Source organism: Bos javanicus, chromosome X (assembly GCF_032452875.1).
Source record: "Bos javanicus breed banteng chromosome X, ARS-OSU_banteng_1.0, whole genome shotgun sequence".
Classification (NCBI taxonomy): Eukaryota; Metazoa; Chordata; class Mammalia; order Artiodactyla; family Bovidae; genus Bos; species Bos javanicus.
The window spans coordinates 38,012,115-38,084,203 of NC_083897.1; the positions used below are offsets into that span (position 1 = coordinate 38,012,115).

The following is a 72,089-nucleotide window of genomic DNA, read 5'->3' on the forward strand; positions in this document are numbered from 1 at the left end:
TAATTTGCAAAGGGGAGCTGTTTTGATTCACAATAAAACCATTGTGTCTTTCACCTCAAACTTCCGCTTCATCACATTTCAGATTGTACACAGTTGGAATGTCTAAATAATACTCCTCCTCCTCTAGGAGGAGTTCAGCCTCCTCCTGGCCCACATCACCTGCATGTGCCCTTATCCGTTAGCAGCAATGAGTCTATTATCCAATGACTCTTTCACCTATGTTTCTCCTTAGCACACACAAATACATATTTACTTATTCTTTCTCAGCCCAGGTCATTCAATTCAGTGCTAAACCACACACAATCCACACCCGGGATCCTGCACACCTGGTTCCCAGTGGCTTGTGGTTATCTGCTACTGACCACATCACTTGTATGTGCTTAGTCACACAGTCGTGTCCTACTCTTTGCAATCCCATGGACTCAAGCCCACCAGACTCCTCTGTCCATGGGGATTCTCCAGGCAAGAATACTGGAGTCAGTTACCATGCCCTCCTCCAGGGGATCTTCCCAACCCAGGGATGGAACCCAGGTCTCCCAAATTGCACACGGATTCTTTACTGTCTGAGCCACCTGGGAATTTCTAAGTCCAAGGAATTTGAATATGATGAAACACTAAAATTGTGCTGTAAAATTATATTTGGAAGCTTGGAGTCTTCGTCAATTCCAAAGCTATGTGAGATTTCAAAAGCCATCTTTCAAGACCTTAACCTTGCACATGCCCCCTCCATGACCTTGGTATGGCAGGTTCGCTGGAGACTGCTGCCAGCATTGACCTGGCAGGGTTTCAAACATGTTCCTCAGTATCACTCTGCCACTGAGACTCAGATGCAGCTTTCACGGTCCCACCCTTGCGAGTCTGATTTGGGGATCTGGGCTGAAACACTGGCACCTGCATTTTCATATGCCACATGAAGATCTGGATGCTGGAGGTGCCGGCTGCCCTGCTTCATCTGAGATCAGCCCTGGGATCAGTGTGTAGACTCCAAGGTGCACGGAGTTCACTGAGCCTCCAACTTCCAGGGTCGCACAGCTCAGAGTCTCCAGACTAGCCTTTCTGACTGAGTGGTGACTGACAGCCCTTCCCATCATGCCCCCAAGCCTCCCAGCTCCTGGCCCCGCCCCCATACACAAAATGAGGCGAGCCCAGGCACCCCGAGACTGAGGCAAGATCGAGATGGAGTGGAAGCAGAGCAGGGCTTTCCGTAGCTCTTCTGAGAAAACCGTAAGGCTTCTTCCCACAAGAATGCTGCAAGAGCGCTCCCTCTAGGAGGTGATGTTGGGCACACGTGGAAGGACAATCACAGCAGTGAGGGAAAAGAGCGAGAGAAGCGTGCCCACCAGGATGTGGGAGAGATTGTTTCCCCATAATCTCACGTCCTAGCTCTAGCCCAAGAGCACATCTCATGATCTCCATTCTACTGATGAGGAACCAAAAAGGGAAGGGAATGGTGTTTATTGGGGCAAAACGGGTAATCACCAAAACTAGTCAACTGAGCAAGAGAACTTGTTTGAGTGAGCCCAGTTCCATATTGAGGGCAGTCACATGGAGAAGGGTGGGCAAGAGAGGGTGTCCCTTTCCCTCTGCTGAGGGCTGCATGAGACCCCGCCTGAATGTTATACACACACTGTCCTATCCAAGCCTGCCTAAACACCTATCAGGGACATATCTTTACTGTGGCCACCTCAGAGTTGCAGGAAATGGGATTCCAAAAGGTGAAGAGTATTGCTGGGGTGACAAAGCTGATAAGTGGTGGGACTGGGCTTAGAATTCAGTCACATCAAACCCTGTACACTAAAACCAATGCTGGGCTGCTGTGTTTTTAGAAGTTTCTTCCCTGTCAGAACCACTTGGAGAGTTTGTTAAAGTTCAGAGTGCTGGGCTCCATTCCAGAAGTATTGAAGAGGAAAATTTAAAACCTACACCCAGCTAGAAATAACTAAATACTCCTTCTGCTTCTGTAACTCAGCTTGCTCCTTGCAAAGTCACGTAAGTTATGACTGTTTGGGAAAATGGAAACTTACAACAATGCCAGGAGCTGCCTGCTTAACCACGTTTGTTTGTGTAAAGGTCAGGCACCCCCTCCCCCACTGTGTCCTAACAGCTCTTCCCACTTGCACGAAACCCCCGGTTTAAACTAGCTTATTATGTTGGAGAGGGTGTGGAGAAAAGGGAACCCTCTTACACTGTTGGTGGGAATGCAAACTAGTACAGCCACTATGGAGAACAGTGTGGAGATTCCTTAAAAAACTGGAAATAGAACTGCCTTATGATCCAGCAATCCCACTGCTGGGCATACACACTGAGGAAACCAGAAGGGAAAGAGACATGTGTACCCCAATGTTCATCGCAGCACTGTTTATAATAGCCAGGACATGGAAGCAACCTAGATGCCCATCAGCAGATGAATGGATAAGAAAGCTGTGGTACATATACACAATGGAGTATTACTCAGCCATTAAAAAGAATTCATTTGAATCAGTTCTAATGAGGTGGATGAAACTGGAGCCTATTATACAGAGTGAAGTAAGCCAGAAGGAAAAACACCAATACAGTATACTAATGCATATATATGGAATTTAGAAAGATGATAACAATAACCCTGTGTACAAGACAGCAAAAGAGACACTGATGTATGGAACAGTCTTATGGACTCTGTGGGAGAGGGAGAGGGTGGGAAGATTTGGGAGAATGGCATTGAAACATGTAAAATATCATGTATGAAACGAGATGCCAGTCCAGGTTCAATGCACGATACTGGATGCTTGGGGCTAGTGCAATGGGACGACCCAGAGGGATGGTATGGAGAGGGAGGAGGGAGGAGGGTTCAGGATGGGGAGCACATGTATACCTGTGATGGATTCATTTTGATATTTGGCAAAACTAATATAATTATGTAAAATTTAAAAATAATATAAAATTAAAAAATAAAATAAAATAAACTAGCTTATTAACAGTCAGCACTGCCACTACAGTCTGATGTCATGCACTGTCTATAAAACCTTTGTAATGCTTTTGTTCAGTGTTCAGAGCTGGAAGTGTTAACTCCTCTGGACCTGCTGGTGTAATAAACCTGAGTTCTCCAACTCTCCGAGTGTGGTGCTTGTTTTCTCGACCATCAGACTTCTTCAACAGTATGGGGCCTGAGGATTTGCATTTCTGAAACTTTCCAAGGATGCTGATGTTTTGGTTCCTAGACCTCTACCTCCTCTCACAGCCCACCCTCAGCACTGGAGCAGTGGTGCTCTCAATACTGGAGATCTAGTCCTGCCTCCATGCTTTCAGACACTCCCTTCACCCCATCTAGAATGTTTCCTTCCTGGGTCACCTTAGAAAAATTCTCCAGGTCCACCCATCAGTCAGTTCAGTTCAGTCGCTCAGTCGTGTCAGACTCTTTGTGACCCCATGAATCCCAGCACGCCAGGCCTCCCTAGAAGACTGCTTTCTCTGATCTGTTCCCTATCTGCAACAATCCACTCCCACGTTCTGTTGCTACTCCTTGTAACAATGACCTCGTGGTTTTGTGTGTTATACTTAAGTTTGTCTTTATCTGTCCCCCATGCTGAGTTCTTAATTTTCCAAGGGAATGGCCTTGTCCTGTTTATCTTTTCATGTCCAGCTGCAAGTAGAAGCTTACAGAAATGCTTGTTCACAAACCCATTCCTCCACACTGCTAACTTTCAGGTCCCTCCATAGCCCTGGCCTAACCACTGTTTCATTCTGATCTTTTGCCATTCCTTCGACTCCCCAGTGCTGCTCCAGATTGCTTTCCACCCAGTAACAGCATCAGATAGTACAGGGGGAATGACTGCATCCACAAATGTAAAGTATGATTAATTATAACAATGACCAGCTTCAGTGTAATTAATAAATATGTTTTCAGGACCCAAGAAGTACGAAGTAACACTGCAGTTCTCAAAGCAGAGTCCAGGGAACCCTGGGAGTCCTTGAGACCCTTTCAGCTGGAATCTACAGGATCAAATCTCTCTTCATAATGCTGCTAAGATGTTTTTCCTTTTTGCACTTTTTCCCAGGGTAAGGTGGAATTTTCCAGAGGCAACCAAAGTGTGATATTGTGACAGAGTAAAGTCAGAAACAGACATGATTTCCCAGCTCTCTCACATTAAGCCATACATCAAAGAGGGTTACAAAAATGTAAAGCAATGCCGTTCTTTCCACTAACTTTCATCTGTTTTGTATAGATTTTTTTCATAGAATATGTTATTCATGTTAACATGCAGTGGCTTTATTACTGTCATCTTTAAATGACTAAATAATATTTTAATTTCTCATTTTCAATTTTAATACAGTAAATATTGATATTTATAACCCACATAAACAAGAACTCTTTGAAGTTCTCGATAAATTTTAAGAATGCAAAGGGGTCCTGAGAACTAAAAGTTTAAAGACTGATTTAATTTCATGCTCCACAATGGAATGAAGTAAAAAATTTCTCAATGTATCTTAGGTTATTGGGGTGGCAGTCTTCACTCTTTTAACAATGATTTTATGGGTTTTTTTTTCCTCTTAATGATAGGAAAGGTACCACAGAATTCAAATTTAGGCAGGCAAGCACAGATTTTTGTAATCCATGCAAAACATCAGATGTTTGCACTAAGTTTCTATGATTTAACTTTTAAATTTTTCTTTTTTGGTTTTTATGTGGGAAAGGTATACATTAATAAATGAAATATATGTGTGTGTGTCAGTCCCTCAGACATGTCCAACTCTTTGCAACCCCATGGACTGTAGCCCACCAGGCTCCTCTGTCTATGGGATTTCCCAGGCAAGAATACTGGAGTGGGTTGTCATTGCCTTCTCCAGGGGATATTCCCCACCCAGGGGTCAAACCCAGATCTCCCATATTGGCAGGCTGGTTCTTTAGAACTGAGTCACCAGGGACAATACCAACATATGCTTTAGGGGGAACTCAATTCAACCTAGCACAATAGACAATGGCACAAGTTAGAGAAATTATACAGAAAAGAAGTATGACTTAAAATCACGGAGCTCAAATCATAGAAGCTACTTCCATATTTCAGTCTATGATAAGAAAGAGGTGAGGAGGTTATCAGACCAAAACCTTAACTTCCTTTATTGTATTGTTGCTCTTTGTCACCATGTGCTTGGAAATGTGACTTAAGAAACTGGGTCTTCTGCTCTTAAGTTTCTTGTTGGACCTCACAGAGGCCAGGAGTGCCTACTGGTCTGGGGGAGCCCATTTACATTCTTTTAAGTCAGTCAATTCTTGCTTAGATGATGCAGGTGGGAAAAATGATCTGGACCTACAAGTTTTAGAACCAATTCCAGTACTGTTGTGCCAAAACTCTTGGATAGGAGGAGGGATACAGAGGGAAAGAAAGAAGAAAAGTGGAGTCTTCTGAAATTCTAAACCCTTCTAACCTTGGGACCTCGAGGCCATTTAAAGATGCAGCTTGCAGTGATGACAAGCGTTGCTAAGAATGAAATGAGTTTGGTCAGTGAATTGAAGGAAGGAGATCTTGTAAAGAAAGACAAACGAGGGCAAAAACACTGCCAAATTGTTGTGGTGAGTTGAGCCAGGAAAACTGTTGGAAGTTGACCAAAGGGAGCCCAAAGACTGAGGATGGCTGAGCCCAGCATCCACCACTGCATGTGGCCTCACTGATAAGAAAACCACACCCATGGGCAAGAGCTGCACTGACCTAATCCAGCCTCATGTACCCTATAGGAACATAGAACTTCTACTGTGGCTCAGCTGGTAAAGAATCCGCCTACAAGGGGGGAAACCTGGGTTCGATTCCTGTGTTGGGAAGATCCCCTGGAGAAGGGAACAGCTACCCACTCTAGTATTCTGGCCTGGAGAATTCCATGGACTGTATAGTCCATGGGGTTGCAAAGAGTCAGACACAGCTGAGTGACTTTCACTTTCACCCCATTGATACACATTTAAAAGCTTAAAATAGTGCCCTTTTATTATGCACAGCGGTCCAGACCTGGCCTAGCTTCCAAGGCTGCACAGAGAGTGTCGACTAGCTGGGATCTTCCAAATTGCTTTGTTGCCAGTCTTGACGTGTAATCTCAGCAGTTCCCTTTGCAAACAGTGCAGTTAGCTGCCTCCCTCTTGATGCAGATCACCTTATGCATTTTTCATGGAATGCACCTCCATAGCAGATATCAAAAGAGCTGTCTGCCAATTAAGTAAGATTTCATTGCCAGTCCCTGTTTGCCTCTCCAGCCTCTTTTGGTGTGCCAGGAACTCCCAGTACACATGCATCATGGCCCACATGAATTTCCTCTCTGATAGACTGGCAACACTTTCTCCCCTAGTGTCCCACCCTTTAACCCTGGCTGGGCCTTGAAGACCAAGCTCAGAACACTTCTTGTCCAGAGAGTCCCCATAGATTCTCCCCAAACTGAGTCCCATGTCATCAAAGTTGATCTTCCTCGGGCCTATGCACACACCGCATGGTAAGTACCCTCAGGCCCAGGTGCTTTGTGCTGCTCGAACATAGGACTCCAATGCCTAAGAGTCCTAAGGAGGTGCCCAGCCCTAAGTGCTCAACAAGGGCAGTTGTGTCCCTGCCACCACCACCTGTATCAGGATGCCTCTCCTCCAGCACTGACCCTTTCTCTCTGTGTGCCCAGATGGTAGCACTGGTGTTGGCCCTGTCAAACAGAGCAGCTACCCCAAGCTGTGAGTAAACAGGCCAGCAACAAACAGCCCCCATCACTTAGAAGGAATGCACTGAGTATGTAGCCCCTTGCTGGTAAACAAGGAAAGAAAAGTACACCCCAGTGTGTGTGGCTCAGTTGCTTTCCCACCTGCTCCTGGGCATGCCCCTTCCAGGATCTCCCAGAATCCACTTGGGCCACTCTGCCTGTCAGCCATCAATCATCCTCTGGTCCCTCTAAATCAACAGATTGGCCTGGCATGGTTTGCAGAGAGACAACCAAGGTAGGGGGAGGGAGAGAAATGCACACCTCCCACCCCTCTCAGGGGCCCTTTCCCACATGGCCAGGCTACTTCTTCATCCATTCTCAGAGCAACTCCCTCTGGGAGGAGTCAGGACTCAACCCTGGGCCAACTCCTTGTCAATCAGACAGCAGGGATGCAGAAACACAAATGGATACACACGTGTTCCAGCTCGTGTCCACCAGGGCAGGGGTCTGGTGAGAGAATGGAGTGACTGGACAATCCTGCCCTTCCTCCAGTGCCATCTTAACCCCAGGGCAACTCTACATCTCAGAACATGCCTGCCGAATTGCCCAGAACATTTGCACAATGGTCCTCAGAGTGGGGTGGTGGAGGGCAAAAGCAGGAGGGCTGAACCAGACCAGGCAACAGGGACTTCTGGGAGTTTGCTCCAGCTGCTGTTGTCATAAGGTAACATGCAATGGTTAGGTGGGAAAGTGGTCCAAAGTGACCTCACTGTGCTCTTGTCTTTTTTAGTGGAGGGGACTGGGGGTGCTGCATGCGGCCTTTCCCCTGTGACCTCGAGTACTGGCCCTGGGTGGTGACCCCAAGCCCTGCCCAGATGTGACAACAAGATGCACACAAGGAAGGGCTCTTTGGCACATGTGTAGGGTGAGTAGGAAATGGCAACCCACTCCAGTGTTCTTGCCTGGAGAATCCCAGGGATGGGGGAGCCTGGTGGGCTGCCGTCTCTGGGGTCACACAGAGTCGGACACGACTAAAGTGATGCAGCAGCAGCAGCAGCAGGGTGAGTAGGGAGAAGTGGTGACCACCAATGCAGCTCACAACCGCTTCTGTGTACACCACTGCATGCTGACTCAGGAGCTGTGGTGGCCTCCAGCATAAAGAAATCACCTGTTTTTAAATCTCATTCCATTCATGTCACTCTTTTGAAGTGGACACCTCAGTGGCATTTAGCACATTCCCAGTGTTGTGTAGCCTCCCCTCTGTCCAGCTACAGGATATTCTCCTCCCCTCAAATAAGACCTCATCGGCATTAGGCAGTTCCCCTACAAATCCTGCCAGGCCCTGCCAACCACTACTCTTTCGTGCTCTGTAGATTTACTTGTTCTGAACATTTCACATTAATGGAATCAAACAATATACTGCATATTTCACCTGGCGTCTTTCACAATGTTTTCAAGGTTCATCCATTTTGTAGCATATATTGGTACTTTTTAAATTCTTTCTGGTTGAATAAAATTCTGTTGTGTGAATAAACTATATTTTATTTATCCTTTCATCAGTTACTGAACATTTGGATTGTTTTCAGTTTTCATCTGTTATGCATAATGTTGCTATGAACGCCTTTCTGCAAGTCTTTGTGTCAACATATTTTCATATATATGTCATATATATATATATTTCATATATATTTTGACATATATATATATGTGTGTGTCAACATATATTTTCGTAAGTACCCTTGCATAAGTACCTAGGACTGGAATTGCTGGGTCCTATTAAACTCTATGTTTAACTTTTTGAAGAACTACCAGACTGTTTTCCAAAATGGCTGACCATTTTATGCTCCTACCAGCAGCGTATGAAGGGTCCAACTTTATTGCATCCTCAACAGTACATTTATTGTTCATCTTTTTTATTCCAGACATCCTGGAGGGCTATCTCACTGTGGTTTTAATTTTTGTCTCCCTAAAAACAAAGGATGTTGAGCCACTTTAATCTTTAATCCATTCAGTCAGACAACTGAACAGCAACATTTAATGTAATTCCTGATAACACAGGATTATACCTGCCCTTCTTTTATGTCTTAGTGAAAGTTGCTTAGTCGTGACCAACTCTTTGCGACCACATGGACTATACAGTCCATGGGATTCTCCAGGCCAAAATACTGGGGTGGGTAGCCTTTCTTTTCTCCAGGGGATCTTCCCAGCCCAGGGGTTGAACCCAGGTCTCCTTCATTGCAGGCGGATTCTTTACCAGCCCAACTACAAGGGAAGCCATTCTCTTGTCTTATGTCATTTTTATTCCACTGTTCCTTCATTATGCCTTCTTTAGTGTTAAATAGATCACTTCTATTGTACTATATTACACTTTCTCATTTTTTTGTTTATTTATTTTTTTTGTAAATCTTTTGTTTATTTTAATCGGAGGCTAATTACTTTACAATATTGTAGTGGTTTTTGCAATCCATTCACATGAATCAGCCATGGGTGTACATGTGTTCCCACCCTGATCCTCCCTCCCACCTCCCTCCCCATCCCATCCCTCTGGGTCATCCCAGTGCACCAGCCCTGAGCACTCTGTCTCATGCATCAAACCTGGACTGGTGATCTATTTCACATATGGTAATATACATGTTTCAATGCTATTCTCTCAAATCATCCCACCCTCACCTTCTCCCACAGAGTCCAAAAGTCTGTTCTTTACATCTGTGTCTCTTTTGTTGTCTTGCATATAGGGTCATCATTACCATCTTTCTAAATTCCATATATATGTATTATTATACTGTATTGGTGTTTTTCTTTCTGACTTATTTCACTCTGTATAATAGGCTCCAGTTTCATCCACCTCATTGGAACTGATTCAAATGCATTCTTTTTAAAAGCTGAATAATATTCAATTGTGTATATGTACCACAGCTTTCTTATACATTTGTCTTCTGATGGACATCTAGGTTGCTTCCATGTCCTAGCTATTGTGAACATGCTATGATGAACACTGGGGTACATGTGTCTCTTTCAATTCTGGTTTCTTCGGTGTGTATGCCCAGCAGTGGGATTGCTGGGTCATAAGGCAGTTCTATTTCCAGTTTTTTAAGGAATCTCCACACTGTTCTCCATAGTGGCTGTACTAGTTTGCATTCCCACCAACAGTGTAAGAGTGTTCCCTTTTCTCCACACCCTCTCCAGTATCTACTGTTTGTAGACTTTTGGACGGTGTTATGAAGACCTACAAGACCTTTTAGAACTAACACCCAAAAAAGATGTCCTTTTCATTACAAGGGACTGGAATTCAAGAGTAGGAAGTCAAGAAACACCTGGAGTAACAGGCAAATTTGGCCTTGGAGTACTGAGTGAGCAGGGCAAAGGCTAATACAGTTTTGCTAACAGAACGCACTGGTCATCGCAAACACCCTCTTCCAACAACACAAGAGAAGACTCTACACATGGACATCACCAGATGGTCAACACCAAAATCAGATTGATTACATTCTTTGCAACCAAAGATGGAGAAGCTGTACACAGTCAGCAAAAACAAGATTGGGAGCTGACTGTGGCTCAGATCATGAACTCCTTATTGGCAAATTCAGACTTAAATTGAAGAAAGTAGGGAAAACCACTAGACCATTCAGGTATGACTAAAATCAAATCCCTTATGATTCTACAGTGGAAGTGAGAAATATATTTAAGGGACTAGATCTGATAGATAGAGTGCCTGATGAACTATGGATGGAGGATCCTGACATTGTACAGGAGACAGGGATCAAGACCATCCCCATGGAAAAGAAATGCAAAAAAGCAAAATGGCTGTCTGGGGAGGGCTTACAAATAGCTGTGAAAAGAAGAGAAGCGAAAAGCAAAGGAGAAAAAGAAAGATATACCCATTTAAATGCAGAGTTCCAAAGAATAGCAAGAAGAGACAAGAAAGCCTTCTTTAGCAATCAATGCAAAGAAATAGAGGAAAACAACAAATGGGAAAGACTAGAGATCTCTTCGAGAAAATTAGAGATACCAAGGGAACATTTCATGCAAAGATGGGCTCAATAAAGGAGAGAGATGGTATGGACCTAACAGAAGGAGAAGATATTAAGAAGAGGTGGCAAAAATACACAGAAGAACTGTACAAAAAAGATCTTCACAACCAAGATAATCACGATGGTGTGATCACTCACCTAGAGCCAGACATCCTGGAATGTGAAGTCAAGTGGGCCTTAGAAAGCATCACTACGAACAAAGCAAGTGGAGGTGATGGAATTCCAGTTGAGCTATTTCAAATCCTGAAAGATGATGCTGTGAAAGTGCTGCACTCAATATGCCAGCAAATTTCGAAAACTCAGCAGTGGCCACAGGACCGGAAAAGGTCAGTTTTCATTCCAATCCCAAAGAAAGGCAATGCCAAAGAATGCTCAAACTACTGCACAGTTGCACTCATCTCACACGCTAGTAAAGTAATGCTCAAAATTCTCCAAGCCAGGCTTCAGCAATACGTGAACTGTGAACTTCCTGATGTTCAAGCTGGTTTTAGAAAAGGCAAAGGAACCAGAGATTGCCAACATTCGCTGGATCATCGAAAAAGCAAGAGAGTTCCAGAAAAACATCTATTTCTGCTTTATTGACTATGCCAAAGTCTTTGACTGTGTGGATCACAATAAACTGTGGAAAATTCTGAAAGAGATGGGAATACCAGACCACCTGACCTGCCTCTTGAGAAACCTATATGCAGGTCAGGAAGCAACAGTTAGAACTGGACATGGAACAACAGACTGGTTCCAATAGGAAAAGGAGTACATTAAGGCTGTATATTGTCACCCTGCTTATTTAACTTATATGCAGAGTACATCATGAGAAACTCTGGGCTGGATGAAGCACAAGCTGGAATCAAGATTTCCGGGAGAAATATCAATAACCTCAGATATGCAGATGATACCACCCTTATGGCAGAAAGTGTAGAGGAACTAAAAAGCCTCTTGACGAAAGTGAAAGAAGGGTGTGAAAAAGTTGGCTTAAAGCTCAACATTCAGAAAAGGAAGATCATGGCATCTGGTCCCATCACTTCATGGCAAATAGATGGGGAAACAGTGGCTGACTTTATTTTTCTGGGCTCCAAGATCACTGCAGATGGTGATTGCAGCCATGAAATTAAAAGATGCTTACTCCTTGGAAGGAAGGTTATGACCAACCTAGATAGCATATTCAAAAGCAGAGACATTACTTTGCCAACAAAGGTCCATCTAGTCAAGGCTACTACTGTTTTTCCAGTAGTCATGTATGGATGTGAGAGTTCGACTGTGAAGAAGGCTGAGGACAGAATTGATGCTTTTGAAGTGTGGTGTTGGAGAAGACTCTTGAGAGTCCCTTGGACTGCAAGGAGATCCAACCAGTCCATTCTAAAGGAGATCAGTCCTGGGTGTTTTTTGGAAGGAATGATGCTAAAGCTGAAACTCCAGTACTTTGGCCACCTCATACAAAGAGTTGACTCATTGCAAAAGATTCTGATACTGGGAGGGATTGGGGGCAGGAGGAGAAGGGGACGACAGAGGATGAGATGGCTGAATGGCATCACCAACTCGATGGATGTGAGTTTGAGTGAACTCCAGGAGTTGAAGATGGGCAGGGAGGCCTGGCGTGCTGCAATTCGTGGGGTCACAAAGAGTCGGACATGATTGAGCGACTGAACTGAACTGAACTGAGACTTTTGGATAGCAGCCATTCTGACTGGCAGGAAATGCTCCCTCATTGTGGTTTTGATTTGCATCTCTCTGATAATGAGTGATGTTGAGCATCTTTTCATGTATTTGTTAGCCATCTGTATGTTTTCTTTGGAGAAATGTCTGTTTAGTTCTTTGGCCTATTTTTTGATTGGGTCATTTATTTTTCTGGAATTGAGCTGCAGGAGTTGTATTTTTTTGAGATTAATTCTTTGTCAGTTGCTTCGTTTGCTATTATTTTCTCCCATTCTGAAGGCTGTCTTTTCGCCTTGTTTATAGTTCCCTTTGTTGTGCAAAAGCTTTTAAGTTTAATTAGTTCCCATTTGTTTATTTTTGCTTTTATTTCCATTACTCTGGGAGGTGGGTCATAGAGGATCCTGCTGTGATTTATGTCAGAGAGTGTTTTGCTTATGTTTTCCTCTGGGAGTTTTATAGGTTCTGGTCTTACACTTAGATCTTTAATCCATTTTGAGTTTATTTTGGTGTACGGTGTTAGATAGTGTTCGAGTTTCATTCTTTTACAAGTGGTTGACCGAGTTTTCCCAACACCACTTGTTAAAGAGATTGTCTTTTCTCCATTTTATATTCGTGCCTCCTTTGTCAAAGATAAGGTGTCCATAGGTGCATGGATTTATCTCTGGGCTTTCTAATTTGTTCCATTGATCTATATTTCTGTCTTTATGCCAGTACCATATTCTTGATGACTGTAGCTTTGTAGTATAGTCTGAAGTCAGGCAGGTTGATTCCTCCAGTTCCATTCTTGTTTCTCAAGATTGCTTTGGCTATTCAAGGTTTTTTTGTGTTTCCATACAAATTGTGAAATTATTTGTTCTAGTTCTGTGAAAAATACCATTGGTATCTTGATAGGGATTGCATTGAATCTATAGATTGCTTTGGGTTGTATACTCATTTTCACTATATTGAGTTTTCTTATCCATGAACATGGTATATTTATCCATCTATTTGTCATTTTTTAATTTCTTTCATCAGTATTTTATAGTTTTCTATGTATGGGTCTCTTGTTTCTTTAGGTAGATTTATTCTTAAGTATTTTATTCTTTTCGATGCAATGGTAAATGGAATTGTTTCCTTAATTTCTCTTTCCAGAGTGGTGATTAAGACGCACTGCTCACATGGGACAGTACACTCACCAAGCACCTGGTCGCCTGAGCTTCTCATCTCTTTTACTCTATTTTTGAGTTATTTTCTTAGTGGTTCCACTGAAAAATACAGTTCAAGTCCTCTGCCTTCCTTCTGGAGTATCTCCCTTCCCTTGCCCCATCCCAGCCCCAGGTTATGAGTCATGGGTGGGAGTCACTGGGTCTGAGGCTACAGCAAAGGCAGAGAGTGTGGGTGAAGGGACAGGATTGGGTCCTGCTTGCAGAGCAAGGATCCTGGAGGAAGGTGTGAATCCCACAGGGTGGAGAGAAAGAAGTGGAGAAAGAGGAATGTAGTCTATATGGGGAAGGATGGAGGGCCCTTCCAAGGAGTGACAGGGACTGCATGGAGGATGCCCCTGGGCCTAGCTCTCTTCTTTGTGACCTTCGGGATAGACCCTGCCCTCCTGCACACCTGAGCCCTGTGCCCAGCTTAGAGATGCAGCCGTTGGAGACCTAGGAGATGGAAGAATTGTCCTAAGCCATCAGAGATGCACATGAGAAGCTTGGCTGGTGGGGGTGGGGAAGTGCCCTGGAGTCTGTGCCCAACAATGCTGAGGGCCTCTAGGGACAGAGTATGTTCTTGGCTCTGGATCAAGGAGGCACAGTTCTAGGAACATCAAGTACAGCTGAGGTGGACAGGAGCAACTTGTTTCAAACCACACGGGTGCTGCAGCTGAGGGCAGCCACCCACAGTGTGGCAGGGGCACGGGGTCTGGAAGGCATGTGTGGGCAGTGTTTAGGCCCTGTTTGCCCCGAGGCCCTGCTGTCAGTCGGAGCCTTCCCTAGGCCTCCCCCCAGGACCAGTCCTGCCCTGGGAAGGGCCTCACAGGCCCCCAGGATGTAGTGGTCAGAAGCATCCCCTCAGTCAAGCTCAGCCCAGCAGGGGGAGCTCCCACCCCCCACCCCCACCACCTTCTTGTAGAGCTTCATCTTACCCCATCCCCACTGGTCCCAGGCCCCCTCCAACTACAAGACTATGCCAGGCCCCTTCTTGGCCCCTTCCTTGGCCTCTACTGTGGAGCCTGACTCCCAAGATGGGTGGGGTGCAGGTGGGGGCCAGAGTCTTCCCTGCCTGCTGTGCAGGGCACACCTGCACCGCCTCACCCTGGGCCCCCACAGAGCCCAGGCACTGGTCACTACATCCTGTGGGCTGAGGGCAGCTGCAGCCTGACATAGCAGGCCAGGGAGGGCATGGGACCCTCAAGGTCAGGATCAGGGGTCACAGCCCATATCTACAGGCCCCCAGCTGACATGTGCTGTGTTGTCCGGAGCAGGGGCTCAGGTAGATGAACTGAATGCCTGTCTCAGCTCCACCTGAGCCCTCTGCTGCTCTTTTCCTTCCCATTTTCCATTTTCTGCAGGACCTGGCCTCCCTCACTTGTCCTCACACTTGGATGGGGCATTCTTGTGTGAAACAAGCTCTCCCTGCCTGAGAGCCATCCAGGCCGTGTGCACAGAGCACAAGGAGACAAACAACAGGGTTCTGAGGATGGGAGTGGTGAGAGCCCAGGGGATGCTGGAGAGACATGTCAACACCTGCCCCAGAAGAGGCAGCAGCAAGACTGGCTGGAGGCATGTGGCTGGCCACAACAGGGTCTTGCCTGGGAGCAGGCAGGAGCAGAAGGCCAGGGGACACCACCCTCTTATCACCACTAACAATGTGCCTCACAGCCCTCAACTGCATTTTTGGATTGTTACTTCTAGCCATGTGCCTCCAGCCAGTTCTGTGGCTGTGTTTCCAGGGCCTGGGCCATGCAATGTGTGGCCCTGGCCTGGAATCTTTGTGCCTCCCAGGAAAAGCTGGGGCACTTTGGACAAGGCTGTAAACCCTCCTGACCTCGACAGGAGCAGAAGAGTCCTAACAGTGCCCACCTTCCCCTAGGGCTCCTCTGAGGACTCAAACAGTGACTGCGGCCCCAAGGGGTCAGCCCATGTCCTGGTGCAGAGTCAGTGCTCAGAGATGCAAGCTGTTGGGGGTGGGGCTGACTCTTCTCCCAGTCTCTAAATCCTTCAGCACCTAAGTAGTGGTGCAGGGCCATTAGTACCAGGTTTCTGTTGTCCCTTATTTGACCAGATGGCATTGTGGGTCTCAGGCTGCCTTGTGGGAGTGCCAAGGAAGGCACTGTGATGAGCAGTGCACAGAAGCACAGTGTGGTGGGCATACAGAGAGGGGATCACCCTATTACAAGGCCCAGGTGGGCATGCACTAGGACACCTGGATCTGGCCTCAGGGACAGGGTCAGGGTCCAGTCCTCAGCAGCACAATGTGTCCTGGGACAGAGCCCCAGGTCACAGGGTTCTCAATGGTAATCTGGGTTGGCTGGCAGCTCTGATGGAGAGAAATTGGCCCATCATACACACTCTGGCATAGGGAAGCAATCTGCTTAGGGGCTAATCTTCCATCTTTGTGATGGTGACCAGGTGCTGGAGGATAGGAAGATATGGCTTTCTATTGTGAGAATGGGAGCCATGAGTTTGAGCCCAGGTGGGTAGCTGGGGAAGAAACAGGGCACCTGAGGTACTATGGGGCCCAGTGCTCATGGGAAGGACTCCCACCCAAGCCCAGGGACAGCAGGCTCAGAATCTGGAGACAGGCCCCGCTCCAGCTCAAGGAGGAGGAGATAGGCTCTAGAGCAGGATGGTGGCCTTGAGAAGGGATGCACCCCCAAATGGTGAAAATCTGATAGCAGAGCCAGCTCCCGGTGCAGGGCCACGTCCTGGCCAGGGAGGAATGTCAGGTGCATAACTCTTGGGGCCCCCAGCAACCAGAAGGTGTGGGTCCCTCTGCCAGGCCTGGGGAATTGTCTCCAGATTGTCTGCTTTTGAACCTTGCCTACTGGCCCTAGGCAAAGGAGCCAGTGGGTACGGGGGTTGCGGGGGAGGATGGGCCCTGGGGTAGGGAAGGGGTGGTCCTACTGAACAGGCAAAGTCAAAAGAAGAGCCAGTGGAGGGAAAGTGCAGTTCCTCTTTTCAAATTATCCCCCAACCAGGGAAAGGCTGGGAGGGAGTGGTCCCCACGGAGCTGCCAGTGATCCTAGAGCCTGGTGTCCTACCTGCTGACCCTGCCCTCCCCCCACATCTAACCCACTTATTCCTGGGGGCTCCCCAAGGTTCCTGGGGACCCAACCAGCCACAGTCTGTGCCCTCAAGTCTCTGTCGCTCAGCTCTCGTCCGTCCCCTCCTTCCCACTGGTTCCTGGGAGTGGGTTGGGGTGTCTCTGCACCACGGTGTTGGGGGGAGCTGCTCAGAGAAGAACAAACACACATCTCCAGGAGACCAAACAGAACTTGGCCTAAATCTGCAGTGAGGAAGCACGTGCTAAGCTGAGGACCCGGAACCACAGCGGGGGACTCAGACCTGCTGAGCCTATTGACCCGACGAGAACCCTAGGGGGATCATCTCCACAGCCCCATCCTCATTTCCAGGCTCCTCTGGAATGGACTTGAGCCCCTCCTTGGGGGCTGGTCTCTTCCCCTCCTCAGCCTCCTGGTCTCCTGCCTCGGGGAGACCCTCTGGCTCCCAGCCAGGACTTCCTGGGACCACCAGGGAATCCCTTCACATCCAGGCAGTGGTGGGACCCAAGGGGCTCTGTACCTCCTGCCTCACCTGTACCTCCTGCCTCACCTGCAGTCCCTTTCTCTGCAGCTTCTACTTCATGTGCACCTTCTTCCTCACCTGGGGCTCCTATCTCACCTGACTCCTCAGCCACTGCTCATCTCTGGGTCTGTGCAGGGAAATTGGGCCTATCCTGTGACCCAGCATCAGGGGCCTGGTGCAGGCAGACAACATCCCAGGCCCCCCCACCTTGCCTTCTTCCTAACCTGGGGCTCCTGTGACTTATTTCACCTTCAGCCCCCACTGCCTGTTGAGGAAGAGATCCAGCCCCTGCCCAGGTTGCCTGTGGTAATTCTGGGGTCAGGTCACCTGCCCACTTTTTCAAATTCTGGGTTCACTGCCTATGGGATGTGGAGCACACTCCAGAGGCTACCTTGGAGCCCTGGTCAGAGCCTCAGGGATGCACAGTCCAGGGATGTCCCAGGCCCTCTGTACTAAGGCCACTGTGTGCTTCCCAGTGTCCCAGGAGAGCCCAGGCAGATGAGGGACAAAGGCCTTGGGGTCTCTGTGCAGGGCCAATGGCTAGATCAGGAGAGCATTTGAGGTGTCAGTCAGTGTTGGTGCCAGGAGACCTGCTTAGCGAGGGCTTGAGGTGGCAGGGCTTGGAGCCTCCAAAAGCAACAGGTACACCCACTGGCCCTCCAGAGCAAAGTGGCCTCCATCAGTAACGGTCCCAATTGTGAGGGGTGGGGTGCTGGAAAGAGGACCCTAAACAGGCCCCACCCTACACTCATATTCTGCCCTCAAGAAGCCTGGAGTCTCTTAAGCAGACACAAGTTGGCTGTTTCCAAGCCAGGAGCCCCATTACACCTCCTTACACTTGAAAGCATGACCCAAGGCACTCACTGCATTAGAAATGTGTAGGCTTCGGGTTCAGTCAGTTCAGTTGCTCAGTCATGTCCAACTCTTTGTAACCCCATGGATTGCAGCTTTCCAGGCCTCCCTGTCCATCACCAACTCCCAAAGTTTACTCAAACTCATGTCCATTGAGTCGGTGATGCCATCCAACCATCTCATCCTCTGTCGTCCCCTACTCCTCTCGCCTTGAATCTTTCCCAGCATCAGGGTCTTTTCAAATGAGTCAGCTCTTCACATCAGGTGGCCAAAGTATTGGAGTTTCAGCTTCAACACTAGTCCTTCCAATGAACACTCAGGACTGATTTCCTTTAGGATGGACTGGTTGGATCTCCTTGCAGTCCAAGGGACTCTCAAGAGTCTTTTCCAACACCACAGTTCAAAAGCATCAATTCTTCTGTGCTCAGCTTTCTTTATAGTCCAACTCTCACATCCATACATGACTACTGGAAAAATAATAGCACTGACTAGACAGACCTTTGTAGGCAAAGTGATGTCTCTGCTTTTTAAGATGCTATCTAGGTTGGTCAAAACTTTCCTTCCAAGGAATAAGCGTCTTTTAATTTCATGGCTGCAGTCACCATCTGCAGTGACCTTGGAGCCCAGAAAAATAAAGTCAGCCACTGTTTTCACTGTTTTCCTATCCATTTGCAATGAAGTGATGGGACCAGATGTCATGATCTTAGTTTTCTGAATGTTGAGCTTTAAGCCAACTTTTTCACTCTCCTTTTTCACTTTCATCAAGAGGCTCTTTAGTTCTTTTTCACTTTCTACCATAAGGGTGGTGTCATCTGCATATCTGAGCTTATTGATATTTCTCCCGGCAATCTTGATTCCAGCCTGTGCTTCTTCCAGCCCAGCGTTTCTCATGATGTACTCTGCATATAAGTTAAATAAGCAGGGTGACAATATACAGCCTTGACGTACTCCTTTTCCTATTGGAACCAGTCTGTTGTTCCATGTCCAGTTCTAACTGTTGCTTCCTGATCTGCAAACAGGTTTCTCAAGAGGCAGATCAGGTGGTCTGGTATTCCCATCTTTTGAAGAATTTTCCACAGTTGATTGTGATCCACACAGTCAAAGGCTTTGGCATAGTTAATAAAGCAGAAATAGATGTTTTTCTGGAACTCTCTTGCTTTTTCGATGATCCAGCGGATGTTGGCAATTTGATCTCTGGTTCCTTTGCCTTTTCTAAAACCAGCTTGAACATCAGGAAGTTCACGGTTCATGTATTGCTGAAGCCTGGCTTGGAGAATTTTGAGCATTACTTTACTAGCGTGTGAGATGAGTGCAATTGTGCAGTAGTTTGAGCATTCTTTGGCATTGCCTTTCTTTGGGACTGGAATGAAAACTGACCTTTTCCGGTCCTGTGGCCACTGCTGAGTTTTCGAAATTTGCTGGCATATTGAGTGCAGCACTTTCACAGCATCATCTTTCAGGATTTGAAATAGCTCAACTGGAATTCCATCACCTCCACTTGCTTTGTTCGTAGTGATGCTTTCTAAGGCCCACTTGACTTCACATTCCAGGATGTCTGGCTCTAGGTGAGTGATCACACCATCATGATTATCTGGGTCGTGAAGATCTTTTTTGTACAGTTCTTCTGTGTATTCTTGCCACCTCTTCTTAATATCTTCTGCTTCTTTTATGTCCCTACCATCTCTCTCCTTTATTGAGCCCATCTTTGCATGAAATGTTCCCTTGGTATCTCTAATTTTCTTGAAGAGATCTCTAGTCTTTCCCATTCTGTTGTTTTCCTCTATTTCTTTGCATTGATCACCGAGGAAGGCTTTCTTATTCTCCTTGGTATTCTTTGGAACTCTGCATTCAGATGCTTATATCTTTCCTTTTCTCCTTTGCTTTTCACTTCTCTTCTTTTCACAGCTATTTGTAAGGCCTCCCCAGACAGCCATTTTGCTTTTTTGCATTTCTTTTTCTTGAGGATGGTCTTGATCCCTGTCTCCTGTACAATGTCACGAACCTCCATCCATAGTTCATCAGGCACTCTATCTATCAGATCTAGTCCCTTAAATCTTTCTCACTTCCATTGTATAGTCATAAGTGATTTGATTTAGGTCATACCTGCATGGTGTACTGGCTTTCTCCACTTTCTTCAATTTCAATCTGAATTTGGCAATAAGGAGTTCATTATCTGAGCCACAGTCAGATCCTGGTCTTATTTTTGCTGACTGTATAGAGCTTCTCCATCTTTGGCTGCAAAGAATATAATCAATCTGATTTCGGTGTTGACCATCTGGTGATGTCCATGTGTAGAGTATTCTTTGTATTGTTGGAAGAGGGTGTTTGCTATGACCAGTGCATTCTCTTGACAGAACTCTATTAGCTTTTGCCCTGCTTCATTCTGTACTCCAAGGCCAAATTTGCCTGTTACTCCAGGTGTTTCTTGACTTCCTACTTTTGCATTCCAGTCCCCTATAATGAAAAGGACATCTTTTGGGGGGTGTTAGTTCTAACAGGTCTTGTAGGTCTTCATAGAACCGTTCAACTTCAGCTTCTTCAGCATTACTGCTTGGGGCATAGACTTGGATTACTGTGATATTGAATGGTTTGCCTTGGAAACGAACAGAGATCATTCTGTCACTTTTGAGATTGCATCCAAGTACTGCATTTAGGACTCTTTTGCTGACTATGATGGCTACTCCATTTCTTCCAAGGGATTCCTGCTCACAGTAGTAGATATAATGGTCGTCTGAGTTAAATTCACCCATTCCAGTCCATCTTAGTTTGCTGATTGCTAGAATGTCGACGTTCACTCTTGCCATCTCCTGTTTGACCACTTCCAATTTGCCTTGATTCATGGACCTAACATTCCAGGTTCCTATGCAATATTGCACTTTACTGCATCAAACCTTGTTTCTATCACCAGTCCCATCCACAACTGGGTGTTGTTTTTGCTTTGGCTCCATCCCTTCATTCTTTCTGGACTTATTTCTCCACTGATCTCCAGTAGCATATTGGGCACCTACCAACCTGGGGAGTTCATCTTTCAGTGTCCTATCTTTTTGCCTTTTCATACTGTTCATGGGGTTCTCAAGGCAAGAACACTGAAGTGGTTTGCCATTCCCTTCTCCAGTGGACCACATTCTATCAGACCTGTCCACCATGACCTGCCCATCTTGGGTGGCCCCACATGGCATGGCTTAGTTTCATTGAGTTAGACAAGGCTGTGGTCCATGTGATCAGATTGGCTAGCTGTCTGATTGTGGTTTCACTCTGTGTGTCCTCTGATGCCCTCTCTCAGTGCCTACCATCTTACTTGGGTTTCTCTTACCTTGGATGTGGGGTATCTCTTCACATCTGCTCCAGCAAAGCACAGCCACTGCTCCTTACCTTGGACATGAGTACCATTTATTATACAGTTCCATCTACGTAAAACTCTAGGAAATGCAAACTACCTTACAGTGACAGAAAGCAGATCAGTGGTTGCTTAGGACAAGAGGAGCAAGAAGAGAAGGGCAAAAAGGACTACAAAGGGACATGAGGAATCTTTGAGAGTAATAGATATCTTTATTACCTTGATTGTAGTGATGGTTTCATGAATGTATATATGTATGTGTATATATATATATATATGTCAAACCTTATCAGACAGTGCAGTTTGAACATTTCCAGGTTATTGTTTGCCAAATATACCTCTAAGGGGCTGTTTAAAAAAAAAAACCTACAAGTAAGTAATAAAGAGACAAAATACCCATAAATGTGAACAAGTTATTAAACAGATACTTTACAAAGGAAGATACAGAAGTGGCCAGTAAGCACAAAAAGACATCACACGCAACATGATTAGTCATCAAGGAGATGATAATTAAAATCACAATGAATTACCACTTCATACACACTTAAATGGCTAAAAATAAAGGCTGACAACCCCAAATGCAGAGGAGGATTGAAAAGGAATTCTCATACATATCTGGTGGGAACATAAATTGTACAACCACTTCAGAGAATATTCTGGCAGTTTCTTATAAAACAATTCTCCTTTGTGGCAGTTCCCTTTCTAGGTAGTTATCCAACTAAATGAAAGCATATGTTTACAAAAGGTTGTACACAAGTGTTCATGTAAGTTTATTTATAACACTCCAAAATGGAAACAGCTCAGATCATAAACTGGTTAATGAATAAAAATCAACTCAAATACATTCAGACAATGAGATACTGTTGTTGTTCAGTCACTAAGTCATGTCTCACTCTTAGTGACCCCATGGACTGCAGCATGCCAGGCTCCCCTGAACTTCACTATCTCCTGGAATTTGCTCAGATTCATGTTCACTGAGTTGGTGATGCCATCCAACCATCTCATCCTGTCATCCCCTTCTCTTCTGCCCTCAGTCATTACCAGGATCAATGTCTTTTCCAATGAATCGGCTCTTCACATCAGGTGGCCAAAGGATTGGAGCTTCAGCATCAGCCCTTCCAATAAATATTCAAGGTTGATTTCCTTTAAGATTGACTGGCTTGTGTTCCTTGCTGCCAAGGGACTCTCAAGAGTCTTCTCCAGCACCACAATTCAAAGACATCAGTTCATCAGTGTTCAGCCTTCTTTATGGTCCGACACTCATATCTGTACATGACTACTGGAAAAACCATAGCTTTGACTATGTGGACCTTTGTCTGCAAAGTGACGTCTCTGCTTTTTAATAAGCTGTCTAGGTTTATCATAGCTTTCCTTCCAAGGAGCAAGCATCTTTTCATTTCACGGCTTCAGTCAACGTCCACAATGATTTTGGAGCCTAAGAAAATAAAATATGCCCCTGCTGCTACTTTTCCCCCTTTTATTTGCCATGAAGTGATGGGACTGGATGCCATGATCTTAGGTTTTTGAATGATGAGTTTCAAGTCAGCTTTTTCACTCTCCTCTTTCACCATCATCAAGAGGCTCTTTAGTTCCTCTCCACTCTCTGCCATTAGAGTGGTATCTGCATACCTGAGGTTGTTGATATTTCTCAGTCTTGATTCCAGCTTGTGATTCATCCAGCCTGGCATCTCACAAGATGGAATACTACTCAGTAATTAAAGGAAAGAAGCAACACTTTAAACAACATAAATAAATCATCATACTGAATGAAGGAAACCAGACACTGTTGGCTCAGACGGTAAAGAATCTGCCTGCAATGCAAGAGACCTGAGTTCAATTCTTGGGTTGGGAAGATCCCCTGGAGAAGGGAATGGCTACCCACTCCAGTATTCTTGCCTGGAGAATTTCATGAACAGAGGAGTCTCATGGGCTACAGTCCATGGGGTTGCAAAGAGGCAAACATGACAGACACAAAATAGTACATACCATGTGATTCCATTTATATGAAGTTCTCAAATTGGTGAAAGTAATGTAAGATGGAAAAAATTTAGAACACCAGTTGCCCCTATGTTGAATTGTGGTGGGAACTGACGGTGAATAAAGTGCTTCCCAGGTGGCTCAGTGGTAAAGAATCGGCCTGCCAATGCAGAAGACACAGATGTGGATTTGATCCATGGGTCAAGAAGATCCCCTGGAGGAAGAAATGGCAACCCACTCCAGTATTCTTGCCTGGAAAATCCAATGGGCAGAGCAACCTGGTGGGTTACAGTCCATGGGGTCCCACAGAGTCAGACATGACTTAACAACTGATGACACACACACACTGACTGGAAATGGGCACAAGGGAAATTTCTGGGATGTTGATAATGTTCAGTATCCTGACAAGAGTTTAGAGTATGTTTGTCAAAACTCACTGCATGGGGCACTTAAAATTTGGGCATTTCACTGTATGTAAATTTTACCTCCAAAAAACAGAAAATAACAGTAAACAGGTATGCTAGGTAATGCTAGGTAGAGCCTCTTGATGAAAAGTAAAAGAGGAGAGTGAAAAAGTTGGCTTAAAGCTCAACATTCAGAAAACTAAGATCATGGCATCCGGTCCCATCACTTCATGGCAAATAGATGGAGAAACAGTGGAAACAGTGGCTGACTTTATTTTTCTGGGCTCCAAGATCACTGCAGATGGTGATTGCAGCAATGAAATTAAAAGACGCTTACTCCTTGGAAGGAAGGTTATGACCAACCTAGATAGCATATTAAAAAGCAGAGACATCACTTTGTCAACAAAGGTCAGTCTAGTCAAGGCTATGGTTTTTCCAGTAGTCATGTATGGATGTGAGAGTTGGACTATAAAGAAAGCTGAGCACCAAAGAACTGATGCTTTTGAACTGTGATGTTGGAGAAGACTCTTGAGAGTCCCTTGGACTGCAAGGAGATCCAACCAGTCCATCCTAAGGGAGGTCAGTCCTGGGTGTTCATTGGAAGGACTGATGTTGGAGCTGAAACTCCAGTACTTTGGCCATCTGATGCGTAAAGCTGACTCATTTGCAAAGACCCTGATGCTGGGAAAGTTTGAGGGCAGGAGGAGAAGGGGACAACAGAGGATGAGATGGTTGGATGGCATCACTGACTCAATGGATATGGGTTTGGGTAGACTCTGGCAGTTGGTGATGGACAGGGAGGCCTGGTATGCTGTGGTTCATGGAGTCACAAAGAGTCGGACATGACTGAGTGACTGAACTGAGGTAATGCTATGCAGTAAACAGGTATGCTAGGTAATGCCATGCAGCTCTAGGTAATGATATGCAGGCTGGAGTGTTAAGGTGTGAAGCGTGCTTGTATGTCTGCAACTTACTTTGAAATGGATTGGTAATATAAGGATGACCATGCAATCAAGCAAGTATGGCATAATGCTAATTGTACAATATTGGTGGTTGGTACATGGGTACACATCTTTCAATTGATCTGTATGTTGCAAAGCTTTCATAATAAAATGTGTAAGGTAAATAAGAAAGGCAGCATGTAGTAAATAAAATTCCTACAAGAATATTTAAGAAGTTGGTTATAATCATTATCACTAATAAAATAAAGGTATATTAATAAAAAATGAAAAGTTAGACTGTGTCCTTCAAACTCAGTTTCAGTGCCCAGCTTCATCCTTTCAGTGTGGCTCTTTTTCCCTTGGCTTACTCCAACATTTTTCTTTTGATACTAGAATATGCCTAATTGGTTCCTATCACAGGGAATTTGCACTTGCTGTTCCTTTTGATGCTCTTCCTATCAACAACCTTCACGCTGAGTTCTTCTTGTAATTCAAGTCTCATATCAACCATAGCCTCACTGAAGTTTCCCTCCCACCACTCCCAAACACCACCCTAAATGATGTTCTTCACAGTTCTTATTCTTATGCGTTGTTTGTTAACCCTTGTTTATTATTGTTATATGACCTTTATGAAACAGGAATCTTCAAGAAAGCATGGATGGGCTTAGAACACTGCAGAGCACTGCAGCTTCTTAGATCTTTGTTGAATGGCAGATATTCATCTGGAAGCAGCTGTCAATACTTGCAACACCCCTGATCCAAGAATCCTGTTCTTTTCATAGTATGACCTGCTATTTTGAAATTTACTCAAATGTGTTTCCCTTCCATCTTTACTCGAGCACATGGGCACACACGTACACACACACCCAAGCACACACACATTCACAGGAGCCCTTGGGAACCGAATGCACGCCCCCCTGATAGCAAGGCTGTAGCCTGGTTTCGCTCACAGTTGTAGTCTCAGTATGTGGCATTGCTAGGGCTCACGAAACCTTGCATGAATGAGTGAGCCACTTTGATCCCTCCAGTGGAGGCTGGCTTTGCTCTGCCTCGCCCTCCCTTCTCATCCCCCCCACCCATATTCCCGTTCTAAAGGCGCCCAAGAGGGAGGGGTCCTGTCCATTTCTTCGTTCCCTCCTTCGTAGGCTTGTCAGTTCATTCGCTAGTTCACTCATTCATTCACTCATTAGTACTCTCATTCCACGCCTCCTGCCTCCACCGAAGCTTCTTGCCTGCGCTGCTGCTCCCCCGGGGTCTGGCCTGACCCTAAACCCGGGCTTAGCCACGCCCCCTTCCCGTCCCGCCCCCTCTCCGGGCCAATCGGGACCGGCGGCCCGGGCGGGGCCGAAGTCGGGGCGGGGCCTCGCCCTCCCACTACCCACGGCGGCGCCTGCGGCTCCGGAAACGCGCCGCTGGGCTGCTAGGCTCAGCAGTGCGCTAGCTGCTCCGTGGCGCTTCCTGCCACGCGAGGCCTGGGCCTCGCCAGCGCTGCTCCGCCAAGGGCCGCGCGTCGGCCGCCGCCAGGCTAGGGTGAGCGTGCGGGCCTTAAGAGGATGTGCGCGGGGCCCGGGAGGGTGCGCGAGGCCAGGATGAGCGTGCGGGCCGCAAGAGGATGTGCTGGGGACCGCGGATGAATGTGCGGGGCCCGGGTGATCGTTTGGGCCCCGGGAGGATGTGCAGGGGGCGGCCCAGGAGAGTGTGCAGAACTGGGGTGAGTGTTCCAGAAAGTGTGCGGGGGCGGGGGGGGGGGGCAGAAGGCGGCCAAGCCTTGTTGGGGAGGAGCGTTTGTGTTGCCTCGGGAAGCTGCTCTGCCCTGGGGCCAGCTGGAGAGGGGCACGGGTCCGAGATAGTGGGTATGAGGAGGCTGAAGGCCTTCCCGCGGCGGGCAGGGGGCGATGGTTAGGGGCGGGAATCTCTGGACGTGCCGAGGCCTACGCTGCTTTGGGGGTGACACTAGGGGATGGGAACCGGCCACTATGAAAAGAGGGAGATCTCCCGCCCCAAGCGCGGAGAAGGCCGACTGGAAGAGGGCGTTGTGTGGGGGAGTGTGTGTTAAAGGGCTTTTCCCCCTATCTGGGGGAGAGGTTGAACAGCAGCCAGAGACGCTGTACTGGGGACAGTTCCTGCTGTACTGGGGACGGTTCCTGCAGGCGGAGTCCCTCTTTTCCTTTTAGGAAGGGGTCGAGCCTCCGCTTGGCAGGGAGGGTGAGGGGGTAGCCTAGAGCCCAAGGGCTGTGAGGGAGGGGGAGGGGCAGCCTTTGCTGGGTGAAAACGAGCCCAAGGCCCTGGATCTGAAAAGAGGTTTTTCTGTCGCCCTTCTCGGGCTACATCTGTCTCCAGTGCCCACCACCAAACTCCTTTGCTGCCTGATGCTGGGAGGGATTGGGGGTAGGAGGAAAAGGGGACGACAGAGGATGAGATGGCTGGATGGCCTCACCGACTCGATGGACGTGAGTTTGAGTGAACTCCGGGAGTTAGTGATGGACAGGGAGGCCTCGTGCTGTGATTCATGGGGGTCGCAAAGAGTCGGGCACGACTGAGCGACTGAACTGAACTGAACTAGTCTATATTTGGTTGATTAATTACACGTCTTTTTCCATCCTCCCTCACAACACAGTCGCCTGCGGCAGAAAGCCCATGGTCCCTTTCACCACCACCACCACCGCCTCCCACCCCCGCCACTGGCCCTGTTCCCAGAGGTCCCACCCTGTTCCAGTTGACACCCTCCAGCCAGCGTTGGCCCAACCCGGGGCCATCAGCCCCCTCTAGACTCCTTGGTCAGTGAAATATTTCCTCTTCAACCTCAGACTTGACATTTTTCTTTTACCAAAGGATTTCAGATGGGCTTGCTAGAACAGCACTCCCTCTAGGTGCTAATGCTGCCTCATCCCATCCCCCATCCTCCCTCCCCAACTGGGCCTTTAAGTCGAAGCAGCTTGCACAGTACCTGGCGCAGTCCAATACATTCTCTCAAAATGTCTTAGGATCTGCATTTAGAATTCTATTGAACACTGATTTTCAGCCTTCTTTGGGTGAGAGACCCCTTAGCAAATCACTGCTGCTGCTGCTGCTGCTAAGTCACTTCAGCCGTGTCCAACTCTGTGCGACCCCATAGACGGCAGCCCACCAGGCTCCACTGTCCCTGGGATTCTCCAGGCAGGAACACTGGAGTGGGTTGCCATTTCCTTCTCCAGTGCATGAAAGTGAAAAGTGAAAGCGAAGTCACTCAGTCGTGTCTGACTCTTAGCGACTCCATGGACTGCAGCCTACCAGGCTCCTCCATCCATGGGATTTTCCAGGCAAGAGTACTGGAGTGGGGTGCCATTGCCTTCTCCTAGAAAATCACTAGAAAGTGTGAATTCCCTGCCCAGAAATCTGACAGTCAGCAGAGAGTGGCATCCCATTCAAGAGGCTCATGGGCCAGAAACCTGTCTGCTGAGTGCTGGAGGTGAGGAAGCCTCCAGATTCTAGATGGGCTCAATGTTAACAAGGCACAAGTCTGCATCCCAGTCTCCTGAGTGCTGGTTGAAAATGCAGATTTCTCGTCCCCACCTACACCTGCTACTCTGCCCCTTGAGTCATTAGCACACCCCAAGCCAAGGGTCTAACGCACCCATCTAGCTCTGGCCCTAATTTGCTTGGGCTCCACAACTGGCCCAGGGCCCCTTGGTATTTGAACAGCATCCCCCATCCCCATTTAGAATCATTCATATCCAGGACAGTGTAACTTAAATGAAGCTATACTTACAATTTATTTTCATTTTCAGTAAGATAGCATGCATTTTCTTGGGGAAATGGGAACATAAACCTTCCCTCAATTAAGTACAACAAACACTACAAAATCCCCTTCTGGTCCACCTTCTAGCTTTTTATAGAAGGCAAAGAAAATGGAAACGTAAACAGAGAGGGGCAGGTGCCCAGGCAGAGTAAGAGAGGAAAACTGGGGAAGACAGAGACAGATGCCTCCCACCCACGCACACAGAAAAAGGCACACACAGACACAAACATCCCGAGAGAAACAGACTTTCCTGGTGAGACACCCTCTCTGTTGGCCCTTTAGGATTCACTTCTAGTAGCAGTGCATGTGCACAGTACAAGGTGAGCCCAAATGGGCGTTGTAGCCACAGCCTGGCCCGACAGGTTGAGAGCTCAGGCCCTTGGCATCCCAGAATTGCCGGACTTGGGTGGATTGGTGTCTCAACAGTGTATTCAGTCTCACAGCCTGTCCTTTGAACACTTGTGACCCAAAAAGACATGTTCCAAGAAGGTGTGCCCAAGTTCTGTCTTCCCAAATTATTTTAGTCCAACAGGTAGGACTTTACCTGCCTGAGTAATCGCTCAGAATTTTTCTGAGACATGATGCCATCTCTGTATGTCTCTTTTGGGTAAGTCTGGATGTTTATAGACCAGGTCTGCTGGCCTTAAAGCTGGCCATGCTGTTAGAAGACCCCATGGGGATGCAAGGTGGTGAGAAGTATTATTTTGGTTCTGGAAGCACTTATATTTTTATATATGCCAGTGCTGTTGGGCGATCTTTGTCCAGATATAGTTCTATTGATCTGAGAGCACAACTCAAGGGAGAACAGACATCCAGCAAGGAGAATTGGGAATCCAGGTGATAAATAGGATGATTTAGGGTTAGGGTTAGGGTTAGTGATGGGAGAGGGAGCTGAAGGCACCTATCTGAATTAGATGATAGAAAGTGCAGTCTCTCATGTGATCTATAAATATTCCCTCTAGGGCATTTTTGCTGTGGCCCACAACTGAATTGAACACTGTGAGCCACCTGTTATCTTCTAGGGTATGGGGACATTCTGCTTCAGTCCTTATCTAGATGTTCCAAGGAGATCAGGTGCTTCTGGCACCTCTTTGAAGTTTCTGGAAGCTGCCAGTTCTAGTTTGCGTGGCTTTGCTCCCTCTCCCCTGCACCCATTGCCCAGAGAAGGCTGGCACCTGCTGAGGAGGCACCCTGGCTACTTGTGCCATGAAATCAGTCTACTGCTGATCTCTTAGGCTCAGAAGTGACCTTTCCTAGTAACCAGACACCCTCAGTAGGGGTCCCGAGCTCCAAAGTGACCAGAAGACACTAAAGTATTCCCTGCTTTTGTGACAAATGTTGGCTTTTGGCTCCATTAAATTCAGCTGTTAATTTCTGTTCTTTCAAATCAGGGTGAAATGATTGTTTTGGTTTTCAGTATTTCTGATTGGATACAGAAAATTGGATTTAAATAAGTTGGTTAAAATTTACATTGCCGTCTAAAGCACATATAAGGAACCTTTATTCACTGACATGAACTCTCAGGTTTTAGGAAGCATGATGTTTCAGAAATGTGTCTGTGAAGCAGCTGCAGAGTCTGTGGCACTTGGCTAGCTCCAGGGTAGAATCCACAGTCAACCTGATAGAGTCTTTATTCTCTGGGAGCATGGAGTTGTTAGACTACACTAAAGATCTTGCTTAAAGAAGAAAGATAATATTGTTTATATTAAAAGGCCAAGATTTGTTTTCCCAAAGTCTTTCTACCAACTTCTCTTTCCTGGTTGGGCAAAGGAGTGCACTTATAAGATTTGGGTATGCTTGTCCATGGTGAGTGAAAGTGCCTCATGTTCAAGGTCAGGATCTCCCTGTGTATCCATTGAGTACATGACAATGGTTTTCATATTGTGCCTGGAATCGATTTGACCTTGATTTCACAAGGTCCACCTTTGGAAGGCAGTAGACACCTGTGTCATGGAGTCCAGCTTCTTTTCCAGATTAGTTCCACCATTTTAAAGTGGAGTGGTTGGGTGACATAGCTTCTGAATTATCAGATTGTTTTCAGGATTGATGATGATTCTATTTTTAACTGCAGTGGATCATTTTTAAATGATCTTCCTTTGTGTCTCGTAAATGTTTTCCCCAATATACCTGATTCATTATGTAGAGTTTAGCTTCCTTTTATGAAAGCAGGGCTCACTTTTCCCCTCCCATTTTTATAGACACCTTTGAAATGGCCTCTGTCTGTCACGGTCTCCATGTGTCCATAGTCTCTTGTCACTGTGGGTGGTGATCTGAAGTGCAGTTGGGTTAAGTCCCCTGGGCAAGCCTGGTACAGGAAGGGCCAGTCCTGTTGCTACACTGGAGAAGATAATTAACAATTCACTTGGGGGTTGTATCTCCAGGACTTCATGCCAATAAGTGAATACACTTTGGTAGGATCTGCTCAATTAAATGGGAACTTTTCAGGAGGACCTTTTCAATTAAGCATGGATGGCTTGGAAAAACTGTGAATGAAAGAATGATGTATGTATCTTTTGTGCATGGGACTGAAAGCAAGTCCCCTAAACCCATACATACCATTAGGCTTCGATGACACAGTAGCCTGGCCTTTGGACAAGGCCCAGTGTTAGGTATTACTTTGTGGCAGATTACTTCTCTCTCTTCTCTGGTGTGGCTCAAAATGCCTCAAATCTTGGGAGCTAGACCTTAGGCAATTTAGTTCACCCCTCAGATCCGTTTCTTCCTTCTCGGTAAAATGGAGGCAGTCACTCAGTTGTGTCTGACTCTTCGCACATTTAAAGGAGAAGTATCTACGTGCTCAGCCACTTCAGTCATGTCCAATTCTTTGTGACCCCACAGACTGTAGCCCGCCAGGTCCTCTGTCCATGGGATTCTCCAGGCAAGAATACTGGAGTGGGTTGCCATGTCCTCCTCCAGGGGATCTTCCCGACCCAGGGATTGAACCTGCGTCTCATGCATTGATATGTGCATTCTTTACCAGTGCACCACTAGGGAAGCCTGTGAAGGGAGAAGCACAGTGCCAAATGCATAGTAGGTGCTCTGTTAATGAAAGTTATGTAACTCACCCCTCCCTCACAGGGTGTCACATGTCCACTGAGTGCTAAGAGCTACTGCCCCCTGAATGCTGGGGATTCGGGGTTGGCCAAGAAAGAGAAGGGCCCTATCCTGTGAGAGGTGACATTTTCCCCAGGGAGAATCAGGTAAAAACAAGCAATTTCAGAGGGTAAGTTTTAGGTAGTGAAAAGTATTGTAAGTATGTGATGGAGCTGGAGAGTGAAGACATTTGGAGGAGGTGGCACTTGAGTGAGGCCCGAATTCTTCGAAGGAGCCACTTGAGGCAGGTTCAGAGGCTCTCGGGATTATTGCCTTGGTATATTTAGGACGGGATGAAAACTGAGTGTCTGGAAGGACTGACTGAGACGTATGGGTCTGGTGGGCTCAGCCAGGGCCTTGGAGTGGGTTAAGGCCTTAGGTCTCTGGCCTGAGGGTAGTCAGGCAAGGCTTGTAACAGACCATCTTGCTCAGAAGGTGAAGGTGAGATGTCTTCCTCTTCATTCCATTTGACAACAAAACCTCAATGTCAATAAGAAGTGAATTTTTTAGAATGAACTATGTAAATAATCAATGACCGGTTCATTTTGTATTGGAAGCCAAGGTCAAACCAAATATCAAATGTATGCCAGGAAGAAGGAAGCCCTGCCTAGGGGACAGTGGGTTACAGAAGGCTTGGCTGCTGGGCACCTAGGGCTTCTCTCACACACTGGGGAGTCATTTCAAGATGGAAGTAGAGTTTCTGTGGACTTTGGAGCCAAAGGAAGCCTTCCCTCACACCTGTCATATTGCTAATAGTTTGGGGGGATGATCCCAGGAATTCACAATCCCATGGACCTGCCTCTAAGCTTTCTGGGACTGCCCACGCATTCCTGCCAGCCCTGCTCTGTTGTGGCTTGCCTGTGTGGGCACCTCAGGACATTGCCCAGCTTCAAGGACTATTCCCTCTTGTCTTCTTGGCCTTGGCCCTGTCTTCTCATATGCTGAGCATCCTTCTTACCCAAAGTCTACTGAAATCTTTTAAAATTGTTGTTCCTTTCTGGTTACTAAAGAAATGCAGCTTGGTTACTAAACATTCATGACAGAAACAGAAACCTGAAGACCTTTCTAGACCTGGACTCTACCCCAGGGTGGTGCACATTGCAGTCTCGATGTGCTCATTAGCTGTGAGTCACTCTGTTTATTCCTTTTTTTCCTTAAAATGCAAATGTATACTGTTCTTTCCCCTTCCTCTACAGTCTGTGATTTTTTAATAAACAGCTACTGTCTGTCTATAATCTTCTTTGATGGAGGATTCAAATTTTTGTAATCTGCTGTGTATCATGCTGTATTGGCCACCTGTTGATTTTTTTTTTCCTTTTCATTTACTTATTTATCTTTTGTCCTATGTTTTTTTTCTTGTCCCTTACAACCTACTGATTTTATGCTTGAGCTCTCCAGTTTTCTTCCTGCTCTGAGTTCTAGGATTCTTCAGGAAGGTCTCCCTCTTGTTTTTATGACATTGGGATTACTGACACTCTTCATGTTGGTTATACTGTATTGTTTTCCATCCTTTTACTTTTAACCTATCTCTCTCTTTACATTTAAAGTCTTTAACTTTAAAATTTCTTGTAGACGTCAAGCACATACTTGAGTTTCTTTTTTAAAAAAATACAATCTGATAGTCTCTACAAATTAATTGGTGTGTGTTTAGTCCATTTATATTTAACTTAACTATCCATATGGTTGTGTTTACATTTGCCTCTTGCTGTTTGTTTCTGCTTGCCCTAACTGTTCTTTTTCATCTGTTTTTTTAACCTACTTTTGGATTATTTTTTTAGAATTGTATTTTATCTCCACTACTGCCGTGTATCAGAGGCTTGGAGGGCTTCCTAAAGCACAGTCTTACATTTTATTTCTATATATCTTATAAACCCCAATTGTTGGTTTTGTTTAGTTGCTAAGTTGTGTCCAACTCTTTTGCAACCCCATAGATTGTAGCCTGCCAGGCTCCTCTGTCCATAGGATTTCCCAGGCAAGAATACTGGGGTGGATTGCCATTTCCTTCTCCAGGGGAATCCTCCCAACCCAGGGATCCTCCCAACCCAAGGATTGAACCTGCGTCTCCTGCTTTAGCAGGTGGATCGTTTACGACTGAGCCACCAGGGAAGCCCTATAAACTCCATACTACCTTACTATTTTTTTCTCTAAATGTTCAGCTTTCTCTTAAAGATGTAAAAGTGTTCTATATTTCAGCACATATTTACGTTCCTGGTGTTCTTCATTCCTTTGTGATCCAAGTTTCCATCTTCACCTGAAGAATTTTCTTAAATACGTCTTGTGTGGATCTGCTGGTGACAGATTCTTTCAGCTTTTCTTTGTCTAAAAAAGCTTGTTTTTTGCCTTCATTTTTGAAGGATACTTTCCCTAAATATCAAATTCTTGGTTGACATGTTGTTTTTTTTTCCCTTTAGCACTTTAAAAATGTCATGAAGTTGTTTTCTGGCTTGCACATTTTCTGATAAGAAGTCAGCAGTTATTATCTTTGCTCCTTTGTTTACAACATCTTTTATTCTCTGGCTACTTTAAGATTTTTTCTTTATCACTAGTTTTCAGCAATATGATTATGATGTGTCTTAGTGTACAAGTGTGGGGTTTTTTTCTGGTTTTGTTTTTTGTGTGTTTGTTTAGTCTTGCTAGGGGGTGATTGGGCTTCTTGGATATAGGTTTTATCCAATTTAGAAAATAATAAATTTTAACCATTATTTCTTCAATTATACTTTTATCCCCCCCTGCTTTTCCTCATCTTCTCAGATTCCAATTATATGTGTGTTAGACCACTTTTTGTTATCTCCAAGTCAATGAAACACTGTTAAATATTTTTTTCTTTCTGATCTTCATTTGGGATAATTTTTATTGCTAGGTCTTCAGATTTCCTAATCCTTTGGGGCAGGGGGAGAAGGCTGCATCTAATCTGCTGTTAAGCACATCCAGTGAAATTTTCATTTTAAATGTTACAATTTTCACCTCAGTAAGTCCCATTCAGTTTTTGTTTTTATCATCCATTTCTTTCATTATGTTCCTGTTTTTCTTTAAATAGTTATACATTGTTAAACTAGCTGTTATCCTTGTCTGTCAGTGATCATTTCTGGGTGTTTCTATTTTCCTTTCCATGAGTCACATTTTTTCCCTGCTTCTTGGCATTTACTTAATTATTTATTGGATGTTGAACATTGTAGAGATTATGTTGTTGAATGTCTGGATTTTGTTGTTTCACTGTGAAAAGAGTTAGACTTTGTTTTTGGAGGTAGTTGCTTATGGAATAGTTTCATCCCTTCAAGCCCTATTTTTATGTTTTTCTAGAGCAGATCCAGGGTCACTCTGGCTCCAGGGATAAATCAGTCCTGCTACTAAAGCATGGCCTCTCTGATTCTCTACTGAATACCCCAGATGATCACTGAGAACTATACTCTGGTTGGTTGGACCCTGAATATCTCCCTACCTTTGTGTGTCTTAGGAATTATTCAACTTACAACTTCCTGGTCATTGTTTTCCTAGTCTTTGTGAGTTTTATTGTATGCATGCATGGCTTAGTGGTCAGGAAAGACTCAAGGGAAATCTTGTGCAAATTTTTTTGAGCTCTTTTTTCTGCATAGCTCCCTCGTTTCTGGAACTCTGCTTTACCTTAGCTTCCCTGAATTCTGGTCTGTGTTGGTAATAAAGCCACCAAGCTCTGTTTGGTCCCCCTTTCCCTGTAATCTAAATCTGGAAATTGCCTCCGGAAGGTATCTAGGACACTGATAAAGCTTATATTATTTGTTTCTCTTCTCTCAAGGATCATCATCCTGTGCTGTCTGCTGTCCAATACTTAAACTGTTGATTCACATCTATTTTGTCCAGTTTTGTATTTATTTATAAGACATTAAATCTGTTCCTTGTTATTCCATCATGGCCAAAAGTGGAAGTCTCTGTCCATCCCTTTTAATATAACATCTAATTTTATGAAAAACTATTTCTGGAGTACCTGGGTTCTGTAATCCTTGAGCTAGTGTAAAAATGCTTTCTCTTCATTTAACTATGAACCAAATTGACTTGATAGCAGAACAGAAACTGGGTTCCTGTTTCTGTGAACTCACTGAAGTGGGCGGTCTGTGATGCAGACACACCTGTGGTGGGATCCGAAAGAAAAAGGCAACTTGCACATGTGGTTCAGATCTTTTATTTAGCAACTTAGTCTTTGAAGATATTTTTTTTTTTGAGGTGTCTTTTTCCAGCTATTGTTCAACTTTTCATTTTGTCAAATATATCACAGAAATGTTCTTCTCTGCAAGCTGTCACCTGATGAATTGTTTCGGTGTGGTGGAGTATGGACTTTTGAGGGCCTTACTGCTAGTCAGGAAGCCCTTGCTCCTGTTCCCTTCCCTTTAGTAGCCCATTCTGTTTCTTTGTTGCCCCTACAAAGTTGAAAAAGATCTCTCACTTCCCAGTTATTTGTTCTGATGTTCTTTTGGGGAACACTGCCTTCCTGTGCAGTGTGAGCATGAAACTCTCCAAGGCCTACTGCTAGGAGGCCTATGGCCGACCTGTCTCTGAGAGCCAATATTCCTGCCACTGGCTTTCAGTCTGAGTTTGTCTTCTCTCTGTGCCTGGGCTAACATTCATTTATCTTGTCTGGATTCTCTCTGGGCTGCCTGTATCAGTTCTCTGCCAGCCCAGTTTCCCCACTATTTGGGATATGTTTTCTTAGTATGTCCATGTTCTAGTTTGTCAGTCAACCTCTGTGCAAGAGAAGACTCAAGATTTAAAACAAGTGAAAAGGAAATCACCAGTCTCATCCCACGGGACCCAGAGGCAGGGCTGCTGTCACTCGTGGCTCTTTCCACTTTCATTAGCTCCCCCTGATACCCAGGGTCTGGCCCTTACCCAAGAAGTCAAGTCCTGCCCAAGTCCTTACCATTCCTGGGAAACCAAGTCCTGGCAATGCCCCCTTGGAGTGCTTGAGGCTCAGATGAGCTGTGCTTCCCTCAGCCTAGCTTGGGAATCTGTCCCTGCTTCCTGATTCTAGTATTGGTCTCTGCTTCTTTCCCCAGCATAACACACAACTGGGCCTGAACCCCAGCTGCTATCTTTCCTCCCTCTTTCTGCTTCTCTCCCCAGAGTCTGCCAAGGAATTGATACCTGCTGGGTTTGTAATTTCCATCATCCCAGTTGGGGAGCTGAGTTTCAGTACCCGAAAGTGATTGAGCTAACGTCCCTTGGGAAGACAATGGGAGCCAGGGCCACAGCCCAGGTCTCCTGGCACATGGTCAGGTTCTCTTTCTAGGACTTCTTGAGGCTTATACTTAGATTTCCATGTTCGCATGTATACTCACTCTAGACTCTCACCTCTCATCCCTGGGGTTACTGACATTGCCCTTGCCTCATTCTAGAATGGATGGAAAGACAGATTGTTCCTGGGAATTCTTTCAGGATTCAGTGACGTTTGGTAATGTGGCACAATACCTCATCAAACGGAGTGACTGAAGCTGGACCCTGAGCAGAGGACCTCAGCATATTGAAGAAACGTGATATCTGTGGGTAAGGATGACCCCAGCCCTTCCACAAGATTTGCCACCAGCTTCGTGGTCCTGCGGAACTGGGAGTGGGATAAGGGGGCACCTGACAGTCTAGTCCCACACAGGCCCAACTTCCAGCTTATGCTCCCTGGGAATAGGCTGTAAGGAAATACAGAGGGTCTGCTACACACAACCTGTCAAAGTAGCGGGTATCCCTCCCAACTCATAACGGCTTATAAAGAAGTTAGAACAAACTGGCCACCATAATGAAATACTTTTTTAACCCACAAATTATGTAAATTGTATGGGAACTTTATTGTAGTTTACTGGTTTTTTTTTTAATTTTATTTTATTTTTAAACTTTACATAATTGTATTAGTTTTGCCAAATATCATAATGAATCCACCACAGGTATATATGTGTTGAGAGAGGCTGACATGGCAAGCTCCTTAGCACCACAAGGGGCTGCATGTGTGAGGTGGGGAGGCTTCTTAGGAGGAGAGACTGCCAGGGATCAGCTTTGATAGTTATGGAAGGACCCCAAGTTCAGTGTGCAGACCTTAAAGAGAGTGGACAGGGGAAAGGGAGGATCCACCCCCCAGGAAGACGACCTGGTGCTCTATGTGGATAGACCCAGAGCTTGCTTCATCCAGCCCCTGGAAGGAGCTGACGATTGGGAAAGGCATTTGATATTAATGGATGACTTGCCTAAGGGAACAGCCACTCCAGCCTTTGAGGATTGAAAGCTTCCCCTTCAAAGGCCCCAACCTGATATCATCTCTGGCTGCTGCTACTGCCTGTTTCTTTTTCCATGAGAAGGAGTTCCTGTTTTGACCCTCACCTTGGTCTCTCACCTGGAGCAAGTCAGAGCCATCCCCTAACGTGGATTGAGCTAAACATTCAGGTGAGTAAAAAAATTGAAGAAATGTCAGGGCATCATGGGGGAGGCCCAGCTGAAGCTTTGGGGAGGAAGCCACATGTTTGGGGTGTGGCTTGATCCTCAGTCACCTTGAGAGGGAGCTTCCAGCAACCAGGCCCTTATGCCCTTTCTGTCTACTGTCCTTATTTCTGGTTGGTGACCTCCTGCCAACTGGTCAGCAGCTGTCTCTGGAGCAAAGTGATTGTTGACACTCACTCGTTTTGCTGTGATTATTCCTTCCTCCTCTTGAGACTGCAGTGTCTTATGGTTTTCATTTCAGAAAGCATCTGGGCAACCCAACAGCCAATGATGGATGAAAATGCACAGTCACAGGAGATGGCTTCCACAAGCTCCCCGAGGGCCAGTGAGCCCAGCCCTGAGGTCAAACAGAATGGGGACTCGGGGGGGAAGGGAGGAAGCCCCCAGAATTTGCCTGTAGAGCATCACTTTGCATGTAAAGAGTGTGGGGATACCTTTCGGCTTAAGGTCCTCCTGGTGCAGCACCAGCGAATTCACAGTGAGAAGAAGGGCTGGGAGTGCAGCGATTGCGGGCAGGTCTTTCATGGGGTGACTGAGTTAAATGAGCACAGGAAGAGCCATGTGGCTGCAGAGCCCCAGCCGGGCCCCAGCTGGGTTCTCGACGGGGCCGTGGAGAATAGGGAGCAAATGGAAAAGGAGGCAAAACCCTTCGAGTGTGAAGAATGCGGGAAAAGGTTCAAGAAGAATGCGGGCCTCAGTCAGCATCTGCGCGTCCACAGCCGAGAGAAGCCCTTTGACTGTGAGGAATGCGGCCGTTCCTTCAAGGTAAATACCCACCTCTTCCGCCATCAGAAGCTGCACACTTCAGAGAAGCCCTTCGCCTGTAAGACATGTAGCAGGGATTTCCTGGATCGCCAGGAACTTCTCAAGCACCAGCGTATACACACCGGCCACCTGCCCTTCGACTGCGACGACTGCGGCAAGTCCTTCCGAGGAGTCAATGGCCTGGCCGAGCACCAGCGCATCCACAGCGGAGCAAAGCCCTACGGTTGCCCCCACTGTGGCAAGCTCTTCCGGAGGAGCTCGGAGCTCACCAAGCATCGGCGGATCCACACTGGCGAGAAGCCGTACGAGTGTGGCCAGTGCGGCAAAGCCTTCAGGCAGAGCTCCAGCCTCCTAGAGCACCAGCGCATCCACACTGGGGAGCGGCCTTACGCCTGTGGCGACTGTGGCAAGGCCTTCCGGGGGCCTTCTGACCTGATCAAACACCGGCGCATCCATAGCGGACTGAAACCCTATGAATGCGACAAATGCGGGAAGGCCTTCCGCCGGAGCTCCGGCCTGAGTCGCCATCGGAGGACCCACAGTGGAACAAGACGCTGTGAGTGCAGCGAGTGTGGCCGCGTGTTCAAGAGGCGGTCGGCACTGCAGAAGCATCAGCCAACCCACCACGAGTAGGCGAGGCTCACAGCCCCACAGCTGGCAGCGGATTCCCGCTGGGGCCAGGTCCCTAGAGGGGGAGGGCAGAGTCAAAGGAGATGAACAGTTTTGTAATGCTTATATATTTTCTCTTCAGAAAGGTTGAAATCAATTTATACTACCACCAGCAATTTATAAAGTGTCTATGTTTCCCATTTTGCCTATCGAGAGTAGCTTTTACCATTTTGATTGATTTTGGCTGGTTCAACTGGCCTCGAGTACCTTCAAGGTATTTAAACCCACAGGTCTTGAATCGGAGAATGAGAGAAGAGAAATCTGGATGTGGGAAGTGGAGCTGGATGGAGATGCTTGTTTTCCTCCAAGCTCCCCCTTCAGGGAAAGGGAGACCCAGAGCTATTCAATGACAGCATCTGTAGATTGTGAATCCCGACTTTCCCTAACAGAGCAATCACCCCAAAGTTTTTGGCCTACTTGAATTTATAAATTTTTAGGGTTGTAAATAGAATAATCAAATGTCTTATAATATTTAATTTATTAATTTAGTTATGCATACCTATTATAAATCACATGTTATATATATTAATTTAGAAAGTATTCCTTTTTTGCCTGACTCTGCTCCATGAGATCATTTTATTCTAATTCTTCCTATGCATTTCTAACCACACTATCTTCACCAACCTCAGAGCCCCTTTGGAGTCATTATTTTCAAAGCCCATCCAGTGGCTTCCATCTGTATGAGCTGTGTGCCATGTAGCACTGTGACAATCCCTGCACAAGGCTCTCACTAGAAATCACCTCCCACAAGCCATAAGTACCTGTTCACGTAACATTAGAATGATGGTTGTCCTTTTTTAATTTGTCCTATAGTTCTACAATGCACCCACTTAAGGTGTTCCTTTTTAAATGAACTTTAAAAGGCTTTTTTAAAGCATTAAAAACTTGTCATTGTGAGCTCATACTCTTAAGAAGAAGTACTGAATCTGAGTTACATTTCTTTTGTATCCTTTTTTCTTAAACCAATTCAACCTGGTGACTTCCATGCATATCCAAAACTAGCATCGACTGGAGTTTATTTCAGGCTAATGGGTCTCATCCTCAAGCAGGACTATTAAAATCAAGTATTTGAGAGAAGATCAACATGATAACAATGACATCCCAAGGACTTAAGCATAAGGTGATGCCTCCTTTTGGGGAACAATAGCCTCTCCTGATATGGGGCCTAGATGGTACTTCTCCAATCCTCCATTTCCACCTCTATAAAACGAGGATGATCACAGGACTACCTCTTAAGGTTATCGCAAGGACCGAGATGCCTCACCTGGCACAGAGGTACACACTCAGTGAAGTCATCTGCCATCACCTCCATGGTTATTGCTGTTGTTCTGTGACTCACTGGTATCTGAACTGGGGATAGACCCAGGGCTCCTGACTCCTAGTCTCATCTTCTTTCTCTCACATGATGGCTTAAAATACTGTTTCCGTTTGCTCGCATGCAGATCGTATGTGCATCTCCTTTGACCAGTTATCAAGTTATCTTTGAATATATTGACATTATACAGCAGTTCTTTCTATATCAATTGTGATGATTTCTTTGCCAGTTTTATTGCTTTGCTCTTCGTAGCAGTTTTATTACATTTTTGTTTTGCAAGCTTTTGATTTTTACATATCCAAGCGTTCATTGTTGTCAGTTAAATCGTAACTTCCATTGCTTCAGTAGTTAGAGATGATAATATTCTCTTCTAGATATTGAATTACAAATGAAAAGTTGAAAGTCCTGCCCCACCAGAAGGTGGATGTCCAGGTGGGCAGGCTGGATGGAAATGGGCCAGAGATGCAGGCTCACTCCTCATCCAAGATGAAGACTCTGCACATATGTGGGCAGTACTTGACTATCCAACCTGGCCACCCAGGCACTCAAGAGGAATTTCCATCTTGGATTGGCCAGAACACTCTTGACTGTTCCTCAGCATAGCCCTGGCCTCAGCAGTGGGGCGGGACCTCACTTATGGGTCAGGATCAATGGGACGGTCCAAACTTGGTCTTGGCAGCAGCTGGCCAAACTTCCAGCTCCTGGGAGCCTTGGCCATGGCTCGGCGTGGATTCAGTGCCTGAGCAGCAGATCCACCCAACAGACATCTCAAACACGAAGACTCAACCGACTGATGGCTGTCACGTGGATGGTATCCTCTTCCTAGAGAGTGATTCTGGAACTAGAAAGAGGTCAGCAGTTTGGTGGCTTCCACTTTTGATGACTAGGAGGAAATTCACCTGTCTGTTCTGATGTCACCTCCTGCGTCCACATCTGTGAGGGGGTGACAGAATAAAGGCTTGGAGACAACCCTGCCCCTCTGATGGCTACAACAGGCCTGGGCTGTGACTTGCCACAGCCTTGCCCAAGAGGGGCAGTTAAAACAAGGGTTCAGAGGGCAATGATGCCCTTCTGACGACAGCCCATGTGGCATAGAAATAGAAATTGGTCATCCTGGAACTGGGCTCTCACTTTCAGCAGCCTCCCCCAGGAGGAACAGCAGCAAGGGCTAGCCAAGAACCTGGCCCCTGTAGCGTGACTTCTCAGCAGCTGTGCCTGGGGTAGAGGGGGAGCTTGAGAGCCTGCCAAGGAAGGGCACTTTTCTGACAGGCCCACCGGGGCTGGGAAGCAGGGTCCCACAGTGACCCTTGTGACCTTAGCCAGAGGTACTCTGGAATGGCTCCCCCAGGTCACACCAGTGGCTCTCTGCAACATCTCCATCCTGACCCCCGGGGCTGGAGAGAAGCTGACAGCTCTTGTTACATAGCGATTCTTTCTGCTAGGGGGCCTCAGTTCTTGCAGTAGGTGTAAATCTATGTCTGAAATCACTACTTCCTGTCTCATCAGTTTTCTCTTTTCAAGCTATTAATGACGTATTTGCTGCAACTGTCATTTGGTAACGAATGTTGGCATCCATAGGGGCAAGTCTGGCATTGCAACCTGAAAGTAGCCTGCCATGTCTTGCCTGGGTTTTAGGAAGGATCTAGATGCAGTATTAACTCAGAACTTAGTATCGTCGACACCACTCCACTTGTCCCCAGCCAGGACCTGGCACCTTGGCACCTTGTCATGCCCTCCTTTCCTTTGTTCCATTCTCAGTTCTATGATTTTCTCTTGAACAGACCGTCCGCCGGAGTGAACACATCTTTTCTGTCACTGTGTTTGCGGGTGAAGTCCATGCTCTCTCTGTGGCTTTAACGTGTGTCCTGTAGTCGCACCGAGTTCAGTGTTTGCCTCGGGTCCCTGGGGGAGGGGGTGGATTTCCTTGGACTCTCTAGGTCTACTGCTACATCAGATGCAAAATGTGATCAGACTTGCTGTCGTGTGTGCTTGTCTATGCATTTATGTATCTACCTCATTTCATTTTTCTTTCTAATCACATGTATTCCTTTTGCAAGGCAAATGGAGAGCAGGTTGATTATGTAGAATGCCAGCTGTCCTTCAAAATGGGTCCTTTTCTTATATTCTGAAAAAAAAAACCTTCCATCACTTTTATTAAAGTTTTGAATACTTGCTGAAATTTTCAGAAGAAAGTAACTGTTTACCACTTCTGCTGCTTAATAAGATGAACTGTGTGGATTAGTTGTGTCATACCCACTCTCCAGTTTCCAAAATGAGCCCCACTCTGTCCTGGTGGGCATCTCTGTCATGTGGGGTTGCATTCCGCATTCCCGGGGCTGTGCCCTGTTGTCTGTTATGTGACCTCCACCCCGTCAAGTTCATGTTCATTCAACCAGAACTGAACACTTGACTCACAGGCAGTAATTGGTCGACAGAGCTGGAGACATGGACCAGATCTTTAGGGTTCTCTGTGAAGTATAAATAAGAAAACAGAGAAGTTTCTAGTTTGTGCTGGAAGGAAGAGGGAGCCACCTGGGATCTAGGGGAGTTGCCCTGATGGGCAGCACCAGCTTGAAGATCTATGGACTCCTGCTGGGCACCCTCAGAGAGGCCTTGACCCCAGCACTGCAAGGGAGCCTGGCAGTTCCCTTCTGGGATCTCTGGCGACTGCCCTGGTCCACTTGTGTCCCTGCCGTAGACCCCCTTGACCTGAGCCAGCTTGAGTAGGCCTCTGCTTTTTACAGTCTGTCAAGAGCAATTGCATTTCCCCATTTGTCCACTTCCTGAGAAGAATCACATGGTTGGCTTTCCTCATGTCCTACCCAGCCCTTGTCCCCAGACCAAGCCCCACCTGACTGTTCTAAACACCTCTTTTCAATGTGGTATTCTGTTTGCTAACATGGATACAAATCTATGCCTCCCAGTCTCAGTGAGTTTGACCAATGATTTTTCTGTCTGGGCATTGTTCTTTCCTGACCCCATGTTTACCCCAGGAAATGAGTTAAGTCACTGCTCACCCTATTCTTGATTTTGGAAGTGTCTAGTTACTTCCAGCTACTTTCCAACTGTCATATTGGGAAACTGATAACTTCTGGATAACTAATATACTTACAATGTGTAGTTCTCATTGCATCTGTTCGGGTGGTTATTTTCTAAAGTAGAAATGGTCTCTTTAAACAAACATGGCCTTCAGTGTTACTTGCAGATCTGAGAACCGTTATGCCCTGCCCCAGTTCATGTTTTGGTTGTTGGCTCTTTTTTCTCATTCTTCCCCAGTCTCCTTAACTTGTCTGTTTTACAGCAGTTACTATAATCAGCCTTGCACTAGCGCTTTGCTCTCCCCGCCCTCCCCAACCCGTTAGATTGTGAGCTCTTAGAAGACAGGGGTGGCCCTTCTTGTCTGATTCCCCTTCCATATCTAGCACAGTGCCTTGCATTGAGTAGATTTCAATAAATATACGTTAAATGGCATTGGTTGTCCTTGACTTATTTCGTCAAAGCTTGGTTTATCAGTTCTTCCATTTTTTCTCCACATCCTGGACTTCCAGCCCCTGTCTTGCCTCGCCCCATGCCCTGCAACTGCCTGCTGGATGCCTAGGGGAGAAGCGGGGTTCCCTGGAGACAGAGAGTTGGTCTTCCTGGAAGTTCGAGCTGTCCCTTGGCAGAAGGGGCCTGTCATTCAGCCAGGTGCCTCCCTTCACCATAGCTGAGGTTCTCCCCTGGGTCTAAATTCCAGGTGGAAGTGGAAGACCAGCTTTCCCCTTAGCTTCTCCAGCTAGGAATCAGAAGTGGGGTGACAGAAGGGGCTTCTGAGACTTAAGAATTGTCCAGCCTCTGTGGGCTGCATAGGAGCAGGAGCAGGGAGGTAGTCTTCTTGGTGGTCAGTGGCTGGCCCCGTCTGTAGTGTCTGTTGCCTCAGAAAAGGCAGGCAACGAGGACAGGCTGCTGGTTCCCTGACCCTCTGAAATGCAAACAGAGCTCAGCCTTGGAGTCAGCTGCCCCATTCTGGAAGGCCAAGTGAAAAATGGGCTCCAAGAAGTGCATGGGTTGGCCCCTTCCAGGCCACAATGTGCCCCAATAGGAGAGAGCTGCATTTTGGAAAGGAGCATGACTCCACCTACCAACCTTGCCTCCCTGGAGGTGCACAGGCAAGGCCTATGTCTTCTTTCCCCCAGGTCCTGTCAATTACTCTACCCAAATGCAACTTCCAGGCAGCAGGTGTGATACTGCCTCACCCAACCAAGAGCCCAGCCATCTCTGCTTGAACCACTCACTTGTTTTGCTGGTATCATGATGTGCTTGCCACCAAGAATTTCACCTCTTTTCCCTTCATACATGTGCAAGCTCTGTTCAGGCAAGCTGCCTTGTGCAAAAGTCAAGGCCACAGGTCCACTTGTTAAGAATGGGCCCGGGGAGAGGGGACAAGCTGGGGCTTTTATCTTGGTGTCCTATGGGCCTCCAGTAGGGGATGGAGAGTGTTCATCTCTGCTCCTCTCTTAGTGCCTCTGCCTTCCGGAGCCCTGGAGCTTCTCTCAACACCACCCTCCTCTGAGTCCTCCCAGAAGTCTTACCTGAGAGTTCATTGACCCCAGACCCCCACCTCATGGGCCAGCATCCGAGCCTCCCTCATTGCTAAGGAGGCTCACACCCACGGCCCTCTGTCCCAGTCTACTTCTGCCCAGCTCACATACCACCTGAGAGGGGCCACTGGCATTGTCTTAGTCCATTCAGGCTGCTTTCATAAAAATACCATGAACTAGGTGGCTTCTCAACAGACGTTGATTGCTCACAGTTCCCGGAGCATGGGAAGTCCAAATTATGGCTGGCGGAGCTAGTATCCAGTGAGGACCTGCTTCCTCATGCATATGTGGCTGTGTCCTCCCATGTTGAAAACAGTGGGGGAGCTTTCTGGGGTCTCTTTTATAAGGTCACTAATTCCATTCATGGGGACTCCACCTTCCTGGCCTGCTGCTGCTGCTGCTAAGTCACTTCAGTCGTGTCCGACTCTGTGTGACCCCATAGACAGCAGCCCACCAGGCTCCCCCATCCCTGGGATTCTCCAGGCAAGAACACTGGAGTGGGCTGCCATTTCCTTCTCCAGTGTGTGAAAGTGAAAAGTGAAAGTGAAGTCGCTCAGTCGTGTCCAACCCTCAGCGATTCCATGGACTGCAGCCGACCAGGCTCCTCTGTCCATGGGATTTTCCAGGCAGGCTTACTGGAGTGGGGTGCCACTGCCTTCTCCGACCTTCCTGGCCTAGAAGACCCCACCTATTGATCCCATCTCATTGAGGGTTAGGATTTCAGTGTATGAATTTGGAAGAGACACAGACCTTCAGTCAATAGCAAGTGTGTGAGTAGAAAGGGAGTGCTTCTGCTAAAATGCAGACTAGTCCCAAGAGTCTCCTAGTCTCCTAGCCCACTAGCCTGATGCTTCCAGAGCTTTTTCAAGATACACCCTCCCCAGTTCTTCCAAGAGAGGCTGAGCTGAGCATCTGCTGTGTACCAACCCTGCTGGCCCAGGTCGTGATCAGAGCTCTGTGCTAAAAACGCATTTCATTCAAAAGAGATGGCTGGGCTGCCAGTAGCTTCACATTGAAGGGCATCATTGATATGAGTCTGAAGTGGCCTAGCAGGACTGGGCAGAAGCCATCACACTGGTGATGGGAGAAAGGAGAGATGCATGTGGGCAAGAGTGCCCTGCCCACCATTAATGGATGTGAGGGGACTTGGGCTTTGCTTGGGTTTGTGCATTTGTGAGTCTGATTTACCCACTGGTGAGCTGTTTGACCTTGTAACCACTGAGCACATATTTATTGCTTTAATTCAGATGTTTTAAAATATATAATAAAAAACGGCCCCCAAAGTTTTCAGACAGGACAGTGGACAAAAACCCTGTACTCCCTCACCCCTCACCCTTTTTCTGAGCTTCATTCAATAAGCACTTATTGAGCACCTTCTGTTTGCCAAGCTCCAAAAGAGATGATGCAATTCCTGTCCCCAGGGGCAGAGCACCAGAGAAAGCCAGATGTATAACCAAAACGTCACTGCAAGTGGGACCTGTGTTCACCAAGCTGGGCTCCTGGGATTTGGGCAGTTTAATGGAATCTGGTTACACTTCACTTAAAAAAAAAAAAACAAAAAACTACAGAGCCAAACACTGTGTATAAGATTAACAAACGAATCCCCCTCCCTCCATCCTCTGGTCCTGTTAATTTTACATCCCAATGACCAACCTGGCTCAGCCTAGCCTGGGAGTCCATGGTGGTGTCCATGACGCTGCTCAACCTGGTGGAGCAGCTCCGGGAGGCAGACGAGGAGCTGGTGGGCATCTCCATGGAGCTGGGGGACTGGCGCACTCAGAGGATTCTGTGGCATGTGCAGGTGGGGGCAGGAGGCTGACGCTGGCTGCCAGACCAGTCCTGTGGGGCTGGGGCACAGGGCGACCCTCATCCCCCATCCCCGGGCCCGCACCCACCTTCCGAGCTAGGGGCTGATTTTACAGACTGGGAGACACAGGGAGGTGCAGTCCAGAACTCTCCGAAAGTAGGGGGGGTGGCAGGGAGGACCCCGGCTAGCCGGATAGGGGTGAGGGCAGGAGGGTGAGGTCCAGACCCCAGCCATGTCAGGGGCCATGAAACCTGCTCAGGCTTGGCTTCATCCCAGGCCTCTGAATGTTCCAGAACAGCCACTTCAAAGTCCAGTGGGAAATGGCGGGTAAGTGGCAGGGCCTAGGGGATGGGAACACAGGCAGCCTTAGCCTTGACTCAGAAGCCTCCACCGTCCCAACATAGACCAGGAGCCACCTACACTCAGGAAATCTGAATGGGATATGCTGAATTGTGTGGGGTGGGGACTCTTGACCTTGAACTTCAAAAAGTCTCACAACACCAAGCCTGACAGAAGGGCACAGAAGATGGCCAAGTCCAAACCCCATATCTCACCGTCAGGGAATGAACTTCTGAGATTCAGTCATTCTGAAATTTTCTCCAAGTGTAACTATTATTACAATTTTGTGATCCGCTTTCATCCTCCAACTTTCAGGAATCATGTGTCTCAGTTGCCTGTGACTGATTCACTGGGTTCCTGTGCTGCGCATTTGCCTGCTCTACACTGGCCTCGGCATGACCTCTAATGCTTGCAAGAATTTGAGAAAGATTTCAGTAGCATGTTCTCCAAAAGAAAATTTGTATTTAGGATTAACAGTCTGGTCAAATCTCAAAAACCCATTGTCTTTAATCACTGAGAACCTTCGGCCTCTATAGCACTTCATGTGACAAGATTTCCTTTAAATTTTCTTTAGCAGTTTAAGCATTTTTTTAAAGTCTGGTTTGTCTTGAGAGCCTCGTTTTTCTCTAAACTCGATTCTTTATTTCGTACATTCACATTCTTTATTATTTCAGAATCAGAGATGATTTATCAAACCCGGTTGTATACAACTTTGGAGATTTTCCTTCTGGAAAATTTTACAAAATGAAAATTCCCCATAGGACTTTTTCTGAAAACATTTATGACCTAAACGGAATCAAACAACGGAAATACAAACAAATCAAATAAATCAAACGGAATACTAAATTTCATTCTTAAAGTTCTTTTACTCAATGCAATGAATGCTGTACTGGTATACCAAACCACTGGATGACATTATTATTCTGTTTTACCATAATTTTTTAATGTACAAACATTCTCTGCTTAATATTCTGTTAAATTTATTTTTAATGACACAATCAAAAGATGGATATAATCTCATTATAAAATATTAAGTAGGGATAAAACAGACATACTTTTAGCCCCTCTCTAGGCCCCAAAGTATTCTTCCTGACATTTTCTGCACATCTGCATGCATAAAGGTACCTATATATGTATGGGAGAGTTTCTCATACTATATGATTATTCTGCAACTTTCTCTCTTCATATAACTAAGCATCTCTGGGAAAGGTTTTAACAACAGCTGAGCATTTCACAGCATGGATATAGCACAGTTAAATGGTAAAGAATCTGCCTGCAACGTGGGAGACCTGGGTTTAATCCCTGGGTCTGGAAGATCCCCTGCAGAAGGAAATGGCAACTCACTCCAGTATTCTTGCCTGGAGAATTCCATGGACAGAGGAGCCTGGTGGGCTACAGTCCATGGAGTCTCAAAGAATCGGACATGACTGAGCGACTACCACTTTTTTTCCTGGTCCTTAGTGCACATACAGGTGCCTAGCAGGGGTTTAGAAACTAATGCTGCATGGGCAGCCTTGCCCCATCACCCAGGACGGATGCTGTCATGTAGGGCATCTCTAGACACCTTCAACAAAGAGACCAGCAATAATGTGGTGGTTTATGGAAGAGCGAAGATTTTTCTTTGTTCATTGAAGTCTGAGCTGAGGGGTCCAGGTTGATGGGGCAGCTCTGCCCCACAAGTCTCTCAGGGACCTTAGGTCCTTGAATCTTGTTTATTCTCTTTCCTCCAGACCAGGTTACATCCCCACTGCAATCCATAACCCTGTCAATATTCATTTATCTTTGCATTTCTTGGGAAAAACCCTATTTGAGCATGATAAAGGATATGGCTTAGTATCTTTCTGTTTGTGTTCATAAGACATATTGGTCTCTTTCTCCCAACCTGGAACACATATTTGATGGCCAGAGCTTCAGCTGCAATCTTGGCACAGTAACGAAAATGCCAAGAAAGTAATAAAAACCTCTCTTGGTATCCTTCAGCAACTAACCAAAGCTAGCAACTGCCCACTTCCAAACATCTCAATACATGAGAAAAATAAACTCGGTGTGTTTAACCACCTGTTTTTGTGTGTCTGTTACTCCATCAAACACAGTTCCTATGTTCCAGTGCCTATGGAGGCAACCAGTGTTATTAGTTTCTCGTGTATCCTTCTAGAGATGTTCATTTTATCCCATTATTCTAGGTATATTTTTTTTACTTTTATTATAGAAATTTTCAGGCATACACAAAACAGCAAATAGTATGGCATGCACCCATCATCCAGCTTCAACAGTTATCCATCAATACTCTATGAATGTACATGTGCACACATACATACATATTCTTGTTTTACACCAATGCAGCACACTAGCCACACTCTTCTTTGCCTTCCTTTTTGAAGTTAACCATATATGCTGGAGATGGTTCCATATGAGTACCTAGTGTCTTCATTTTCTTCATGTCTCTTTAATGTCTAGTATTCCTTTCTCATTTCACACATATGCAAATGTACGTGTAGAATGAACGCCTAGATGTGGAATTGCTTGGGCAAAAGGTATATGAATTTGCAATTTTGAGAAATGTCACCAGAGTACCTGCATAGAAATTGTGCCAGCCCCAACTCCCATTGGCCATACAAGAGAAAGCCAACGAGCTATGCTGGCAATTTTCTACTGCTGCCAAACTGGTAAGTGGAGAAAGGTAGCTCACTGTCATTTTAATTTTTCTTATTTAGAAGTCATTTGTATTTCTTTCATATAAGCTGTATTCATAGTTTTTGCCCATTTTTCTATTGAGTTATTGCCATTTTTCTCCCTATTTTGTATGCATTGTTTAATGCAAAAGCTAATCTCATCTCTTATCTTCTTTTCTTTTCTGGCTTCTCAGGTCCAAGTCATACTTTAACAGTTCTTTCCTCCTCTAACATTATATTTTAAATATACCATGGTTTCTTCTAGTAGTTTCATGGTTTTGCTTTTTTAATCTTTAAATCTGATCCATCTGAAATTTAGTTTGCTTTATATTGTATATGCCTGTATGCAGGACAAGAAGCAACAGAACGAGACATGAAACAACAGATTGGTTCAAAATTGGGAAAGGAGTACGTCAAGGCTGTGTATTGTCACCCTGATTATTTAACTTCTATGCAGAGTACATCATGAGAAACACTGGACTGGATGAAACACAAGCTGGAATCAAGATGGCCAGGAGAAATATCAATAACTTCAGTTATGCAGATAACACCACCCTTATGGCAGAAAGTGAAGAGGAACTAGAGAGCCTCTTGAGAGTGAAAAAGCTGGCTTAAAACTCAACATTCAAAAAATGAAGATCATGGCATACGGTCCCATCACCTCAGGGCAAATAGAAGGGGAGAAAGTGGAAGCAGTGACAGATTTTCTTATCTTGGGTTCCAAAATCACTGTGGACGGTGATTGCAGTCATGAAATTAAAAGACACTTGCTCCTTGGAAGGAAAGCTATGACAAATCTAGACAGCGTATTAAATAACAGAGACATTGCTTTACTGAGAAAGGTCCTTATAGTCAAAGTTATGGTTTTTCTAGTATTCATGTACAGATGTGAGAGTCGGACTATAAATAAGGCTGAGTGCTGAAGAATTGATGCTTTCAAACTGTGGTGCTGGAGAAGACTCTTAAGAGTTCCTTGGACAGAAAGGAGATTAAACCAGTCAATCCTAAAAGAAACCAACTCTGAATATTCATTGGAAAAACTGATGCTGAAGCTGAAGCTCCAATACTTTGGCCACCTGATGCAAAGAGCTGACATATTGGAAAAGACCGTGATGCTGGGAAATATTGAGGGCAGGAAGAGAAGGGGAGACAGAGGATGAGATGGTTGGATGGCATCACTGACTCAATGGAGATGAGTTTGAGCAAACTCCCAGAGATAGTGAAGGACAAAGGAACCTGGCTTCCTGCAGTCCATGGGGTCACAAAGAGTTGCACGTGACTTAGCAACTGAACAGCAACAACAAATATTGTGAAGTAGGGATTCACCTTTATATTTTTTCCCAGATGGCCACCTAGGTGTCCCAACACCATTTATTGAGTAACTCATTTTCCCCTGAACTATTTTTAGCATATACTAAATTCTTCTTTGTATTTTGGTATATTTTAGACTTTCCTTTTTTTCTATTCTGTCACTCTATCATACACCATTACCATACTTCTAAAAATTACTATACATTTATTATGTTTTAAAATCTCATGAAACTGGTACTCCTCTCATTTGTGTGTGCTCAGATGCTCAGTTGTGTCCACTCTTTGCGACCCCATGGAAGGTAGCTCGCCAGGCTCCTCCATGGGATTCTGGACAAGAATACTGGAGTGGGTTGCCATGTCATCCTCCAGGGGATCTTCCCGACACAGGAATCCAACTCGCGTCTCTTACATCTCCTGCATTGGCAGGTGGATTCTTTACCACTAGCGCCACCTGGGGAGCCCTCCTCTCATTAGTCTTCCTTTAAGAATATTTGTGGCTATTTTCACTTTTTTAGTTTTCCATAATAATATATGAGAATCACCTTGTCAAGTTCCAACAAATTCTATCATTGCTATCATTGTATTTTTAGATGATATTTAACTTATAGATTAATGTAGGGAGATTTTGTATCTTTATGAAGTTAAATTTTCCTGTCTGAGAACATGGCAGACCTTTACATTTGTTCAGATTTTTTTATGTCCCAAAGCAACATTTTAAAGTTTCTTTACAGAGGTCTTGCATATTTCTTGCTTAGTTTATTTCTAGATATTTTATCTTTTTTGTTGAATGGAATTTTTTCTTTCATTACATCTTCTAGTTTGTCACTTGTCTAAATAATTTTGTACCCAGCCAACTTGCTGCATTCTCCTTAACTCTCTGTAATATTTTTAAATTAGATTCTCTTGGATTTTCCATATATCAAGGCATCAGTTCAGTTCAGTTCAGTCGCTCAGTCATATCCAACTCTTTGCAACCCCATGAACTGCAGCACACCAGGCCTCCCTGTCCATCACCAACCCCCGGAGTTCACTCAAACTCATGTCCATCGAGTCGGTCATGCCATCCAGCCATTTCATCCTCTGTGGTCCCCTTCTCCTCCTGCCCCCAATCCCTCCCAGCATCAGAGTCTTTTCCAGTGAGTCAACTCTTCACATGAAGTGGCCAAAGTACTGGAGTTTCAGCTTCAGCATCAGTCCTTCCAATGAACACCCAGGACTGATCTCCTTTAGAATGGACTGGTTGGATCTTCTTGCAGTCCAAGGGACTCTCAAGAGTCTTCTCCAACACCACAATTCAAAAGCATCCATTCTTCGGCACTCAGCTTTCTTCACAGTCCAACTCTCACATCCATGTCCCCTGCAAATGGGCTTCCCAGGTGGTGCTAGAGGTAAAAAAAAAAAAAAAAACCCATCTGCCAATGCAGGAGACCTAAGAGACGTGGGTTCAATTCCCGGGTTGGGAAGATCCCCTGGAGAAGGAAATGGCAACCCACTCCAGTATTCTTGCCCGGAGAATCCCACGGACAGAGGAGCCTAGCAGGCTATGCTCCATTGCGTCTCAAAGAGTCAGACATGACTGAGCAACTTAGCATGCACACACGCACATGCATCCTCTGCAAATAGTCATCATTTCAATTCTGCTTTGTAATGTCTTACCCTTTCAAATTGTGATGTACAACATCAATGACAGAGAAGGGTGTAAATCATATGTTTTACATGCCTTTCCTGCCCTTTAAATGAAGTGGACATACTTTCAGGGACTTCCCTGGTGGTCCAGGGGTTAAAACTCCATGCTTCCACTGCAGGGGGCATGGGTTTGACACCTGGTTGCAGAACTAAGATCCCGCATGCCATGTGGTATACTGAGGGGAAAAAAAAATGAACATACTTTTTATTTAAAGCAAAAAGAAAGAAAGTGAAGTCTCTCAGTCGTGTCTGACTCTTTGCAACACCATGGACTGTAGCCTACCAGGCTCCTCTGTCCATGGGATTTTCCAGGCAAGCGTACTGGAGTGGGTTGCCATTTCCTTCTCCAGGGGATCTTCCCAATCCAGGGATCAAACCAGGGTCTCCCGCCTGGCAGGCAGACACTTTACCATCTGAGCCAACAAACTTTTTATTTAACTCTCCACAAATTACTTAGCTTGCATGTGCCATCTGTTTCCTGTTGAGCCACTGACTTGACTCAAATGTGTAGTATTTTTTTAACCATTCAATGAAACATGATGTAATGTCCATCATGTTTTTGTCATGGAACCCTGGGTATTTAAATGTATGTTTCTTCATTTCTAAACACGTGGGGGTTTTCCTAGTGATCTTTTTGTTATGAGTGTCAACACACCCAGGAACACATCTGTAGGTGAGCAAGATGAGCCTATTACTCTTGGCAGTGAGGGAAGTGCATGCCATGGGGAACTGTGGGGGGTCTGAAAATAAGAGTGATAGAAAGAACTTAGGACTTCCCTCATGGTCCAGTGGTTAAGAATTCGCCCACCAATGCAGATGACAAGGGTTTGATTCCTGGTCCAGGAAGATTCCACGTGCCATGGGCACCTAAACTCATAAACCACAACTTCTGAATCTGGTGTGCTGAGAACCTGTGCTCCACAAGAGTAGCCGCTGCAATGACAAGCCTGTGCACTGCAACTAGGGAGTAGCCCCCACTCACCACAACCAGAGGAAGCCTGCCTGTGGTAACGAAGACCCAGCACAAACAAAAATAAATAAATAAAATTTAAAAGAAAGAAAGAACCTATTGTAACATTTGGGCTTTTAGCAGAGTGATTTTGGGGAGAGTCCAAGGAATCGAAGGTTTGCTTTAGATGCAATCAGAAAGCAAGGACAATTCTATGACTGAAGATGTCAATAAATCTTCTCTATAGTAAGATCAATATAGCAAGGTGAAAGTTTTGATTGGGAAAGTCAAGTAAGAGGGGGTGTTTGGTATCTGCAGGTTGCATATTGACCTCGATTTTATCTGAGCTTAGGAAAAAATCATGAAATGGGTTTGCTTCATCTCATTTTATCATGGTCCCAAATTAACCTTGTCTGAGATTGGTATTCTGTGAGAGAGTTTACAACCAGTAAAATGAGAGCCAGGCCAGCTTGCAAATGTCAGGAGCTGCTGTTCTGTTCTTTTCTGCTCATGGGCTTCTGGCTTAGTTTTCATAGATCATGCTATGAATAATTTTGATCTTCTGAAACATGTTAAGACTTGCTTTAGTTCCAGTATGTGGTCAGTTTTTGTAAAGTTCCCTTATGTGTGCAAAAGAATGTGCAGTATGATGTTGGGTGCAGTGTTCTATACATGTTCACTAGACAAAGCTGTCATTGTTTCAAACCCATATCCTTACTGATAATTTTGTCTGCTTGATCTGTCAATTACTGGGAGAGGGCTGTTAAAGTCTCCCAGCTCCACGTATGAATTGCTCTTGCTAAAAAAATTTGAATCCAAATTTGGTCAGCCTTCTAGATTCAACTCATAATTTACAGAAAGTAATAAGCTCAGAGGAACTTGTTAAACTGCCCCACAGGGATGCAATCATCAACATACAGACTGTGGGAACTCTACAGTACAAACAACACAATTTTCTCAGCAAATAAATTCCAAGATTAAAAAAAGATAAAGGAAGAACCTATAGATTTAAAGACACTTGAAAATACATCATTCCACTATGGACCTCAACTGGTTCCTAATTTAAACAAACTACCTATAAAGAAAAAAATGTGAAAATGGAGAATTTGAACACAGACCTGGATATTTGACAGTAGTAAACAATTGCTGTTGATTTGTAGTGTGATAATGGTATTTTAGTTATGTTATTAAAGAGTCCATCTTTTAAAAGTACATACTTAAATTGCATGTGACAATCCATCACCTTTGCTACATCAAAATATTTTATAATCTTGATGCTATTATAAATTAAATGTTTTCTATTTTTATTTGGAAATCATTTCAAACTTACTGAAAAATATCCAGATTAGAATAAAAACAACCCATACACATTTTAACCAGATTAACCTACTCTTAATATTTTGCCCCATTTACTTTATCATTGTCATCCTCTCTATTTTTTCTACTAAAATCAAGAGTTGTATCTTCTCCCTCATTTGTTTATTCATCTATGTATCTCTGTATTATGGGTTTGGACTCACAGGTTTCCATCTTGCAGTGGCTTATGATTTATTACCCTCCTTACTTATTTGAGCACTTCTTTACTTCCTACCCCAATTCTGATATCAACTATTTCTTCAAGGAGCCCTAGTTTCTTTTAGTGAGGAATGGTATTAGAGACCAAGATCTGAGTGTTGAGTATGTTAGTTGCTACTGGGCTTTTTTCACTGAAAGGAGCTAAGAAATATATGTGTGTATCTATTAGTATACACACAGACTGTGGTGTTGGAGAAGACTTTTGAGAGTCCCTTGGACTGCAAGAAGATCCAACCAGTCCATTCTAAAGGAGATCAGCCCTGGGATTTCTTTGGAAGGAATGATGCTAAAGCTGAAACTCCAGTACTTTGGCCACCTCATGAGAAGAGTTGACTCATTGGAAAAGACTCTGATGCTGGGAGGGATTGGGGGCAGGAGGAGAAGGGGACTACAGAGGATGAGATGACTGGATGGCATCACTGACTCGATGAATGTGAGTCTCAGTGAACTCCGGGAGTTGGTGATGGACAGGGAAGCCTGGCGTGCTGCGATTCATGGGGTCGCAAAGATTTGGACACGACTGAGCGACCAATCTGATCTGATACATTTACAAGTGAAAAAGCTGGCCTAAAACTCAACATTCAAAAAACAGATCATGGCAACCAGTCTCATCACTTCATGGCAAATAGAAGGGGAGAAAGTGGTTCCAGTGACAGATTTTATTTTCTTGGGCTCCAAAATCACTGCAGTGACTGCAGCCACAAAATTAAAAGACTCTGGCTCCTTGGAAGAAAAGCTATGACACACCTAGAAAGCGTATTAAAAAACAGAGATATCACTTTGCCAACAAAAGTCTGTATAGTCAAAGCTATAATTTTTCCACTAGTCATATATGGATGTGAGAGTATTAGAAAAGACTCTGATGCTGGGAGGGATTGGGGGCAGGAGTAGAAGGGGACGACAGAGGATGAGATGGCTGGATGGCATCACTGACTCAATGGATGTGAGTCTGAGTGAACTCCGGGAGTTGGTGATGGACAGGGAGGCCTGGCGTGCTGCGATTCATGGGGTCACAAAGAGTCAGACACGACTGAGTGACTGAACTGAACTGAACTGAACTGAAATAAGGCTGAGTGCCAAAGAATTGATGCATTTGAATTGTGCTGGAGAAGACTCTTTAAAAAAATTCATTTATTTTTGATTGAAGGATAATTGCTTTACAATGTCAGGTTGGTTTCTGCCAAACATCAACATGAATCAGCTATAGGTATACATATGCCCCCTCCCTCTTGAACTTCCCTCCCACCTCCCTGCCCATTCCACCCCTCTAGGTTGTTACAGAGCCCCAGTTTGAGTTCCCTGAGTCATACAGAAAATTCCCATTGGCTATCTATTTTACATATGATAATGTAAGTTTCTATGTTACTGCCTCCATACATCCCACCCTCTTTTTCCTCCCCATCCCCCCCAACACCCATGTCCATAAGTCTGTTCTCTATGTTTGTGTCTCCATTGCTGCCCTGAAAATAATTTCATCAGTATCATCTTTCTAGATTCCATGTATATGCATTAGTATATGATATTTGTTTTTCTCTTTCTTTCTTACTTCACTCTGTATAATAGGCTCTAGGTTCATCCTCCTCATTAAAAGTGACTCAGATGCATTCCTTTTCATGGCCAAATAATATTCCATTGTATGTATGTACCACATCTTCTTTATCCATTCATCTGTCAATGGACACCTAGGTTGCTTTCATGTTCTAGGTATTGTAACTAGTGCTGCAATGAACAATGAGGTACATGTGTCTTTTGTAATTTCAGTTTCCTTAGGATAAATGCCTGGAAGTGGGATTGGTGGGTCATATGATGCTCTTATTCCTAGTTTTTTAAGGAATCTCCATGCCATCTTCCATAGTGGCTGTATCAATTTACATTCCCACCAACAGTGCTAGAGGGTTCCTTTTTCTCCATACCACCTTAAGCATTTATTGTTGTAGACTTATTGATGATGGCCATTTTGACTAGTGTGAGGTGATACCTCATTGTAGTTTTGATTTGCATTTCTCTAATAATGAGCTATGTTGAGCATTTTCTCGTGTGTTTATTAGTCATCTGTATGTCTTCTTTGGAGAAATGTCTGTTTTTGTCTTTTGCCCACTTTTTGACTGGGTTGTTTTTCTGGTATTAATTTGTATGAGCTGCTTGTATATTTTGGAAATTAATCCTTTGTCAGTTGTTTCATTTGGTATTATTCTCTCCCATTCTGAGGGTTGTCTTTTCACCTTGTTTATACTTTCTTTGGCTGTGTAAAAGCTTTTAAGTTTAATTAGGTCCCACTTGTTTACTTTTGTTTTTATTTCCATTACTCTAAGAGGTAGGTGGAGAAGACTTTTGAGAGTCCCTTGGACAGCAAGGAGATCAAACCAGTCAATCCAAAAGGAAATAAGCCCTGAATATCCACTGGAAGGACTGATGCCAAAGCTGAAGCTCCAATACTTTGGCCACCTGATGCAAAGAGCTGACTCATTGGAAAAGACCATGATGCTGGGAAAGATTGAGGGCAAGAGGAGAAGGGGACAACAGAGGATGAGATGGTTGACTGGCATCATCGACTCAATAGACATGAGTTTGAGCAAAACTCCTGGAGACAGTGAAGGACAGGGAAGCCTGGCTTCCTGCAGTCCATGAGGTCACAAAGAGTCAGACACAACTGAGCTACTGAACAACAACAGCATACAGATACATGTGCACATGTGCATGCGTACACATCTATACCTTCATTCTACATTGATTCCACTCCCCGGCTTCTTATTTTTCTTCCTCTATTCCTTATCTGTACCTCTCTTCTTTTTTTAATATAAATTTATTTATTTTAATTGGAGGCTAATTACTTTACAATATTGTATTGGTTTTGCCATACATTGACATGAATCCGCCATGGGTGTACATGTGTTCCCCATCCTGAACCCCCTCCCACCTCCCTCCCCATCCATGTATATTATCATATGTGAAACGAATCGCCAGTCCAAGTTCGATGCATGATACAGGATGCTTGGGGCTGGTGCACTGGGATGTACCTCTCTTCTTCCACAGTGAGAACCATGACTCCCAACAATGACACATTCAGTCATTTGCCCCAGCCTATAATATAGCAAAGTTCCTTCATACTTCCCAGCACCATAAACAAACCTGTAGGAGCTTGGGCCTCTAGGCAGTTCCCCTTGGTTCTCCAACCTTTCCCAAGAGTGAAGGTAAATAGTCAAATAAGCTTAAAATAATTTTTAAAAATAGTGTTTATGAATTACTTAGTGTTTTATTTCCTCCTCATTGTGGTTATGGTATTCAGCTGACATCCAATCAGGTTCATTTGTTTTCAGTTCTAGGGTTTTTCCCTCCTTCTTATCCTTATTGATTTTGTTTTCTGAATACGAAGAACATTAGCATGATCATAAAAGTGAAAAGTGATCAAAAAGGCATATTCAGAAAAATATATCTACACCTTCCTCACACACCTCTTCTGCTCCATTTCCTTATAGATAACCAACTTCTTTGTTTTCTGTATTATCCTTTCCTTGTTTCTTTTTGTAATGATTAGCAGATGTATATATATTTCCTTATTTCCCCTTCCTTATTATACAAAAGACACCATACTCTATATTCTCTTTGCACTTTCCTTTTTCCACTTAAGCATAACTCTTGTCTTTTCTCTTGAGTGAATTTTAGGATTTTATCTTTACCTTTGATAGTCTACACTTCCACAACAGTGTAGAGTGGTTGAGGATGTGTTTTCTTTTTTCTTAAACCTTACTTGACTGTTGGTAAGCTGTTGAAATTTGAGGACTTGTATCTTGATTCAAATCTGGAAAAATTTTAACCATTGGCTCCTAGAATATTTGATCTCTCATATTCACTGGTCTTTCTAATTGGATATCCTATTTAATTTTGGAGGGCCTTGACTGATTATCATCCATGCCTCATTGTCTCCCTGTGCTATGCTTTAGGGGCAAGAAGTTTCTTGTTATATTAATATTTCTCTCTTAGGGACTGAAGTGGCCCCTGCCTCAAAATTCCTATGTTGAAGTCCTAGCGCTCAATACCTCAGAAGGTAACCCTATTTGGAGACAGGGGCTTTACAGAGGTAATCCAGTTAAAATAAGGTCCTTGGGATAGCCCTAATATAATATGACAGGCACATTTATAAAAGGGGACACTTGGAGATGCAAACACACACGGAGGAAAGACAACATGAAGACACAGAGCACAGACGGCCTCTCCAATCCCAGAAGAGAGGCCTGTAACAAACCCTCCCTCACGGCCATCAAGGAGGAACCGACCCTGCCCACACCTGGATCATAGACTTCCAGCCTCCATGACTGGGAGACAATATGTTTCTGTGGCTTAAAACTACCCAGTTTGTGGTACTCTGTTCCAGCAGCCCCAACAAACTTATCCCAAAACAACAGTTCTCTTCAACTCTGTCTGCTCCACTACTTGACAAATGAGATTTTCTTCCAGTAGCCATTTTAAATTTCTAAGCTCTTACCTTAGTCTTTCTTCTATGTCTTCCTGCCTTTGTTTTATGACATCCTGATCTTGTCTTAAGGGTGCTATTTCTTCCTTTATCTCTTTGACATGATGGAGGACTCTCTGGCAGGGCTTTGAGCTTCTTGGTGTGGTTTATGGTTTCAGTCTGGGAGTTCATCCTTAGAGGGAATCATCTCCACAGGAGTTCCGAGCGTGGCTGATGCTTGCCTGGTCTGGCAGTTGCTTTGTTAGTCTCTTAGCTCAGGAGGGTATCTCCCCGCTTGCAGGTGATGCTTATCCCAGCTGTACGTCACAGATGATGCTGGCTGGGCGTTCAGTACTCCCTTTCTAAACTATTCACTTTTGGCTTCCATCCCCAACTCTTGTCCAGGTCATTAATGGCCTCCAAGGTATAAAATCCAATAGACACATTTATGTCCTCATTTCAGTCAGTCTCTCAGCAGAATTCAACACTGGTGGAAACTTTCCCTCCTGGAAGCACTATTCTCTTGGCTTCTGTGACACCACACACTCCCAGTTGTACTTTTAGCTTTATCTTCCTACCATTCTCCCCCATGTTCACTCCATTCTGGCCTTACTAGCCTCCTTTCTATTCTTACCACATGGCCTTTGCACTGTTTCCTCTGCCTGGAACACTCTTCTCCCACACAGCCACATAGCTCATATCTTAGACTGGACTTCCCAGAGCAGACCCTAAAATGAGGATTTAAGTGAAAGTGGTTTATTTAGGAAGTCATCCCAGGAAGACCACTGGGAGAATGGGGAAGTGAGGCAAGGAAGGAAGGATGTCAGCACTGTGGGCAAGGGGATCGCAAGCCTGAGATGCAAGACAGCTGAGGTATTTATTCTCCAGCTCCCAACTGTCATTACCTGAGGGCTGCTTTCAGGAGCATTGACCCTCGCACCTCCAGCCAGCCCCTTGATCACAGCCTGGCAGGATCCTGAGCAGAGGACAAGCCAAGTCCAAATATCTAACCCAGGGATTGAGTAAAGTTGCTCAGTCATGTCTGACTCTTTGCAATCCCATAGACTGCAGCATGCCAAGCTCCTCTTTCCATAGGATTTTCCAGGCAAGAATACTGGATTGGGTTGCCATTCCCTTCCAGGGGATCTTCCTGACCCAGGGATCGAACTCAGGTCTCCTGCACTGCAGGCAGACTCTTGACCATCTGAGCCACCAGGGAAACCCAGTGACCGGGAGATAACAAACGTGTGCTATTTTAAGCTGCGAAGTTTTTAGTCATCTGTTATGGGGCAATGGAAAACAGATACTTGGGGACTTCCCTGGTGGTCCAGTTGTTAAGACTTCATGTTTCCAATGCAGGGGGTGTGGATTGAATCCCTGGTTGAGGAACTAACATCCCACATGACTTGGGGCCAAAAAAAGCATAAAACAGAAACAAGATGATAACCAATTCAAACAGTCTTATGGACTCTGTGGGAGAGGGAGAGGGTGGGAAGATTTGGGAGAATGGCATTGAAACATGTAAATTATCATGTATGAAACGAGATGCCAGTCCAGGTTCGATGCACGATACTGGATGCTTGGGGCTAGTGCACTGGGACGACCCAGAGAGATGGTATGGGGAGGGAGGAGGGAGAAGGGTTCAGGATGGGGAATACATGTATACCTGTGGTGGATTCATTTTGATATTTGGCAAAACTAATACAATTATGTAAAGTTTAAAAATAAAATAAAATTAAAAAAAAAATTTTTTAAAAAGGAAAAGAGGGCTTCCTTAGTGGCTCAGTGGTAAAGAATCTGCCAGCCAAGCAGGCGACAGGGGTTCCATCCTTGATCTGGGAAGATCCCACATAGCGCAGAGCAGCTAAGCCCATGCGCCACAATAATAAGCCATGCTGAGTCTGTGCTCTGGAGCCCAGGAGCCACAACTACTGAGGCCACATGACACAACGACTGAAGCCCCTGTGCCCTAGAGCCTGCGCTCTGCAACAAGAGAAGCCGTCACAATGAGAAGCCAGCATCAGCCCAACCAGACGGTAGCCCATAGTCTTCACAGCAACAAAGACCCAGCAGAGCCAAAAATAAATGTAAATAAATTTTTTGAGAACGAAAACACACACCTGTTGTAGAGAGCTGATTGGTGGCCCTCCCCCCAAAAAAGGACATATGCACATGGAACCTGGGAACGTGAGCTTATTTGGATGAAAGAGCCTTTACAATGGTGATGACAGGAATGATCTCCGTATGTGATCATTCCAGATGAAGGTGGACCCTAAATCCAATGACTGAGTTCACAGAAGAGAAGACAGACACAGACGAGAAGCCACATGGAGGGATTGAAATGACACGGCTACAAGCTGGCAGATTGGCCTGAGACAGATTCTCCCTCAAGGCCTCTGGAGGGAACCAAGTCCGCCCACACCTGATCTCAGACTTCTCCCTCCAGAACAGGGAAAGAATGCATTTCCATTGCTGTTAGCCCGCCCTCCCCCGACCCCAGTTCGTGGCCCTTTGTTATGGCAGCCCCATGAAAGCCATACCCTTGTAAGTGCACCAAGCAGCAGTGCCCAGGGAAGAAAGTGACGGAGTTCCAGAGTCCAGGCTTGATCCTAAGGAAAAGGAAGGCTTTGAACACAGAGGAGATGCGTGAAAGAATACAGAGGATGGGCTGTGTCCATCTGAGGAGCAGTGTTAGCTCTGGTGACTTTTGTGTGCAGAAGGCTGAGGGGACATTGAAGAGCTGAGACTGATTCTGCTGCTGGTGTGGGCCTCTATGATGAGGGCTGCAGGGAGGCTGCCCAGTGGCTTTAAGCAGCTGAGGGCAAGATGCGAGTGGCATGTGCCAAGGATCCCTCTGCTGCTGGGCAGAGAAGGGTTTGGAGGAGACCAACCTGGATGCTGGGAGAGCCAGAGGGGACAGTCCCCATTGTTCAGAGGACAGAGCAAAAGGGAAGGAAATGGGAAAGAGGACACTCGAGGATGGAGCCAGTGAGACCAAGAGAAGGTAAGGCTGGCAGAAGAGACAAAATCAAAGTGAACACAGAGCCTCTCTGCGACCAAAGAAGGGTCTCAGTTTCACAATGAGGTAGACTTTGCTCCATGCTCAATAACCCAAAGAAAGTGGGAAGCGCAACCACAGCAGAAAACCAGAGTGTGCCCCTGGCCCCCCAACTGTTTGAATCATCAGGTGGTCTTCAATGGACTGACCAATCCATCAACTTGTCCCTCTTAGGTGACTGCAGTGACCCTTCCCTCTGTAGGCTGATTCTGAGCTCATTAGACCCCCAGCTGGGCCAGGGCCTTTCCAGTTCTTCTCAGTTTCTGAATAAGCATATTGGAATTCTAGGTACAAGGGACTCAGCTGTTACAGGAGTTGAGTCTTCTAGGCCAGTTTCGCACGTCTTATATTCCTTTTGGATTGCGCTGAAAATCCCCGGCAGACTGTAGAATTTTCCAGAGAGGGCAGGCTCTGCCCCAGTGTGCTCCCAAGGCTTCTGCACCTCTTGTAACTGCTCAGACCCTTGTAGCCAAGGCCAGTGAACCTGTGGTGGCCCCTGGGAGATGTCCACATTCTAACCCCTGGAGCCTGTGGATGGAGCACTTTGCAGACATGCTTGAGCTCAGGACCTTGAGATGGGGAGAAGACTCTGGGTGATCTGGGTGCACCTTAACTGCAATCTTCTGCATCCTTATAAAAAGGATCTGAACAACAGAAGTGAGAAGGCACTGTGATGGCAGCAGAGAGAGAGTTGAAACTGCTCTCCTGCTGGCATTGACGATGGAAGGAACCACAAGCCGAGGAGTGCAGGAGTTTCTCCAGAGGCTGGAAAAGATCATGAAGTGGATTCTCCCCTAGAGCCTCCAGAGGGAGCACAGCCTCGCTGACACCTTGATTTTGACCCAATGAAATTGAGTTTGTTTTTCTGATGCCCACCCCCACCCACCAGCCGACTGTATAAACTCCTTGGGCACAGGCTCCTCCTCAAGTCCTGAGAGGGGCGCTAGCAATATTGTAGCTGTAATTTTATGTTCTTTCCCTTGTAGCTCAGCTGGTAAAGAATCCGCCTGCAATGCAGGAGACCTGAGTTTGATCCCTGGGTTGAGAAGATCCCCTCGACAAGGGAAAGGCTACCCAATCCAGTATTCTGGCGTGGAGAATTCCATGGGGTCACAAAGAGTCAGACACAACTGAGCGACTTTCATGTTTCACGTTTCTTAAAGACGACAGCCCTCCAAATTGCATGAGCTTTAAGCCCTGCAAACATTGGATCCACTTGTGGCCAAGCACCCACTGGCACTTGGAATGAAACCCTCATAAATGGCTCACTGAGGTTGGCAGAATTCCTCCTCTGAGCCCTCTTCTGCATGAGGCCTCAACCTTGGCTGAGAAAGACTTGAACAAAACACTGACATAGTTTTGAACAGCTTGAATCTGCCTCCCTGGGATGACTCTAGCCTCCTTAAAGTGCCTGCCTGAGAAAACTCAAGGCTGGCCAAAGAACTTGCAGTTTTCTCCAGCCTGTGCCTAAAGATGGATCTTATTTCCCAGCCTGTTTGGGAGGGCAGGAGCCTAACTTTGAGAAGTACCAGTTAGAGAACCCATGCAGGTTTCATGTGGATCAGCCTCTCCTTAAAATGCCCAGTCCACTCTGTATGGATTGGAGTTGCATTGAGTTCATGCTGGGCTCTTTTCCCCACTGCAGTAGTAGATGATTAATTAGCATCTGTTCTTTTGCCGCTTCAACTAGGGTTAGGCTTTGATTTTCTCTGACCAACCCCAAGTCCCATCCCCTGGGGTATCCTCCCTGTGCGATGCTCCAGCCTCCAAAGTTGATGGGCCACCATGCCCATCACTGGGTTATGTTCTAGGTCACAGGTGACTTCAAGAAAGAGAAATTATCCCCAGTAGACCTGACCTAATCCCATGAACCCCTTAAATCTGGGCCCAGCAGCCAGAGATCAGGAAGTTAAAGATTCAAAGCACAAAAGGGATTCAAGAAGAAGGAAATTCTCCTGCTGGCTTTGGAGATGGAGGAGGCCTTGGCGAGCTGAGAGCAGTTCCCAGCTGATAGCCAGTGAGGGAACAGGGACCTCATTCCTATAGCCACAAGGAGCTGAACATGCCAATGGCTTTGATGAGACTGCAGAGTAGAAGGCAGCCTGGTAGTTGTAATTTTATGTTCTTTATGCACCTCCAATGCAACTTGAGAACCCAGCTACATCATTCCTAGAACTTCTGACTGATAGGGCTGTGAGCTGAAAAGTAGGTGGTATTGGTGAAGGCCACTGAGTTTGTGGTAATTTGTTACACAGCCATAGCTAACTAATACACTTGTCACTCATGATGTGGCACCTAGCTGAAACACATGCCTGCAGCAGGCTAACATTCAAGAGAAGGGTCGCTGCTCCTTCTCTTCCTGTAGATTGTAGAACAAAAGTCACTTTCTTGGGGCAAGTTTTCTGCCCTTCTCCTCCTAGACTATATTTGGACGCTGTTCTGTACTCAGGGAGCCTGGCACTTTCCTACACAGCTCTTTGTCTCCATTTGTAAGTGGCCATTTAACTATGAGGTGACTTTCCCATGTCTGGGTTTTGACATCCATGAGGGCAGGGAGCTGTGTCTCAGCAGCTAGCAGGCCCACAGTTAGTGCTCAATAAATGGGATGGATCAGCAGCCACATGGGAGGCAGGGGTGTTGAGGAGGTGGTCAGGGGCAGCCCCTGTCTTCCAGGCAGTGAAGAATAGGAGCCCGGAAGGGGCTGGGCTTGTGTTCTCTCCCATCAATGTCACAAGAGGGGGTGGTGGGGAGGACAAAATGAGGAGGTATGGGCCCAGTGAGGGCACTTGGCTGTTGCGGGGAGGGGTGGGCAGACCCAGAGTGTGCCCACAAGAGCAGAGAACCAAGGGGGCGAGGGGTGCAGACAACAGGGATAGTTGAGACGCATCTGACTGGAAGGATCAGACTGTATACACAGGCGGAGGCATGCAGGTACACGGAGTGACTCTGAAGGGCAAAAAAGATGGGGGGACAGGAGTGTAAGATGACAGCCCCTGGAGGCACACCTCGGCTGAAGCAGGAGGTGAAGGAGAGGAGGGTGAGGGCTAGAGGAGGCCATGGCAGAGGGGCTGGGGAGGAGCCTGAGGGAGAGTGTGGAGGGCAGTGCAGGGTAGGGGTGCGAGGCCCAGGGACCTGGCACTGTAGCACCAACCAGCAAGAGCGGCAGGTGAGGCTGGTGGTTTCAGCTGTAGCCAAGATTTCCAAATGGACCTCGGGGGTCCAGGTGGAGATGGTAGGGCCCAAAGGTAGCTCTCACTGTCCCTTATCAAACTCTGGGTTCCCAGGTCAGCCAGAGTGGTTGCTCCATGGATGTGCGTGACCTAAAACAGCACCTACTGTGTGTAGGCCAAGGGCTAGGAGCTGGGGTGTTTGGTGGTGGCAACGTATTCCCTGGTCTGACAGAGCTCATTGTCATGAAAGGGCAATGGGCATCTCTCCAGGAAGGAAGTGGGGTCATGATGTAACAGTTATGGCGAAGGGAGCCTTAGTTTGGGTCACAAGTACCACACAAGGCCTTGGCACATGAGTCCCACTTCCAAGGAACCCCCTTTCCTGCCCCTTGCTGCCGGTCCTTCAGGTGACAGATTCAAGGTCACCTGCTCAGAGCACCTTCCTTGAATCCCCCTGCCCCTGCCCTATTCATCTCTATCCTGTCTGTTCGCTTTGGAGCACTCCGCCCTGTCCATTCTTTTCCAGCATGTGAATGGGACCTTCCATGAGCGTCCAGGTCCCTGAGCCCATCCTCTGGGCTCTCAGGTACTCCAGAACCCAGGCTGGTGCAGGCCAAGCCTTGGTGAGTGCTGGCAGACTAAGTGAAGGGAGGGGTTGTAAAGATGAAATGAGGTGAGGGGTGGAAAAACGCCCAGCGTCGCATCTGCTAGAAAGTGCTTTTGGCATTTCCTTGAACTGTGAGATCCGAGCGGAATGTCAGTTTCAGAAAGTTGGTAACCACAGCAGTGGAGTTGAGAGTGTTTCCCATCAGGCAGGCTTTGATCACTTGACCACGTGGCTCCAGAGGTTGCCTCCAGCCCTTCCTGGGCACCCCTGTCCTGAGTCACGGGAATCCCTAAGTTAGAACACATCTTTCCATCAGCAGAGCTGCTGATCAAGGACAGATCTTGTCGCCCCTGGCCACCCTCCCAGCCTCTGCCCCTGGAGCTCTGCTTACTGACTGAGCACCAGTTCAAGGCATCAGGCAGAACCCTTGGCCCCAGAAGCCCAGAGGAGGCCCGTCTCACAGTCTTTCTTTCCTGGAGCTACAGCTTGGGGCCCGCCACCCTCTACATTTCACATCGTCTTCACAAACACGTCCTGCATTAGATACCAGAGAAATGGCCACCCCCTCATGCACCCTAACTTGAATCAGGGCCAAGGGAGGCCCCATGACATTTGAGGGCTGCAGGGAACATATATTTTTGAAGACTCACTAACCCAGCATGGTTACCTGTGTGTTCTTACTGATCATGATGGATGGGAAGCCACCCAGGACCTGGCATTACACTTTGTGTTTCCTTTTGTCCTGGTGGCCTTTTTTAAAAATGTTGCTTCTCACTGTTTACAATAGCTATGACATGGAAGCAACCAAGATGTCCATCAGCAGACGAATGGATAAGAAAGCTGTGGTACATATACACAATGGAATATTACTCAGCTAGTAAAAAAAATGCATTTGAATCAGTTCTAATGAGGTGGATGAAACTGGAGCCTATTATACAGAGTGACGTAAGTCAGAAAGAAAAACACCAATACAATATTAATGCATATATATGGAATTTAGAAAGATGATGACCCTATATGCAACACAGCAAAAGAGATACAGATGTAAATAACAGACTTTTGGACTCTGTTGGGAGAAGGCAAGGGTGGGATGATTTGAGAGAATAGCACTGAAACATGTATATTACCATATGTGAAATAGATCACCAGTCCAGGCTCAATGCATGAGACAGGGTACTCAGGGCTGGTGCACTGGGATGACCCTGAGGCATGGGATGGGGAGGGAGGTGGGAAGGGAGTTCAAGATGGGGGACACATGTACACTCATGGCTGATTCATGTGAATGCATGGCAAAAACCACTACAACATTGTAATTAGCCTTCAATTAAAATAAATTAATTAATTTTTTAAAAATGTCATTGCTGTGGGAACCCATTACCCAAGTTCAAACACATGGCACTGCCTTGGGATAGACACCAGGAGGGATGTGAAGCTGCCATCCCAAGTTCTGACATCAAGAGCAGCAGTAAGAGGGTGTGAAGACCACCCCCTCCCCTCTACCAGCCCTCCCAATGTGGACCACACATGCACACACACACTCCAGTCGCCAAGCCCTCCCTGACTGTGACCAGGCAGTCTTCTGGCCCTCCTTGCTGCTCGTATTCTCTTTCCACCATTATCTCCCAGAGGCCAACATCCAGTCCCCTCCATGGGGCCAAGGGTAGCACAGGGGGCATACCCAGATAGTGCAAGGTGGCGTTCACTTTCTTGAAGACCACAGCCCATGGGCTTATGGGGCCCTATGGCTCTGGAGCTGAGCTGAGACCCACTGACTGCGTGGTAGTCCCAGCCCCATGCTTACCAAATCAGAGAGGGCCGTGCTACCCCATTCAGATTTCAGGAAGCCAGAGATGACACCCACGAGGTAGGAGGCAACTGACATTTGGCCTTGGGCCTAGAAATTAGAAACATGATCAAATCTTAAGCTATAAGGTTTTGTTCCACAACCTCCTTTCATCAGAGCTGTTCTATCTGAGACCCACCCGTGGCAGGCGGCCACCTGGCTCCCACAGTGAGCCTGACTTGGAGCACACAGAGCTTGTTTACAAAGGGCAGAATGGCTTGTGTGTGTTTGCAGACTGAACTAAGCTCCCACAGGAAGGTCAGGTAGGATGGTCCTCTTGTGACACATGGCTTTATCAGTGGCACCATGTGCCTGGGGGCTTCCCTGATGGCTCAGTCAGTAAAGAATCCATCTGCAATACAGAAGACCTGGGTTCAATGCCTGGGTCAGGAAGATCCCCCAGAGAAGAAAATGGCAACCCGCTCCATATTCTGGTCTGAAAAATCCCACAGACAGAGGAGCCTGGAGGGCTCCAGTCCATGGAGGTGCAAGAGTCAGACCCCACTTAGCAACTAAATCACCACCACCATGTGCCTGGCTGGCTCTGTGTGGCAAATTACTTATGTCAAACTTACGATGGACTCTGTGCCTCTTAAGGACATGAGTTCCAGACTCCACCGGGATTAAAGCCTATTTCATGATGCAGAATCACCATGTCCCGGTGACAAGGAAGCTCGGCAGGCAGAGCCCTAGCAGGCTGCATGTGGTTTTCCTCGTAAATCCCATCTCCCGTGTCAGATGAGTAGTCTGCTGTTGCCGTGGTGAATTGGTATTATACTGTGACCTTGATTCTGAGCAAAAATGTACGTTGCCTTGACCGTGATTACACAAAACTGGTTGTCTAGGAAACAGCACAGTTCCAAGAACAGGAAGGGCTAGATCATTTGGGACTTTGACTGGAAGCCACACAGGGTTACCTTGTATCCAGGGGCGTCTCAGCTTTCCTCAAGGGGCCTCTCGTCCTCGTGTTTCTATATGTGACACAGAGAGAGGGAAGGGGGCAGGGAGCAACACAGAGGCAGACAGAAAAGGGGGAGAGCTAGCCTGCCTCTGCCCCCCAGGAAGTTTCAAGCCACTAGAAGCCTCTCCAGCTGTGGATACAAGTGAAGGGGCTTGCAGCACCCTCTCCCATCTCTGACTGGGATGCTGCTGGAGAGGGGAGTGACGTTCCTCAATGCTTTTGGCCTCCTGCCTATTTGCTATCACTCGACAGAGCTTCAGAGCTGGGAAGGTCACCCCAGGCTCTGGGACATTACTGCTTCCCATCGAGGGTGTCTGGTTCCACCTGTGACAAGCTCACACACACACACACACATATACACACACAGCACACCCAGCACACCCAGGGAAGATGGATGTAGCTGAACTGCACATGGTCTCAGAGATGTCTTCCCAGGGCAGCTGTGAAAGCTGCCTTGACCTAGAAAGAAGCCTTGGAGGAGGGCTGCTACCCGCCTGTGGGAACAGATGCCAGTGTGGCAGGGGAGGCAGTTTCCAGCTGGGCACACTGAGTGAGAACCCAGTAGAGGCTGCCCATGGGGGGCATGGCCTCCTCCACCCCAGCACCTTCCCCTCTTCCAACCCAACCAAGGAACAGCCCAGGTTAGGAGCACATCCCCCGCCCCTGGGTACACACACGTGCTGACCACGAACCCCCATCAGTTGCCCAGGCTGAAAACCTCTCCCTCATCCTTGACTCCTCTTCTTCCTCAACCAGGAGCCCACGCCCCTCTCCAGGCAGTCAGGAATTCATGTTCTCTCAGCCCCTCCTTGGATCCCCCGGTCCAGCCATCCCTCCCTCTCCACTCTCCCTGACAATGACTCCCGGCCCAGGTCCCATCCTCCATCACCTGACAACTGCACACAGGACAGGTACCATGAATACTTCTCAAATACATAACTGAGGAGGCCTCGCTGATATACTGAGATATCCACTTTATGGCTGTAGTCCAGAACCAAACCTGAGACATCTCTGAGGTGTGCCTGTTCTACACTAATTTGACTGGGGGCAAAGAAAAAGAAATGGCAAGACCCTTTAACTTGTACTAAATGCTTCTTTCCAAGGAGTATTAGTTCCTAAAAGATCTCACAAAAGTTAAAGAGTAAAATTCTGAAGAATGCTAAGTTTTCTGAGATATTTGAAGGATTATGTTTAATGATATCTTCCAACATAGTATCCAATGACTCTTGGCTCTAACAGATGAAGAAATCATTTCACCATCTTCCTCCTGCCCTCTCGGTTCTCCACTTCTGGTTTTGGTTAGATTATTACTTTTACATCGTCAAGGTTTCAAAAATTTGCATTCTGTCCTATAGTAGGACAATGATTAATGCATAATTCCAAATTATAGAATATTAGTTCTGCATATAGATGGATTAAGTGATCAGGATAGTTCCTTCCATCTCCAAGGTCTTGATTTCAGTTTATCTTTTAGTTGGCTAGCCTTTATTGTTCAGTGGTAATTTCAACTTTCTGCTTTTAGACTTGAAGGACAAGTTGGACAAATGGAGCATTCTCAGAGCAAACTGCCTGTTCCTCAAAAGTTTAGAAAACTTTCCCCACTGGCATCCAGCATTGAGAATTGATTACAAGATGTCTAAGGCCAGCGTGACTTCTCCCAGGAAGATATTCTTCTCTTGATTGTTCTCTTTTCTAGAAAACCCATTATATATGTACTTCATCTCCTTTGCTGCCTCCCAGACTATCATCTGCTCTGCAATCTTCTCCTCTCTCGCATTTTATATTGTGTGACTTCTTCAAGCCTTAATGCTATGTCCCCACGTCGTCACTATGTATGTGGTCACTTTGGTCACACTGACTTGAATTGCTCTCACTGTGGCTTTCATCTCAGCAATATTTTTATTTTTTCTTTTCATTCTTTTCTGAACTCTGCTACCTTTCTTTCATTTCCTTCTGCTTTCTAATCATCCCTTCTTTGAACTCTACATCTCTTCTTCAAATTTTATTTTGAGAAATCATGTTTTCTGAAACTTCTTTGAGTTTTGGCGGGGGTTGTTTTCTGTTTTTGTCTAGAGTCTCCCTATATTTTTCAGGTATTAATGATTCCCTTTATGATGTGCTTTTCTTCTATTTGCTCCCATTCCTTTCCTCCTCTTATTATTTTTGTAATTGGTGCTGTTTCCATGTTATGAATAGGACTCATGTTGGGCTGTGAATGCCCTGGCTTTTGCCAACATGTCCACATCATCTCCCTGGGTCTCTATAGTGACATTCCATGGCTTCAGTGCTCTGTGTCCTTAATTTTCCTTGATCTAACAAGACCTTCCAGATTGACCCTGGACTTTGGGGCAGTCTGATTCCTCCTCCACTTCTGAGAAGGCATTGCTGGCCCCGTT

At 46.0% G+C, this 72,089-nt stretch overlaps 1 protein-coding gene across 4 annotated transcripts; it reads left to right on the plus strand.

The window, feature by feature from the left end:
- The first annotated feature begins 26,005 nt into the window (after positions 1 to 26,005).
- On the plus strand, positions 26,006 to 44,156 carry ZNF275 (zinc finger protein 275). Of its 4 annotated transcripts, none has more exons than XM_061408932.1 (4): positions 26,006 to 26,145; positions 36,853 to 37,000; positions 37,798 to 37,882; positions 38,178 to 44,156. In XM_061408932.1, exon 4 carries the CDS (start codon positions 38,204 to 38,206, stop codon positions 39,332 to 39,334), a length of 1,131 nt encoding a protein of 376 aa, XP_061264916.1. In that variant the 5' UTR covers positions 26,006 to 26,145; positions 36,853 to 37,000; positions 37,798 to 37,882; positions 38,178 to 38,203; the 3' UTR covers positions 39,335 to 44,156. The 4 variants fall into 4 exon arrangements, with proteins under 4 accessions (XP_061264916.1, XP_061264913.1, XP_061264914.1 ...); XM_061408929.1 differs by having other exon boundaries at positions 26,007 to 26,326; XM_061408930.1 differs by having other exon boundaries at positions 26,007 to 26,326; positions 36,893 to 37,000.
- Positions 44,157 to 72,089: the final 27,933 nt, after the last annotated feature.

Bases quoted from the DNA above. Each gene is read 5' to 3' on its own strand.
- ZNF275 (XM_061408932.1), top strand. From the start codon at position 38,204: ATGATGGATGAAAATGCACAGTCACAGGAGATGGCTTCCACAAGCTCC.